The 72,089-nt window shown below is 32.8% G+C and overlaps 5 protein-coding genes across 5 annotated transcripts; all 5 read right to left on the reverse strand.

The window, feature by feature from the left end:
* Positions 1 to 16,043: 16,043 nt before the first annotated feature.
* On the reverse strand, positions 16,044 to 19,541 carry LOC114734913 (toll/interleukin-1 receptor-like protein). Its single transcript, XM_028922559.1, has 3 exons — positions 19,048 to 19,541; positions 18,519 to 18,916; positions 16,044 to 16,643 (listed from the first exon to the last, which is right to left on the reverse strand). Exons 1-3 carry the CDS (start codon positions 19,539 to 19,541, stop codon positions 16,534 to 16,536), a joined length of 1,002 nt encoding a protein of 333 aa, XP_028778392.1. The 3' UTR covers positions 16,044 to 16,533.
* Positions 19,542 to 34,208: 14,667 nt separating this feature from the next.
* LOC114734914 (disease resistance-like protein DSC1) lies at positions 34,209 to 35,822 on the reverse strand. Its single transcript, XM_028922560.1, has 5 exons — positions 35,721 to 35,822; positions 35,431 to 35,612; positions 35,313 to 35,343; positions 35,109 to 35,212; positions 34,209 to 35,022 (listed from the first exon to the last, which is right to left on the reverse strand). Exons 1-5 carry the CDS (start codon positions 35,820 to 35,822, stop codon positions 34,209 to 34,211), a joined length of 1,233 nt encoding a protein of 410 aa, XP_028778393.1.
* A 137-nt stretch (positions 35,823 to 35,959) lies between these two features.
* On the reverse strand, positions 35,960 to 37,888 carry LOC114734915 (TMV resistance protein N-like). Its single transcript, XM_028922561.1, has 2 exons — positions 37,380 to 37,888; positions 35,960 to 36,755 (listed from the first exon to the last, which is right to left on the reverse strand). Exons 1-2 carry the CDS (start codon positions 37,886 to 37,888, stop codon positions 35,960 to 35,962), a joined length of 1,305 nt encoding a protein of 434 aa, XP_028778394.1.
* A 6,494-nt stretch (positions 37,889 to 44,382) lies between these two features.
* LOC114734916 (disease resistance protein RPS6) lies at positions 44,383 to 49,650 on the reverse strand. Its single transcript, XM_028922562.1, has 4 exons — positions 49,172 to 49,650; positions 47,449 to 48,487; positions 47,042 to 47,341; positions 44,383 to 46,935 (listed from the first exon to the last, which is right to left on the reverse strand). Exons 1-4 carry the CDS (start codon positions 49,648 to 49,650, stop codon positions 44,383 to 44,385), a joined length of 4,371 nt encoding a protein of 1,456 aa, XP_028778395.1.
* A 16,431-nt stretch (positions 49,651 to 66,081) lies between these two features.
* LOC114734917 (TMV resistance protein N-like) lies at positions 66,082 to 69,975 on the reverse strand. Its single transcript, XM_028922563.1, has 4 exons — positions 69,500 to 69,975; positions 66,353 to 67,394; positions 66,151 to 66,245; positions 66,082 to 66,088 (listed from the first exon to the last, which is right to left on the reverse strand). The coding sequence occupies exons 1-4, from the start codon at positions 69,973 to 69,975 to the stop codon at positions 66,082 to 66,084; spliced, it is 1,620 nt and encodes a 539-aa protein (XP_028778396.1).
* Between the last annotated feature and the right edge of the window lie 2,114 nt (positions 69,976 to 72,089).

Here is a 72,089-nt window from a genome sequence, read left to right on the forward strand (position 1 = left end):
TATAGAATATTAGATTATATATATCAATTTATAATATAAATAAATTAGTTTGAAAAAATAATAAATATGATAAACATATTAAAATAGTATTAAATTTAACATCAAACTAGTTCTTATATCAAAAACTGAATAGAGTAATTGTTAGTAATGATAGGGTCAATTCTGTTTGAAATTGTGTTAAATGATAGGTTCTAATATTTGTTTGTGGTGATATGGTCAATTAAAATGATGGGTTCTAGTATCTTTCGATGCTGCTTGTACTGTAACAAAATAAATTGGAATATGTAAGAGACCCAGTTGCCAGATTAAAATGCACAAGCTTTGAGAACCAATAGACAGCAAAAATGCAAAAGCCCCACCAACACCGACTGATCATCTACAAGAATAATTACCACAGTTACTATAATTAATATGAAAGGTGAAAATGCAAAAATATCTATAAACTTTTACTCAAAGTGCATCAATTACTATAACCTTTGTGGAGGTGCAAAAGTATAATAGTATAATAAAATTTATTTTTTTAAAAAATTGAAATAATTGATTTATTTATACGTTTATGGGTATTTTTGTGAAGTTAACGTTTAAATTCATTGAGTTAGTATTTTTTGTTAACATTTAGTAACTAAAAATATACTTTCCATATTTAAGAGACTAAATTAAAAGTTGATGTGAATTGAAAAGACTAAACACATATATTAACTATAAAATCATTAGCATTATCATAGGAGAATAAAGGGGCTATTTGGCAACCCTTAAAATCACTTTTAAAAAGTACTTTTTCACAAAACGAAGCAAACTTTTTCAGATATTTATTTCATAAATTGTAAAAACACTTTTAAAACCATAATTTGGTTTTTATCCAAACACTCCCAAAATTGAAGAGAGTTTTTTTGTTAAAACTGGAAGAATTAATTTATTTGCATGGTCATTGGTACTTTTACAAATGTGAAAAAACATATGATATTTGATGCACTTTAATTAGAAGTTTATAAGTATTTTTGTACTTTTTTTTTAATTAGAAGTATTTTGATACTTTCATAACAGTAGCGTGAGTCCCACCACAAAAATAATGGTCATTAGTCAAATTTAACGGTGATGTCATTTTTTTCTATGGTCTTGCAAGTTTATATCTACTTTTGCACTTACGAAAAGATTATAATGGTGAGTGTATTTTGGGTAAAAATTTATAGATATTTTGGCATATTCACCATTTAAGTATAATATAATATTATGACTTTTGTGAATTTTTGAAACACACCCTTTTAGTTTTGGCCTTCTTTCAATCTTTTTTCAGATTTTACATAGAGTGACTTCTATTTGTTGTTTTTGCCCATTACTTATCTTGGCTTTATGTTTCTTTTTGTTGGTTCAATTTAATTTGAAATGGGTTTGCGTGCTAAACGGATTGATAAATATGAAAAACTACTGATTTGCTAGATCAGTCTGCATCTAATTTTAATTGAAAGAATATTTTAATTTTAAATATAAAAATTTAATTTACTTTATCTTTTAAATTTATAATTAAAGGAGGAGATTTCTATCAATGTGGTGGTTTTTAATACAAATTATTAAAGAGTATTTAGGTAGACCCACAAATATTTTTATAAAAAAATTAATAAAATTACCTAACTCCTATATTGAAAATTGGAGGGAGTATATGTTATTTTTTTGGGCACATTAATTATGAAGTCAAGTCTTCGGGAGAATTACATTTTCATGAAAGCTTCTTCCAGTAAAATTTTCATGAAAGCTTCTTCCAGTAAAAAAAAAAAAAAAGAAAGCTTTTGCGTAACCAAGGTCCGACAAAATGTGTGGCCTACGCTGAAAAGTTGATGTTGATGCGCTCATAGCAATTGCTTTGCCATTTCACTGCAACTTCCTCTTATGCTCTGTTTCATGGGAAAAAAAGTTGAGAGGAAAAAAAAAACAGAGAGAAAATAAGGAGAAGAGAAAATTAAAAAAAAATTATTACCCATCTTGTTTAGATGAATGATAGAAAATATAGAAGAAAAAAAAGAGCAAATATATAAATGACTAAAATATCTTTATCTATATAGCAAAATATATTATGTTTAAAAGTAAATTAAATATCACAATAAAAAATTATATGAACATTAATATTATCAAATAATTTGAAATAAAATTAATTGATAAAAATATATTATCATATTATTATATTTAAAAATCAAATAATTTAGTAAAAAATGTTACTTTTAATAAAAAATAAAAAGATAGATGCTTTTTTAAATGAAATATAATAAAAGAAAATAAATAAAATATATATTATTTAAAATTATTGTTAAATAATAAAATTTATTATAAAATTTGGCTATAGTAAGATAATTTTGCTAAATAATAAAATAGTCATAAATAAAATAAAAAAATTGCATTAAAGGCAAAATATGAGTTTATGCATCTAGTATGGGAAGAGTACATGAGGAATATGAGTTTTCTTCTTATTTTCTCTCCATATATGGAGAGAAAAGTTGGATAGAAAATAACAAGAGCCCCGCATCCTATTTTCTCTTCTATTTTTCTTTCCTCCTGCTTTTCTCTCATCATCCAAATGAAGAAAAACTCATTTCTGTCTTTATTTTTTTTTAAATTTTTTTCCTCCCTTGTTTTTTAGGGTGGCTTGGAGGAATAATAATTACGCTGTTCCTTCTCTGCAGCTTTCACCAACCGATTGTAGTGTCAGGGTTTTAATTATTAGAGGTGGTCGGTCGATTGTGTTTGAAAGCGTGTTAAAGAGGGATTTGGATTCTCTCCACTGCCTTCCCATCCTCTTCCCCTCCACTACCATTCTTTTCTCTTCATAACCATTGGATTAAAATTCCAATAGTCCAGATTTAAAATCTTATAAAAATAATATTGTTAAAAAATAAATAAATAAATTTAAACTGTTAAAATCTGGTCTGAACAGTTTACAATTGTAATAAAAAAATTTTAAAAAAATTTACTCTATAATAACAGTCTATAGTTATCAACTGTTCAGATTAGATTTTAATAGTTTAAATTTATTTATCTATTTTTTATCATAATATTTATTTTTATAAAATGTTATAAAATATTAAATCTGGACTATTAGAGTTTTGATCCAATGGTTGTAAAGAGAAAAGAAAGGTAGTGGAGGGGAAGAGGATGGAAAAGGTAGTGGAGAGGATCCAATTCCGTTAAAGAGTACCAAACATGCAAACAATAAAAATCAAATTAAGATGGAACACAGTAATTAAAGAGGACCAAACATGCAAACTCCTTCGTATATTGAAAGCGTGTTAGAGAGTACCAAACATGCAAACTCCTCGTTCTCATATTATAGGGTTCAATTTTTTAAATGGGTCAGTTTTTCTTTTATAAGATTATTTTTAAGTTTGTCTGAGTATTTAATATATTATTATTTATTTTGCTTCTAATTTAATGCATTTAGTATATTTTTTTCTTTATTTATCTTATTATTACTCTCTCCCATTTACCTATTTATATATAGGGGTTACATTTGAAAAAAATTGCATTTGTTATATTTAATTATTTTTTAACTAATTTTAACTATTTTTTAAACCATATAATTTGGTTAAAAGGATGGAGAGAGTAAGTCATAATTGACATGTGTTACTTTTTGGACCAAAACAATCTCTGTTATTTAGAACTCAAGTCTCTGGCAGAATTGCATGGCTGGCTTCCATATTAAAGTGATGCATATCCTCATTGGAAAAGTTGTGAATGGAGGGAAGAATCAATGACGCGTCATGAACTATTAGACCAAGTAATTGGGGTGATGATATGCACCATACAATAATATACGAACCGGTGGAAAGTTGAAAACTCCTTAGAACCATTTTGGTTTACTTTAAATATAAAATTAAAGTGTCCTTTTAATTATCAGCAATCCTGAAAACAAGACACAGTTTTGTTGGGGGGAAAAAAAACAACTCATAATTCACATATATTAAGTATACATATATACTATGCATTGCAAGATTCAAAACTCCTTTTTTTTTCGTCCTTTAAGTATATTCTGATGCTACATGTACTGTAACAAATTGGAATATGCAAAAGAGACCGAATATGGAAGAGACCATTTTGCCAAACTGAAATGCATAAAGTTTGGGAACCGATACACGGACTAATAATGCAAGAGCCAGAGCTTGAGGAAGCAGAAGCCATTGCAGTTTGTTTCAAAGTGCAGAAAGAACAGTTTGCACCCAATGGTGATGACGGAAATAGTCTTCGTGGAATCGCCTGTATAGCAGATGCTGTTGGTATGCCAGCTCAGTTCAGTTCTGTGAAAAAGCGGAGTATCCAATGTGCACAATCATTACAAATAGCAGGTTCATGCACTGAACAAAGCAACTTTAATTCCACACATGTACTGCTCAGTTTGTCCAATTTTTCTTTAATTCAACACAATTATGCTGCTCAGTTTGTCCATTTCCTCTTTAATTCAACGCAAGTACTGCTCATGTTCCCTCGTCCAATCCAACTAATAAGTAATAATTCGGTGGAAATTTAATGGCACTGTTCTTTCCCTCCCTGCTAACTGATGGTGTGGTGGCGTTGTTGACATTGGTGATGCTGCTCCCACTCATGGTAGGTACAAACAATGGAGTACTGGACCCACTTTGGTGCTCCATGACCACGCGAGGTTTGTACGGTTTAAATGTAATTTCATTAGCCAATGTTTAACTCATAATTTTGAAATGAAAAAACTGTTTTTCATAGAACTGAAAATTAAAAAAATATCTTTATTTTTAGTTCTGTATAAATTAAAATATTTTTAAAAAAATAAAAGTAAAACAATAGATCTGGCATGCGTTTGAAAGTGAGAGCTTGGTGAAGGATGCTCTTCTGTTTCTTTTTATATGAGACAACTGCCACTTCTACTTTGTTCTATTTATAATAAATATTGGTGAGATGTCACAAATTTTTTTGGCTAGTTTCCAAGTTTGCCTCCATTAATTATTTTTACTGATAAAAACCCGGGGGGAATGTTATAATAATTATTCTGTTCGGTTTTTCAATTTAGACGAAAATACCATGACAACATTGTCCCTCCCTCATAGGATGAATTACAGGGAAAGGTCGTACCTTCGATGGTTTGTGTGTGAATGAGTAGTGTTACTCTTTTGCGTGTGAATGGCTTGTACATAAAAGATAATGTCGATTGTTCATGCCAATTGCTTTGTTACTTCTCGGCAACTTCCCCCTACTTTTTTGGGACCGGCAAACTTCCCCCTACTTAACGTAGCTAGGTGGAACGTTCCCATCAAAATTCGAATGCTCAGCTTTCGCTAATTGATGATAGGGACATTCTTGTTACTAACTTCTATTTTTTTATCAGGGTTACTTAACTAATTTAAATATGTTAAATAATAAATAAATTATTTAATTATAGTAAACATGACATGTTTTTTTTAAAATATTTTTTATAGAATATTAGATTATATACATCTATTTATAATATAAATAAATTAGTTTAAAAAATAATAAATATGATAGACATATTAAGATCTTATCTATAATATCAAATCTAACTCCCGATTAGTTATTATATCAAGAATTGAATAGAGTAATTGTTAATGGTGATATATAGGGTCAATTCTGTTTGAAATTGTGTTAAGTGATGGGTTCTAATATTTGTTAGTGGTGATAGGGTCAGTTATAATGATGGGTTCTATTATATTGTAATGCTGCTTGTACTGTAACAAAACAAATTGGAACATATAAGAGACCCTGTTGCCAAATTAAAATGCACAAGGTTTGAGAACCAATACACAACAACAATGCAAAAGCCTCATCAACACCGGCTGATCATCTACGAGAATAATTATCACAGTTACTATAATTAATATGACAAGTTGGCTTGTGCCTCATATATATTTTGAAAAAAAAAAGTGGTGAAGATGTAAAAATACATGTAAACTTTTTATTGTTTTCAAATTAGGGGCATTTTGATACTTTCACAGTATTAGCATAGGTCCCACGGCAAAAAATAACAGTTATTAGTCAAATTTAATGGTGATATCATTTTTTTTTTTTTGGTTTTGCAAATTTATCCATGCTTTTGTACTTCCGAAAAGATTATAGTGGTGAGTATACTTTGGGTAAAAATTTATAGGTATTTTGGCACGTTCACCATTTTAACTATAATATAACATTATCACTTCTGTGAATTTTTGAAACACACCCTTTTATTTTTGGCCTTTTCTCAACGTTTTTTCAGATTTTACATAGAATGATTTCTATTTGTTTATTTTTGCCCATTAAATATCTTGACTGTATGTTTCTTTTTGTTGGTTCAATTTAACCTGACATGGGTTTACGTGTTAAACGGATTGATAAATATCAAGAACTAATGATTCACTAGACCCTCTAGATCTAATTTGAATTGAAAGAATATTTTAATTTTAAATATAAAAATTTTATTTACTTTATCTTTTAAATTTATAATTAAAGGAGGAGATTTCTATTAATGCGGTGGTTTTTAATACAAATTATTAAAAGAGTATTTAGGTAAATCCACAAATATTTTCTTGAAATAATTAATAAAATTACCTAACTCCTATATTGAAAATGGAAGCGAGTATTTGTTTTTTTTTTTTTTTTGCGGCACATTAATTATGAAGTCAAGTCTTCGGGAGAACTACATTTATCATGAAAGCTTCGTCCGGTCAAAAAAAAAAGAAAGCTCCTACGTAACTAAGGTCCAACAATATGTGTGGCCTACGCTGAAAAGTTCATGTTGATGCTTTCATGCAATTGCTTTGCTATTTCACTGCAACTTCCCCTTGACGTGGTTTGGAGGAATAATAATTACTCTGTTACTTCTCTGCACCATTCACCAACTGACTGCAGTGTCAGAGTTTTAATTGCTAGGGATGGTAGGATCAATTTTATTTGAAAGCGTGCTAAAAAATAAGTTATACTACATCTCTAATCTTTAATAAAAATTTTAACTACATCTCTAATCTTTAATAAAAATTTTATTTAATTTTTATTTTAATTTTAAATATAAGATTTTAATGTATTTTATCTCTCATATTTATTTATTTTTTTAAAAATAGTTCTTATAATAATATTAGTTCTAACTAATACACTTAATTAGTGAGGGTATTCTGAAAAAACAACAGATATTTATTATAAACAACTAATTTAATAATTTTTTTTAATCTATTTAAATTAGTTAACTAATTCATATATTAAAAATCAAAAGTAATAATTAATTTCTATTACTTTTTGGACCAAAACAATCTCTGTTATTTAGAACTCAAAGTCTTTGGCAGAATTGCATGGCTGGCTTCCATATTAAAATGGTGCATATCCTCACTGGAAAAGTTGTGAATGGGGGGAAGAATAAATGACCCGCCATGAATTATTTGACCGAGTGCTTGGGCTAATAATATACACTGTACAATGATATAAAAACCTGTGGGAAGTTGAAAACTCCTTCGAACCATTTTGGATTTACTTTAAATATAAAATTAAAATGTGTTTTTAACTATTAGCAATCCTGAAAACAAGACACAGTTTTGTTATTAAAAAAAAAAACCTCATAATCAGTGTCTCTTACCATGATCGGCAATCTAACCTAATGAAAAAATTGAAGATCATTTTCCAATTACAAAGTCACGCGCCCACATATTCTGGTTTCAGTACATAACTTCCTAAATGCAGAGAGAAAAAGAAAGCAAGCATAACAAAGTGAAGAAAGCAATTATTTTGAAAGAAAATCCAACTCATGAGACTTAACCATTAAGCAGCATCCGTCGAATCTTACTGTTAGCTTTTCCTGGTCGAGAATGATGAGAGGATGTAATAATATGAGTCAATAGATTTTTGGGGTATAAAATTAGTTAATAGGTATTAATGATTGGGTATGGGGTTGGCATAAGAAACAAGATATGTAACTAAGTGGTAAGCATTTTTAGCCACGAACTACATGAGTCTTGATTTCTCTAAAAGACATATAGGACCTAAGTTTTTCTCTTAAGTTAAGTCTAATTTTATAAAAGAAAAATTTTTCTTTTTGTAAATAAATTTTTTGTTTTGTTTCTATCTCTATGTTTTTTAGGGTAATTAAAACATAAAAAAAGGTCATAATAATTTTGAGTAGTTGACTTAGGATAACCATTCTCTTAAATGAGTGTTGTGGTGTGCCTAACACTTTTTTCACACACAATTGACTCTTGAACCCTATCCGGTTTTCATAAATTATTTTTTTTATTTTCAAAATTAACCTTCTAAAATTTTAGTGGCAGCTTCTCTTTTTTTTCTCCCCCTTTTTATGAGATGATCAAGATTCGGACGCAACAGTCATGAGTCACTAGATAAGTCTAGATCTAATTTGAATTGAAGGAATATTTTAATTCTAAATATAAAAAGTTAATGTATTTTATCCATCAGATTTATAATCTTCTTGTTACACTATTAATGTGATAGTTTTCAATAGAATTATTAAACAAGTATTTAGATAAATCAAACACATATTTTTTTAAATAATAAACTCAATTCTATAAATTACTTACATAACTCTTATATTTAAAATTAGAGGGAGTGTAGGTTATTTTTCTGGGGCAAAGTAATTATGAAGTCAAGTCTTTGGGAGAATTACATTTGCATGTGAATGCATCTGTGTAACTAAGGTCCGACAAATGTGCGGCCTACGCTGAAGAAGTTGACATTTATGCCCTCAAGCCAATTGCTTTGCTATTTCATTGCAACTTCCTGAGGAATAATAATTACTCTGTTACTTCCCTGCAGCTTTCACCAAGTGATGGTAGGGTCAGAGTTCTAATTGTTAGAGATGGTGGGGTCAATTGTGTTTGAAAGCGTGTTAAAGTTCTGATTAATATGTGTTACTTTTTGGACCAAAATAGTATCTGTTGTTTAGAACTCAAGCCTCTGGAAGAATTGCATGGTTGGCTTCCACATCAAAGCGGTGCATATCCTCATTGGAAAGGTTGTGAATGGATGGAAGAATAAATGAACAGTCATGTACTATTGAGAGTTGCAGCATGAAGATCGCTGGTGAAGTTGCTGCGGGTTTCGGCTCTAAAACTTACAAACACATCATATTTTTTTGGAGCATTCGGCCTAGAACCAGAGCTTGGGGAAGCAGAAGCCATTGCAGTTTGTTTCAAAATGCAGAAAGAACTGTTTACGCACATTCTTGGGAAGAAGTGATGAGATGATGGGGCATGGCAGCGAAAGACTTGACACACCTTTAATTCTTCAGACCCAAATGAACATCACTTGTGACATGACTTTTAATATATGAAATTGGATGGATGGAACAGAAAGTGAATATGGTCAGCTGTTGAGAACAAGATAAAATTATTAGAATTTGAATTAAGGTATCATGTTTAAAATCAAAATAAATTTATTAACTAGTTTCAGATTAGAATGACTATTTCTTAGAAAGATGAATGTATTTGAGGAACTCTATCACTGTTTTGTAAGAAGGGATCCCTTTTTAATAACCACAAATCTAAATATCCCATATAAGCTTTAATCTGTAACTGTTTAACATTTGTAAACATTATTGCTTGTAAGAGTTTTATATAATATATATAAAAAAATTTAAAAATAATCCTTGACATGATGGCTTTTGTTTTATGAGGGAACCGTTGGCAAGTTGCTGTGAAACTTCACGTAAGTTTCACGAACTATTCAAATTAATAGCTTTTTTGTTAATATGACAAATCACGCGGTTTATTGCGATGAACAAAAAGTTAGCCCGCATGTGAACTGGCTCACTTATGTTTAATGGGTGGAAGATTGACCAGCGATCTAACTTTTGTGCTTTGGGCTAGGTTGTCATGTGAAGAAAATAAAAAACCTGTTTTTGAAGAACTAGTATGAGTTCCAACTCCCGATTTGAGAGCTTTGCTAATGAGTGATTTGTAAAAAATTTTATAAACGATCTTTAAATTTGGAAGCACGTTGTAATAAGCTCTTGAAACCTGAATGGTGATTCCAAAAAGAACATCAGCAAGATTAAAGAATAAGGAGAATGCTTCGCTTTCCGATTTTATTTCAATAATAAATAGGTATTTGTTAGTTGTTACTTGTTACTTGTTGCCCCCTCTAATCTCAAATATAAATTCTAGTTAATTAATTTACACAAATTATTACATTACAAAAAAACATGGTTTTAGCGATGGAATTTTGAATTTAGCGACGGAATTAGCGATGGATTAGCGATGGAATTTTTTCCGTCGCTAATTCCTCTGTCTCTAATTGATTAGCGACAGAAATTCAATTCCGTCGCTAATTAGCGACAGATTAGCGACGGATTTTCCGTTGCTAATTATAGACGGAATTTTTCCGTCGCTAATCCGTCGCTAATTCGATTTTTTTAAAAATAAAATAAAATGCCACGTGACACCTCTACCAATTGCCACCTCATCACTGAGACCACCTCCACATGTCGCTGCCATCTCACATCTACTGCCACATGTGCCTGCCACCTCACCTCTGCCTGCCACGTGTGTGCCACGTGTCACCACCACATAATTCCCGTATCAAAGTGACTTCTCCATGACTTGAACCCAGGACCTCCTCCGGGCTTTACCAGTTGAGCTACAATGAACTTGTTGACTTATTATGTAAATAAATATATATTATATTATTTTACACAAACAATTATATATACATATATATTATTAAAAACTAAAAATATACTATATGATAATTTTGATCATAACTATTTTAATGAAAAAATATTTTTTAAATATTTTTTTAACTATTTTATAATGTTTTATTTTTTGAAAAATCTTTTTAATATAATTTTAATTTCTAACTAATCTAATTTTGAATTTTACATCATAAATAATTTTTCATAAATATTTTTAAATTTATTTTTAATTAACATTGATAAGATATACAATTTAATTATATATATATATATATATATATTATATTACATTATATTATATATGTATATGTGGTTTATATATTTGAAGGAAATCATTTACAATTAGTCAAGAAATCTTGTTATTCAAAAAATTCAAAAAATAACTACTATAATAAAATCTAATAAATTATTTTATATAAAAAATTAAATGATTTAAATAGATTATGATAAACAGTATTTTCCTACTTGTATATATATCCTATGTAATTTATTTTTTTAAAATTTGTGACGGAAAAAAATTCCGTCACTAATTTCTGACGGAATTGCTATGGAATTTCCGTCACTAATTTTTTTGACGGATTAGCGATGGCATTGTCTGACAGAAAAATATTCCGTCGCTAATTCCGTAGCTAAATACGGATTAGTGACGGACAGAAATTCCGTCGCTAATCTGTCAAAAAAATTAGCGACGGAAGTTCCGTCACAAATTCCATCGCTAATTTGCGACGGAACAAATTCCGTCGCAATTCCGTTTTTTTTGTAGTGTTAATTCAGTTAGTAATTTGTTATTATATAAAAATTATGGACCACTTTTTCTAAAATTATGTGAGAGACAAAGAGAAAAACTTGTGAAATTAATGAAAATAATACTGAAAAATACTCGGTGGTAAAATTTACTATGTGATTTTAGCAATTGATATCTTATATTTGGCGCTGAAAGAGTAATCTAGCTCTTTCATGCCCGCAGCCAAAAGAACAAGACTAGGTCTTTCAGGTAACGTCACGAAAATAAAATAAGGTATTAAAAAACTTAAATAAAATAATATCTTGGGCTAGGTTGTAAGTTTGGCTTGCCATTCTACTATTATTTTCATCTTAAATATAAAAATTAGATAATTAATTCATAAATATTAAGAAAATTATTTGTAGAAACATATATGTTAGTTTTTCAAAAATATTTCATCTAACCAATCATCTGCAATACAAACTATCATAGTTGACGAAAATTCTTTTTACATGCACAGCCAAATAAGGATAATTAATCTAGAGAAGAATTATAAATTTAAAAAATAAAATAAATTGATATCTTATATTTAGAATTCAAGGTATATTTAAAGTCAGAGTAATTATTTCCTAGATAAATGTATTTGAGGAACATTTACTGTTTTGTAAGAAAAATTATTTTAATGACCATAGGTCTAAATATCCCATATAAGTGTTAATCTAAAGCTGTTTAACATTTGTAAACATTATTGCTTGCAAGAGTTTTTATAGTTTTCAATACAAATTATTAAAGGAGTATTTAGGTAAATCAAACACAAATTTTTTAAAATAATTAAATTAACTAATTTTATTAATCTCTATAACTTAGTTACATAACTCCTATATTTAAAATTGGAGGGATTATATGTTATTTTTTTGGGGCATAGAATTATGAAGTTAAGTCTTTGGGAGAATTCTGGTAAAAAAAAAGGAAAAAAAAGAAGTCTTTGGGAGAATTACATTTGCATGTGACCGGTTCCACGCAACTGAGGTCCAACAAAATGTGTGGCCTACGCTGAAAAGATGACGTTGATGCTTTCATATACCCGATGCTTTGCTATTTCACTGCAACTTTTGGAGGAATAATATGCTAATTACTCTGTTACTTCCCTGCAAATTTATAATTTTCTGCCCAAATTATTTTTATTATCTACATATTAAGAGATTTGATAGTTTCACAAATTAGTTATATATATAGATATATCTTATACTAAGAGTTGGAGGTAGTACTATACAAAAGAAAAATACTTAGATCCCGTTACTTATATTCATTATGTCAAGTTTTCCAATAATATATGACCATGTATTTTATATTTTTCCATATAGATTTATAATGAAATGATATTAAATGCTAATAATTAAAAAATAAAACAAATGGTTATATGTGATTTAAAAACTTAACCTAATAAATATAAGTAACTTGACCTTTATTTAGAACTCAGTCTCACGGTAGGAATTGCATGCATGGGCCTCCATATTGAACTGGGCCACATCCTCAACCCGAAGAGTCGTGCGTAGAAGGGAGAATAAATGATCCTTGAAAATTCCTCACAGTTTGGATGTGAAAAATATAGAGAGAGAAGAATACTGAAAAAGAAAACTTTAAAAAATAATCAATCTTTTTAGGGTTCCAAAAATATTTCCTTCATACTATTTTCTCCCATTACTTTTCCTCCTACTTTTTCTGCCATCCAAACCTAGCCTTTATGTTATCTTCTTTAAATGCTATGTATTGCATGTTTAAAAACTCCATTTTTTTTATTCCTGAAGTATATTCCGATGCTGCATGAACCGTAACAAATTGGAATGTGAGAGACCATTTTGCCAAACCGAAACGCACAAGGTTTGAGAACCGCCACACAGACTAATAATGCAATAGCCCCACCAACACTAACTGATCATTTTTTTCCCATGTTATGGCACGTTTCGTTCATACTCTGTTTTCAGATCTTAACTCTGTTCTCATCTACAAATATCAATATGCCAATCAATGATATTCAATAACTCTCATCAAAAACTCACTTTGAAGGAGCGATGGCCTATGCTCTGTTTTTCTTCACCCTGTTTACCTGCGAAAATTTTCATTGATGTGTTGTTTATAAGATTATCATTTCCCTGGAATGGAATCACTGACCTGATGGAAAAAAAAAAACTTAAAATTCAACCATGAGTGCAATAATTATTACAAAAAAGGGCATCAAATAGTTTTTTTTTTTTTTTCTGGGAACCTATATAGGTGACAATCGTTAGCATGTAATCATTGTCAAAGCAGTTAGGAGAATTCAAAATATCATGGTCAAGTTTGAATACTTGCTCTTAATTTGCTAATTTAAGAAGGAGATAATACCTATTCAATCATTATGGCCTTGCGTTTTCGGGAATTCAAGTGGAACTCCGCCGATTTCCCTTGTTGATCAACATTGTAATATTCTGAGGCATATATGGGGTAGACTCCACACTCTTTGATGAGACGACAACCAGGAGGTCCAAGACGGAATTTGAACAAAAGATTTTGGTCATAAGTGGTGGTTTCATGATTTCTTTTGTTCCCTTCAATTTTCTCGAGTATCAATTCTGATAGCTCTGGATTGGAACCCAGCAAAACATTTCCAGGACCGAAACACTCGCCTAGTGGTAATTCAGTCATTTTAGTCATTTCATCCAATTTAAAGCCGGAGAAAACTTCAAGGTGCTTAGGCTCTACCATTAGGCAGTAATCAGGAACGACGGCGCAAAAAACAAAACCCGCTAAATTATGAGAAGCTGGAGGTAGTTCGACGATGCACGAATCATTTTGGGTCCTATTATTCCCAAACCACTTCGGAACCTTCCTCCCCGGGTAACAAACTGTAACAACATTCTTCTCGTGAACTGCTTTCTCTAACAACAACATGGCCTGTTCTTCAATGGCGCCCAGATCTAAGTTCACACAGTTGATGAATGAAAATAACTTTTCACCATAATTCTCAGATGTGCTTGAAATCGTTGAAGCAGACACCGTCTCCAGCGATTCGCAGTCCGTGACAATCAACTTCCTAAGGGATGCAGGAAGTTTCGGTAAACCCCGCAGCCTGCTGCAGCCTTCTATAGAGAGGTATTGTAGCTCAGAAAGATGCCGAATATTGTCGGGGAGTTCAATTAGGTGGGGCCACTTCTGCAAAGACAGCACTTCTAAAGATGGCAATGCATCAAATAGAACTGCCAGCTCCACGTCTCCATCTCTCTGCCTGAAATTTTGAATACGAAGCTCCACGAGTTTAAAATAACAACGCAGGGTCCGTGGAAGATGCCAAAGAATTGAAGCATCGAGCAGGAGACGATTGAGATTGCTAAGGTGATGACCAAAGGAAAGGTCGAACGAGAGTGCTGTGCAATCAGTGGCATCTATTAATTTAAGGGAGCGGGGAAGCTGTGGCAAATATTGAAGATTCCTACAACCAGTTAAATGAAGCTCTTGCAGACTCAAGAGGTGTCTGATGTTATCTGGCAGTTCAGTTAAGTTGCGGCACTCCTCGAGAGTTAGTGATTGGAGACTGCGTAAGCCATCAAATAGCACGCGTAGGTTGACATTGCCAATCATCTGCCGGTAAACACGGAGTACCTCCAGAGATGTAAAGCAACTTACTAACTCTATATTCTTCAATTTTCTATCACCGACATTGAGTCTTCTGAGCTTTGAACAACGCCCAATTGATGGGCTCAATTCTTTTATCCGAGTTCCAGTTAAATCTAAGGATGTTAGCTCTGATGATGACATTGAGAACTCCTTAAGGCTGCTGCAGCTTCTTATATCGACTTCTTTGAGAGATTTTAGATGAACCGTACTTTGGAGACTCTTAAGATCACCGCAGCTGCTTACATTCAAATAAATGAGACTGTGCAGGGATAGGAGAGATGGATGCACTTGAGGCAAAGACCAACAAAATCCTAGATCTACGCTTTCAAGACGATGAGCCTTGGAAAAATCGGGTAACTCCCTCAGCTTATAACACCAACCAAGTTTTACTCTTCTTAAATTCGCTAAATCCTGGAAACCATTAGGAAATACTAAAAAACAAATTAATAGAGGCATTACATCGGAAATCGAAGATCTCAAATATTAATTAATATTTAAAGCTGAAAATGATATATAATACCTGTACTCCGTGCCAAAGTGTTTCAACCCTGCTGTATTCCAAGTTAAGTTCAAGAAGAAGCTCGGCACAAAAATTTGATGGCAAGGACTTCCACGGGTATCCAAACCAATGAAAGTACCTTATTTTGGCAGAAATTGACTCAAGACCTGCTGGGCTAGACAAGGAAAAGCGCCCAAACTCAAGACGATTAAATTTGAGAAATTTTATTCTTGACATTTTATTAAAGGTCTTAGCAGTCAAATCCAAAGTTCTATTGATCTCATTCATATTGAACATTATACCTTCAACCTCTTTTTCTCCCTGAAAATTACAAAGTTTAGACTTTAGAGAAATAGTAAGAAAAATAAAGAACATTTTCTGGCATTGGTGACAAATAACGTTTTCTTAGAGTGAGAGAGGAGAAGGTCATCGTATTCTTACCTCACAGTTTTTCAATACATCATATATTTCATGGGGATCCCATAATCTACTCCTCTTTCCAGGTTCATTGACATTCTCTTCATGAACAATTTGCAGACCCATTTCCTGTATTAAGTCATGCATCTCAACCTTCCCATTGTTCTTGACTATTAAAGCCTTATCTATAAGGATTGGTATGCCAACAGTTGGATGGAATCCATAGCTCTCTAATAGCTCTTCTACAAATCCTTCACTTTCACCCTTTAAGAAACATGCAATGTCTAGAAAAGTTTTCTTCTCTTCATCGGCTAACTTATCATAACTCAATCTTAAAACCTCTTGAATTTTGTCATTTGGAGACCCTCCTTGTAGTTTTCTCAGCAAACCATCCCATAAACTTTTATCTTCACAGTGAACATATGAACCCAAAACTTTTAAAGCTAAGGGACTGTGTCGGGTATAACATATAAATCCTTCTATGAGCTGTTCATATCCATGTCCTGGATGGTCTGATCCAAAGGCTTTGCAGATGAAAAGTTGACGCGAATTTTGATAACTCAGTCCCTTGGCCTCATGTATTTCATAACCTTTTCCTCGAAGCAATTACCTATTTCTTGTTGTTGTAATAACTTTACTACCTTCTCCTAAGAAATTGCACATGTTATCTTGCAAACCCTCTAATTGGTCAGAACGATCAATATCATCAAGCACAACTAAGGGGGTGTTTGGATGGAGCAAAACCATGGTTTGCAGAATAGCTTTTGGAGAATAGATTCTAGAGAGAATAGATTTTGAAAGAATAGATTTTCTGGAAAAGTGATTCTGATAAAGTAAGAGTGTTTGGATAATTATTGTCAGAAGTGCTTTTTGATATGTAGAAATTACTAAAAAGGACATAAGTTTAAATGATAATTACATATAAAATATATTTCATAATATATGTTTATTTGAAGTAATAAATTTATTAATAATATATATTTTGGCAACATAATAAATATGGCATAAATAATATAAATAATAAGAAATTAGTGTGTGTATATATTAATAAAATAAATAAATATGTTTTTAGGAAAATGATTTATTTTGCTAAAGAAAATATTATTTAACCACAAAATTAAATAACCACACAAAAAAAAATTCATATTAATTGTCTTAATAATAGAGGTTGCAACGAAATATATTTGTTCAAATAGGTTTTTTTAACAACACATTACATTATCTGAAAAGAAAAAAGAAAATAAAAAGGACATAACTATTCTTGTATGTAGTGAATAATTTGATCTAACAGTATTCCTTTCGGCATCCCACCCTAAACCTGTCTCACGGAGCAGCCTATCCCATAACTGCCACTCCTTTCGCAAGGTATCATATTTGTTCTTTAATTGGATTTTCGTATAAACTCTCCCAGTCTTTGCAGCAAAGTTCTCCTCAATACTTGTCCAAGTAGGCTTTGTCAAGCTAGTTCCTCTTCTTCCCCCCTTTTCAACTTCTTCAATACACAGGTCAATAAAGACCTTTGTGGCTCTTATATCCCACGAAGCTTTGCTATTTTTTTTATTCATTATGCTATAAACCAATTACAACAGTTCAGTTATCACAAATTTAACCCAAAAAGCATACCATTCAGTCCAGGAGATATGATATAACAGGATAGTATTTATCTATAATCCAACGGTATACATATACATTAATAATTATTTTTTTTTCCCAGCATCATTTCGGTTAACTGACCCAATTTGGCTACAACCAACAAAATCCCATACATATAACACTGCAAAAGCAACCATCAAGCACAAAAGAAAAAAATTCGGCCGTCCTGTCTCCGAAATAAAATCGACCAAACGGAAATTTTGATCAACACCCACCAAATGCTCTGTCTCTCATACACACACACGAAGCACAACCAGCCATCGTATACACACACACATGATTACCATCAAACAAAATCAGCCTCTACAAGTGAGCATAGCATAGGCAATCGGTGAAACCAACATCTGATTCGGAAGAAAAAAGCGACGCTGACGGAACCTCTGTTTCGGGGAAAAAATTGACGGGACACAGAATTTCTAATGCACCAGATCTCCAGCCACAATGACCGACGGAAGAAGACAGCTTACCGGAAGGAGTTGGATCTAACCGACGGAAGAAGACACGGCGACCAGAGCTTCGGAAGGGGCGACGGTGGAAGAATCAACTGACTTCAGATGAACTGACCAGCGACGATACCGGAAATGGAAGGCTTGGATCAGGCAACCCAATACACGATCTTCTTCTCGGAGGCCGAACAATGGGTCTTGACCATGAGCTGAAGGAACCCCGCGTGCTTGTTTTCTTCACCGTGGAGCTGACCGTTGAGCCTCGGGAGATTGTTGGGGAGAGCCTATTCTGGAAACCACGGGAGCTGAATTGTTGGGGAGAGCCAATAATTGAACCCCCGCTTGCTTATCTGGAAACCGAGGTTTTGTTGGCAAAACCTTGGTTTTGCCCAAAACCTCGGTTTTAAAAAAAATGGGGGTGTTTGGCAAATTTTTTGCCAAACCAAGGTTTGGCAAACCAAACCATGGTTTGGCTTTTTTGCCAAACACCCCCTAAAGCTTTTTTCTTACCAAGCCTTCTGGTAACAAAGGCATTTCTTAAACCATTTGATGGGTTACTTGGCATATCTTGCCCTAGCAGCTTCGAGACAAGATAGCTACAAACACTTCCCAATCCACTTTTTTCTGTTTTTTCCCTAATATTTTCTAAGAAGCAACAAGTGTCATACTGAGAAGATAATTTGGCAAATACAGCATTTGCCATTGTGGTCTTACCCACACCGCCCATCCCCCAAATTCCAACTCTCTGAGATTTTCCCAATAACTCTTCAATGGGTTTGATCATTTCATCCCTTCCAATCACATCTTTTAATGTTTGTCGACAATTATGTATTTGTTCCAGTTTTGTGTTGACATCAGTGACAATTCCTTGAATTAAATTGGATTCATCCCTGTTGAACAAAGCAAAAAAAAAAAAAAAAAAACAGAGTAAACCATCAATTTTACATACCAAGCTGCCACTTTGGGTGGGATACTCGGGCAATACTTACATTTTGGATGACTTTGATCGAGGAATACTTACGTGAAGTCTTGGCAGTGCCTGCCGCTTAAAGAGCCAGCTTCGGAAAGAGCTGCTTTCCACCCGTTCACTCTTTCTGGATCATGCATGAAATCTTTCTCATGTTGTTCAAATGCCCTCTCATAAGCTCCGGTCTGCTTTCGAATATGTGAGGGGTCAACTTTGTAGAAGATGGGTAAAACAAACTGGCCCTCATCCTTTCTGCACCGCATGATTTGGGCGAGTTCATCCAGGCACCATCTTGAGGAAGCGTAGTCTTTTGAGAAGACTATGATAGATACACTGGAATCCTTGATTGCGTGGATGAGTGATGGCGTGATTTCATCACCTTTCTCTATCTGCTTATCGTCACGAAAGGACAAAACAAATTCTCGGTTGAGGGCAGCATGAAGATGGCTGGTGAAGTTGTTGCGGGTTTCGCCTCTAAAACTTACAAACGCATCATACTTTCTTGGAGCATTCAAACTAGAGCCAGAGCTTGAGGAAGCAGAAACCATTGCAGTTTGTTTCAAGGTGCAGGAAGAACAGTTTACACACTCTTTCTGCCGCCGCTTCAATAGACTTGACTCAGTCTTTAAGTCTTCTGAGCTAAATGACGCGGCAAGTCGGCAATTGATACCCCCCCCCCCCAACTTTTTAGTCTTTTCGCGTTGGAATACAATTCCGATCCCCTCCCCCAAAACAAGAAAATCTTACCTTTGTTTCTGGCCCTGGATAATTTGGACATGTGAATAAAGTAGATGCATTTTATAGATAATAATTTGAGCAGGATCCAGATGAAAACATCGCTATTTTAACATACTTTGAGTAGTATTATTTATGACTTACAAATAGTAATGCTTATGAAGTCTAAGTCTTTGGGGAAATTGCAAAAGGTTGTGCGTAATTAAGGTCCAACAAAATGTGTGGCCTACCTTTAAAAGTTGATATTGATGCTTCACGCCAATTGCTGTGTTACTTCTCTGCAATTTCCTGTCTGATTAACATGGCCGGGTGGAATAATAATACTCCTTTCATTTTGATTCATAATTCTTTTTCAAAAATTACAGAAGTGTCCAATTTTATCATTATTTAAAATCGCTTGATGTAACTTTTTAAAAAAATGAATTAACATTAACAAAATACAATATAAAGCATATTCAAAAACTTTAATGTAAAACTCACTTTGAAGGAGTAAGAGCTCACTCTCTGTTTTCTTTGCTTTGTAAGAGCTCACACCAACATGTTCACCCGTCAAAAGCAAACTTATCTTGTTCACCTGCCAAAATTTTCACTGACAAGGAGTTTATAAAATCATCATTTCCCCTGCAATGGACTTACTCAGCTGATGAAAAAGGAAAAAAAAAAATCCAAAGTTCACTTCCTTATGACAAATAGAAACACCGACTGATCATCTACAAGAATGTTTATCACATCCGCTTAGAGTTTAAAAAAATGATACTGTCTCTTGTTTTAAATATAAAAGATAGATAATTAATTTTAAAATATTAAGAAAATTAATTAAGTTTGTGTTGACTTTTGTAAACTATTCTATTTAATCATATATTGGAACTATCCTTAATGAAAATCCTTTATCATCAATAGAAATATTTTAGAGAAAAACTATAAACTTGAAAAACAAAGTGGATTGAGATTTTAAATTTAAGATCAAACAAAATAGATATAATAATTTAATGATGATTTTCAGTAATATTTTATAGAAAAGATTTTAGAAAAAGAACTTTAAAATTATTAGAGTTTTAATTTTAATTGTTAGAGATCGTAGGGTCAATTGTGTTTGAAAGCGTGTTAAAGTTTTGATTAATATGTATTACTTTTTGGACCAAAACAATATTTGTTATTTAAAGCTCAAGTCTTTGCCAGAATTGGATGGTTAGCTTCCATATTAAAGTGGTGCATGTCCTCATTGGAAAAAGGTGTAAATGGCGGGAAGAATAAATGACCCGTCATTTACGGTTTATCCGCGAAATTGGACGGATGGAACAGAAAGTAAATATGGCCAGCTTTTAAGAACAAAAGATAAAATTATTAGTCAATTGATATGAAGTCAAAAGTCACTCTTTGTTATGGAAAAACCATAAGTCACTTTGATAAGGGAACACTTGCATACGTGAAGGGCTGGCGCTCCGGCAGCTTCCGGGAAAGGAAGGTTTTGCATCTGGCCATTTGATGAGTGAAAGTGGGTGCTATAATTTAGTGAATTACTATAGCAACTTGGTGATTTCTGATTTAAATATGTTTCATTTTTTAAATCTCCACGGCTAATTGAGTGCTAATTATTTTTGTCGGCCACAGAAGATAATGTGTGAGTAGGAGGCGCAAATGATGGGTAGGTTACATATTTAAAATGCATTATTTGATGCTCCTCCTTTAGTGGTTATTTCATCGGGCTTTTCTCACCGCAAACGAATAGCAGTTGCTTTAACGTAAACGTTCATTTAGCTTAATAAACCCCCCCTCCCCCAAAAAAAAAAGTCAATCCAAACACAAATAACATGGGTCTTCCATGATTTTCCATTAAAAAGCCACTCAATTGGGATGGCTGAAAATTCATTCCAAACACAACTTAGACCCCCCCTGCGCGGGGATACAAGCAACTTCAATTTTATTTACATAACAAATGACCAAAACTCCATTTTGCTGACCATAAACTTAAAAAAACTAAAACAAGTAATGAAATACTAACATACTCATGTGATATCCATTATTACTACTACTACAGATATAGTCATTAATAGGCAAATAAATTATTTATTCTTTAAAAAATTTTACAGGACTAAAATCTTGGAATAGATATCTTTCTTGTAAATTGCATAATTTTCAACACTTAATTGAAATTTTAAGTTGCAATTTTGGGTGAGGTTGTACTTTTGAGCAGGCATATATACTACCTTGATCTTAAATATAAAAATTAGATAGCTAATTTTTAAACATTAAAAACTTCTTTAAGTTAGTTGTTTATAGAAAAAAAATGTATGTTATTTTTCCTCGAATATCTCATCTAATTAGTTATATATATGCATTATATAATTAATTTGGAGAAGAATTATACCAAAAAAAATATAGATTAAGGTGTCATATTTAAAATCAAAATAAATTTCTCAACTAGTTTCAGATTAGAGTGATTATTTCTTAGAAAGATGACTGTGTTTGAGGAACTATATCACTGTTTTGTAAGAATGGATCTTTTTTCTAATAACCACAAATCTAATTATCCCATATAAACTTTAATCTGAACTGTTTAATATTTGTAAACATTATTGCTTGTAATTAGAGTTTTAATAGTACTCAAAACCTAACTCATACAAACTTTTATGTATAAAAAACAAAATCATAACAAATTCAAGCGATCAATATTACGCAACTTACAGATTTGGAATCACCATTCAGGTTTCGGTTCCCCCACCCCCAAACAAAAACACACGCTGGCAAGGATTAAAGAATAAGGAGAATGCTTCAATTTCTGATTTTGTTTCAATTACAAATAGGTATTTGTTAGTTGTTACTTGTTACCCCTCTAATCTTGAATGTAAATTCTTATTAATTAATTTACACAAATCATTAATTAAGTTAGTAATTTGTCATTATATAAAAATTATGGATCACTTTTTCTACAAATTATGTGAGAGATAGAGAGGAAAACATGTGAAATTAATGAAAATAATACTGAAAAATACTCGGGGATAAAGTTTTATTACGTAATTTTGGCAACTGCTATATTACACTTGGCGCTAAAAAGGTAATCTACTTCTTTCATGGCCACAGCCATAAAGAACAACACTAGTTCTTCCATGTAAAGTCACGAAAATAAAAAGCAGCATGGCTTGGCATTTTCCTATTATTTCCCTTTTAAATATAAAATTTAGATAGTTAATTTGTAAGTATTAAGAATTAAATAAATCATTTGTAAAAGCATATATGTTAGTTTTTCAAAAGTATTTCACCTCATCAATCATTTAATTACAATAAACTATCATAATTGACGAAAATTCTTTTTACATGCACAACCAAATAAGGATAATTAATTTGGGAAAAAAATTATAAATTTAGGAACAAAAGCAAATTAATGTCTTGTATTTGGAATTCAAAGTAAACCTATCAATTAGCTCTTATATTTAAAATCAGAGTAATTATTTTCTAGATAAACGTATTTGAGGAACATTTACTGTTTTGTAAGAATGATTTTTTTTAATAACCATAAATCTAAATATCCGATATAAGTCTCAATCTGAAACGGTTTTACATTTGTAAACATCACTGCTTGCAAGTGCTTTTATAGTATATATAAATTTTTTTTTTGGAAAAAAAATCCTTCACATGATGGCTTTTGTCTTATGAGGGAACCGTTGGCAAATTGCTCTGAAACTTCATGCAAGTTTCATGGACTATTTGATGAACAAAAATGTAAATTTCACTTACCAAGAAACTGTTGGTTGAAATGATAAGTGGCTTCATCTCCATAAAGAAAAGAAAAAAAGAACACAAATTCGTATCTTAGGAAGCACATTTATTGGGAGGACTTTAACTTAAATACTCTCAAGCTAACAGAAATTAGTCTCAAGCCTAAAAGGACTTGAAGATACTCTTGAGTTTTAAAAAAAAAATGCAAGTTCTACTTTCATTAAAAAAAAAAAAAGAACACAAATTCGTATCTTGGGAAGCACATTTATTGGGAGGACTTTAACTTAAATACTCTCAAGCTATCAGAAATTAGTCTCAAGCCTAAAAGGACTTGAAGACATTCTTGAGTTTAAAAAAAAAATGCAAGTTCTACTTTCATTAATGAAAAAAAAAAATCAAAAGTCACTTTGATAAAGGAAAACTTATGTTGAAGGGCTGGCAGCTTCCAGGAAGGGAAGATTTTGCGTCTAACCATTTGATTAGGGAAAGTGGGTGTTATAATTTAATGAATTACAAAAGCGACTTAGTGATGGTTGATTTAAATATGGTTTTCATTTTTAAATCATCACGGCCAACTGAGTGCTTGTTTTTGTCGGCCGCAGAGAAGATGAAATGATGGGTAGGTTAAAATTTAAAATGCATTTTGATGCTCCTTTAACGATTCTTCATGTTTATTGGAAGCCGACGAAGATGAAGAAGCTGCAACAACCATGGTGCTATTCAAGGTTTTCTTTTTTGCAGTAAGGATGGAGTATGGCAATGAACAGGCTTCTTTCGAGCCAAATATAAGGCTCAGTTAATTACCACAATTACCATATACTATTTCGGTTCCTTAATATAATTTCAGCCCCAGCTAACTAATTTCAAAAGATTAAAAAAGTTAAATGAATTGCTTTAAAGTGTTATATTTATAGTGTTTTTCCAGACTAATGTGTCGGGTTATAAACTAATATATACAGTCTGATGGGATATACAAGTATTTTTTTAGAGAAATCATATAACATATACTATAATTAAATACTAATATTTTAACTTTCTTAATTTTCTCAGATTAATCAATTGAGTTTTATATTAAGGAGTTGAATTGGCTTGTGAAAGTTATGACAAAGTTTCGTTCATGTTCTCCTTTCAAGTCTCTACTTCGTTTTCATTTACAAACATCTTTATGCGAATCAGAATCAGTTTAATCATAGTATTCAACAACTTTGTGAAATACTACAACCTTTCGAGTTAACACTTCAATGGATTTGATCATTTCATCAATTCCAATTACATGTTGGCAATTATATATATGTTCCAGTTTTGTGTCGACATAAGACCACATACCAAATTCCATAATAATATCTTTCATTCTAATTATAAGATCTTATTTATAAAGGACTGGCATTCTGGCAGCTTCCAAGAAGGGACGGTTTTGGATCTAACCCTTGATTAGCGAAAGTGGGTGCTATAATTTAGTGAAATACAACACCGACTTTGCGACGTCTGATTTACTTTAATTATTAAATCTTCACAGCTAAAGTGCTTGCTTTTGTCGGCCACAGAGAAGATAAAACGTGAGGAGGGGCAAATGATGGTACATTAAGACTTAAAAAATTTGAAATGCATTTAATGCTCCTTTAACGGTTATTTCCTTTAAGCTTAATAAAAGCTTCTTCTTCCTCTTCTTCTTTTGAAAATGCAAATCCAAAAATAAGTGAGATGGCTCTATCATGCTTTTCCATTAAAAAATTAAAAATTTGAATTACACGATTTTTTAGGCCTTTCGGTCTCATTTTTCTGACCAAAGACTTAAAAAATAAAACTAAGTAATTAAATACTAACATAATTAGGGTTGCATTATGATATCCATTGCTACTGCCATAGATATAATTATCAATGCGTTGGCCAAAAAAAAATTATCAATAAGCAAAGACTTAATTTATTCTTCTAGAAAAATTTTGTGGAACAAAAAGTCATGGAATATATATCTTTTTGTAAATCGTGCATTCAATGTAACAAAAATGAAATTTTAGGCAGGCTAGTATCTTGGATTAGGTGAATTTTAGCTTGACATGTACACTCTGTTCCTAAATACTACTCCCTCCGTTCCTTATTATAAGAGACATTTGATGCTTATGACATGTTCCTATATATAAGAGACACTTACAAGTTGTCTCTACTTTTTTGTGTTGATTTACTATTTTACCCATATTTATTATTTTCAACTCACACTCTCTCTCCCTCCCACTTCTCTTTCTTTTAATAATTTAATTGTTCTCTCTCATGTTCTCTCTCCTTATTAATGAGGGTATTTTTGGAAAAAAATTATACTTTTTACACATTAATTGTTCTTAACTAATTTTAACTGTTTTTTTGATCAACGTATTTCGGTTATTTGTCTCTTATAATAAGGAACGGAGGGAGTATTATGTCTCTTATTATAAGATCATTTTAACTAAATTGCACGATTTAAAAAAAACAGTTAGAATTAGTTAAAAACAATTAATGTGTAACAAATATAATTTTTTTTCAAATATATCCTTATATATAAATGAGTCGATGTGAAAGAGTAATAGTGAGATAAACGAAGAAAGAGAATATATTAAATACATTAAACTAGAAGTAAAATAGATAATAATTTATTAAATGTTTATACAAACACAAAAAAGATCTTATAAAAAAGGGACAAAACTATTCAAAATATTGAACCTTATAATAAGAAACGGAAGGAATATGTAGTTATTTCCAATGCGATTAGTTAATTTCTGCTTCTCAAGATAACTTTAAACATAGCTTGTCAACCACCAAAATCAAGCATACTTGAAGGGATAAATTATTAAAGAGGAGAGAGATTCTGCTGAGTGCTTTCCTCTTAGCATGCACACAAAGGAAATTTTAACACACTGGGTTTAACTTGTCTTGCATCATGAGTGAATTTTAACACTGCTTGAATATCTTGATGAACCGTCCTTTCTAATTTTCTCAATGTACTCTCCCATTCCTCTGCTGTTTTGTAACGAGGAAATGAACCCAAAGTGGTAAAGATCAGTTTACTGGGTTGCCGTTGGCATAAACGCCTGGTATTTGAACTAGTTCTTTATGTTCACTTTTGTAACCATCTGTGTAGAAAGCTTTGAGTCTTCAGGAGCCAAATGAACGCCAACTGAAAGAAAATTTACCATTCTCACATTGGAATACGTTGCATTTCCATTCTAACCACTGTCCCTTTATTTTACTGTGTTCTTCGCATTGGAAAACTTGAGCATGCGTTCATTATGGTTGTCGTGAATGAACTAGACCTATTTTATAGATACCAAACTATTCCACTGATGACGCAAAAATGGTGTGGTAGGATCCATTGTGCCTAAACCGACGTTACGGATCATCTAGGAGAATGATTACCACAATTACTATAATAAAACAGGTTGGCTTTCCCAAGTTATGGCACGTTTCGTTTATGCCCTGTTTTCAGGTCTACTTTGTTCTCATCTACAAACTTCAGTATGTGAATCAGAATCAGTTCAATGATATTCAACAACTTTCGTCGAAATCTCACTTGGAAGGAGCAATAGTTCATGCTCTGTTTTCTTTGCTCTGTTTTCATCTACAAACACCAACACGCTCATTCGTTAAAAGCAACTTAGTTTATTCACCTGCGAAAATTTTCATTAATGATTTTATATAATTATTATTTCCCTGAAATTGAATTACCCAACTGATAAAAAAAAACCTCGAAATTCACTTCATTAAATATTATAACAAATAGACATTTTACAACATTCATACACACCACATGCCTGTTTTGAGTCTCTACTTTATTTTCATGTACAAACATCAATATGCGAATCAGAATCAGTTTAATTATATTCAACAACTTTGTGAATTTTTTCCAGTAACTATTCAACGGGTTTAGTCATTTCGTCAATTGGATTTACATCTTTTAATGTTTACTGGCAATATTATACATACTCTACCTTCCAGTTTTGTGTCGGCATTAGGGACAATTTCCTGAATTAAACTATTCAATTTATCCCTATTGGACGAAGCAAAAAGGAAAAAAAAATTTTGCGAACAAAAAGGGAAAAAAAAAAACCGTGCAGAAATATTTTAATAAATAAAATTTGGCCGGGACACAAAATGAGCATGGCCTGTGCATGAAAAAGTAAAATTATAGTCGAAAAAGATAAAGTCACCTTTTTTATTTTGATGGAAAAGTCAAAAGTCACTTTGATAAAGGAATGGCTACGCGAAGGGTTGGCAGCTTCTGGGAAGAAATGGTTTTGCATGTCACCATTGATTCGGGCAAGTGGGTGTTATAATTTGGTGAGTCACAATGGCACCTTTGTGGGGTTCGATATAAATATTTTCTTATTTTTGAATCATCACAACTATTTTATTTTAGAGTTGTTTGGATATATATAAATCGTAGTTTGAAAAATAATTTCTGAGAAAAAAATAATTTTGAGAATAAATTTTTAAAAAAATAGATTTTATAAAAAAATATTATTTTCATAAAGTGAGAATATTTGAATAGTTAATATCAGAAGTATTTTTTTATATACAAATTATGAAAAAATATATAACTTAATATGATAATTACATAAAAATAAATTTTAATTTATATTTTCATTTGAAGTGATAAATTTGCTAATAATTTAAATTTGTGAATACGATAAATGAAACATAAAAAATATAATTAATTGTTAATATGTGTATAAGTATATATAAAATATAAGATTAAAAATATTTTTCAGAAGGAGCAAAGGTGAAGAAATTTTCAGAAAAGAGGTGAAGTTTGTGATTCAATTTGGTGAGTGTTTTTATCATATACTATTGGCTGTATTGTGATAGGGCATAATTATTAATCCAATAACCCAAAATTTACTCCCAAAAACAGAATTTTTCTGCTTCTTTACAAACCTAGGTTTCGGGTTCCAAAACCTTAGTTTTGGGCCTTACCAAGGTTTTTTTAAAAAATTTGAGCGTTTGGCAACTGTCTGGCTCAAACTATGATTTAGGGTGAAAAAATACTTTTTTCCAAATTGCCAAACGCCCTCTTAATTAATTTACTGACAAATATTCAAAACCCATTGAATAAGGCCCTTCTTTCTGACCTAAAATTTAAAAAATAAATCCTAGTAATTAGATACAAACACAGCTACGCTTGGATTGTGATATCCATTTCCACTGCTATTGAGGTCATTATTACTCCCTCCTCATTTTATTATAAGCTTCCAATAATAATTTTATATAAATTAATAAAGTCAGTTAAAATTAATTATTTATTGCAAATATCAAAATTTCTTAATAAAAAAATTAACTACATAAATTTGATTAATTAATTAGAAAGTTTTATAGTTAGTTAGGGATGTTATGTAAAAAAATTAATACTTCAAACAAAATATACTAAGGACTCTGTAATTTCGACCAACCAAAAAGGGACTGTCGTTTGTTAAACCAGTTGAACGTAGTTGTCGGAAGCCTCTGTCAACTTTTGATGTCTGTATAATTATGCCTCTGCAAGAAACAAATGGTTCTTCTTTTTATATTATTCGCCTCAGCATCAAAGTCACATAGTCTTGTAATCTTATATTTTTAATTCCATTACTTCAAACAAGAAGAAAGCACCCTGCAATAAAAGAAAGAGCCAAGCAGAATCAAATTCTCAATATTAATCCGGTGGTAAAACACCAACTATGCTTATCTGTAACTTGCATCCAAATTTTGTCAAAAATGATTTGGAAAGTATCCTATGAAGAAGAAAGCAAACAAACCGATATTATATGATCACTCTAGAACTCTACTTTTCATGTATACAAATTAAAGTTATGATAAAAGAAGTAATTCTAAATACCTACCATTTTCAAACCAACAAGTCAATCTGCCCAAAGTCATATATGCATCGCTTTAGTACTCTGCTTCTTAGGTAATGGTACCTCTCAATGCTGTTTGTTTGAGCTGTCAAAGTTTAACCCATTTGATGGAGCAGATAGTGAAGATATACAATTTTCTCTTCTGCTTTGGGCTGTTAAAGCTTATGAGTCTTGCAAAGGAAACACAGTTAAGGAAAGGAACTTTTAATGAACAAAAAAGAAATACAACTCATTCGTATAAAAGAGGTACAATTCCAGGTCCGTACTATTAAATCAGAACGAATTACTAGAGGTGGAAGAGAGACCAATAAAACTTTTCTACTTGAAATAGTGGTTCCAGCAAGGGTGAACTAATGAAGAAACCAAGAAGGGCATTTGTGAAAGTCAACAGCTTAAGTAGAGATCAAGTTGTACGGGAAATAGCACAAATCCTGCAAAGAAGAAGGACTTCTGAAAAGGAGTTCTTAAAACAGAAAATTTTGAAAAGAGAAGCTATTCTGAGCTACAAACTTGATCAGGTCACGTTTTTTTTAAATTATTTTTCAAATGGTTTTTGATGACTGAATATGTTATCCAATGAAGTAAGACTACAGACCAAGTTTCCTGTTATCCTTTTATCCTTCTCAACCGCACATTGCTTATTGCTACACTCTGCATCAAGGAAAATGCCAAAGATGTTAGCTTGAGAAGAAACCTAATGGGGTTTAGATGGAATCGTGCTGAAATGTTTTTGCACATAGCTCACAGTCAATAATCGTAGTCCTTGATGCACAAATCCTCCAAAAGTTTTAATCCAGAAAAAGGAAGATCTTAGGCATAACTAAAGAAAGACATGATGCTTGTAATTTCTATTTCTTCATAGAAATTCTTGTCATGATGTTCCATTGAAGCATATAATTCCGTGACAGTGAGGAGTTCTCTATTTCTTGGCTTTATATAGAATAATATCCCATCCTTCTTTAATTGGGAAGTCATTGCTCAAAACAGATTTCATAGAAACTGGTAATTATTCAAATCAGACTGAGGAGATAAGGCTAACTGAAAGAGAGAGAATGTGCCATCTTTCTCTTTGACAGTAGCAATTCAAGATATCTTCTTCCCATGATGGAGGATTAAATTTCATTTTTGCCAAATAGCATTTAAAATACAGATGATTCTGCAAGTAACATTAACATATCCATCCATGACCAAAGCAGGGAGAGCATGCTTTAGCCAATCAATAAACTGTTGAAAGCTATCATGTTGCAATTTTATGTTTAAGACATCCAAACCATAGAACTCTAGAGAAAGGGCAGGAAATGAAGAGATACTATAAAGTCTCCTCCACTTGACAACCAAAAGAGCAAAGGTCAGAAATATTAAGGTGATGAGCCCTCAATACATCACTAGAAGGGTAGCATATCTAATGCATTTCTAAGTAAAAAAGCAACATCTTTTGAGGCAAAGGAAATTTCCAAATGAACTTCCAAAAATCATTAATAACTGCAAAATCAACATTAATTAAAATGGAAGCTCCATTTTTTACATCATAGATGCCTAAAGAATTTCCTTTCCACGCTAGTTTAGTGGAAGTATCTCTGAATGAGAGGAGAAAAGACAGAATGATTGTAATGACTTTGCCACCCATATTTCTATATCTTCATTACAAATTGAGAAACTACGAACTTCCTACTTTGACGCGAGTATGGCTAACAAAAATAAAACGAAATCATATATGTTGATGAATACACACACACACACGTATGGAATATGGCCATTGATCATATAAATGAATCACGTATTTGAAAGAGTCTATCAAACATGGTGTGACAACGCCGTATGTGGTTGGCAGGCCAAAAAAAAAAAACGGGGGGGGGGGGGACAGCGCCGCATTTGACGAAGTCAACTTTGTGGGACTGTTCCCAAAAAAGATAGTGTTGGAAGACAACAGAAACGATGGAGCCAACGTAGGCATTTTTTTAATTAGATCTACTTAATATGTAAAAGTAAAAAGGAAAAAAATCCAAGCTACAAAGAAGATAAACGGTATACCAATTATACAACCTAATTTGGTTGCTATTATTAGTTAAGAGAAGAGAATAAACAAAGCTCTTCTAGCCCAAATATGATAATGATGGGTTTAGTTTGAGATCAAATCTCAATAGTTACAAGCACGCATGGAACTCAATGGCATGGTCTCTGCGCGCGCGCACAGACATAAATACATGCATACATATTTTGAACATAGAGAGCCAAGCAACATTACAAAACACGAGAGATCAAAACAGAAACCATCTAGGCCAGTTCACCGAAGGGGACCACCTAACTGTCGAGTTGTGGGCCTGTACTCGTGGCTTGAAAGTTGCCCGGGATATGGGATTTAGGGGAGTCATCCTAGAATCTGATTCTACGGAAGCCATCCAATTGATTTTGGAGGGAAGAGATGAAGAGCAGGCAGACCATGGTGTCATCGAGGAAGCTAGAAGCACGATTAATCGCGAATTGGAAGCACGCCTTTGCCATGTGAGTCCAAAGGGCAAACTTAATTGGCAGTTGACTTCTTGGCTATACGGGGTCTCTCAGCAGGCTTCCGGTTCCACATCATTACGCAAGGCCCTTTGGAACTTGCTCAGATCATTGACATGGATCGAAGCAGCTGCGTCAGATTTCTTTCTGTTAAAAAAGAAAAAAAAACCAAAGAAACAAGGACCAAGTTATGAGAGATCTTCTCTCATATGTGCCTCACAGCCAGGACAGATCAGCGCAAATTAAAGATACAAAATATAGACCAATAAGGATTTCAGGATTTCATGAATAAATGAAGAACAAAGCATATTTAAAAAAAAAAAAAAACTCATGTCAATATGTAGACAAACAGCTTCATATAAGAAAACTTGTGTCAATATGTAAACAAACAGCTTAAGCAAGTGGATCGGCGATGTCTGAATAAGTGCCTCTGCTGCAACAAATAGTTCTTCATATTATCTGATAGAAATTAATAACAGAACGATGGGTTTGCATCAGAAAGAAGATATGTTGCTACAAGTTAATTCCAAAAGTTTCCTTAGTTAGCCTCTAATCAGAGCACCATCCCACATTAGATCAAATACTTAGCCACAGTCGGCTAAGTGATGAAGACGTTCTCCCATGTGCAAGTTCTCCCAGCCTTCTCTATAGAAGTTGAACTCACTTGTTAAAAAAGCAAGAATCCTTTTGGAAAAGAAAAAGGAAAAAAAGAAGAAGAACTTGTGAGAAATAGTTGATAAAATCACAACAAAGGAAGTAAATTTAATCCAAAAACTGATCATCACAGGGATACGCACCACACGTATCCTATTATGTCATGCTTTTATCTGATTCCTTTGCATGCTAGCTATTGCTACATGACTTGGCTTCCGCACCAATATAATTATCAGTTATATTGCAAAGTAACGATATTTTATTAAAAAACCGAATGGACATTTGTTTAGAGAGAGAGATACACCCGTCAAGTAACGAATAATAGGTAATTTATTTCTAATGATTGTGATTCTTTGTAGATTCCAAATTTAATTGGGACAGCATAAGTAGCAACTCATTGACATCATCAGTTGTCTTGGACTCAGAATTCAGGGGAATAGGTTGAATTTCTTTGTTGAAGTGAGTTGATGTTGGTCATCATCAATATTCCGATGCCTCTTTCTTCGCGTACTCGCCTTCAATATTTTTTGTTGGAGGAAGTTTGTGTACTGAGACATATACTGGGCGAACTCCACATTCTTTGATCAAGCACTCACCAATCTGAAATTTCGAATTAACCAAACCATCAACAAACCTAAATCTAAATCCAAGCTCCCCATCATAAGATTTTCTTCTTCTTTGAAGTTCCCGCAGTATGCATCCACACAAGAGGGGATCATACCATTGAAAAACACTATCTGAATTCAATCTTATCATTGAATAGTGCGATCCTATTGGACCTTCCAAAGGCAACCTTTTTGTCCAATCATTACTCCTATCTTCAATAAGGTATGTACATGACGACTGACATTGATCCCTTTCTTTTGAGGAGAAATGAGGCATGACAAAGCAGAAAATGAAACCCATTAAGTTTTCCAAATCTGGAGCAAGCTTAACACTCACCCGTAAACCTCCATCTTTTATCGTTGAACTTTTGTAAGTAAACCACTCTGGAATGACACTTCCTTCAAAATTGCCATATTTTCCTTGCTCCAATGAGAAATTCACTATTTTAGTATCCCACGAAATGAATTCTCATCAACATCATGACAAGTCTTGTTTTGAGTACTCAAGTTTGACTTCGATTCCATTTGTTGAATGAAGTTATGATAATCCGAGGCATATATTGGGCAGACTCCACATGCTTCAACCAAACCATCGACTAACTTGTTATCCCTTGTAACAACAGAGAATTCAAATGACAGCTTTGGCTTGTAATTGGTGTTTTGATCATCCACTGTTTTTCCCAACTTTATGAGTGTGGAAGGATCACACCATAGAATAACATGACATGAATCAAAATTTTCGATGAGCATAGGAAATGGTAAGCATTTGCACCACTTACTATCATAATAAAGTTGGCATTGTACGCTATAATGAGAGTCATGAGAACAGAAATGAGAAAGAACAGATCAGAAAATGAAGCCAATTAGGTCGTTAGTGGTTGAAGGAAGCACAATAGTTACATAGTTCGAAGCCTTTTTTCCCTGATTAAACATAAACCACTCTGGAACTTTTCTTCCTGGGTAAACAACACCTCCTCTTTGTTTTGTGTATACTAATCGCTTCAATGAGAAATATGCCCATTCAATGTCACGGGCTGAAGAACAGTTCTCCAATTTCGAGCAATCTTTCAGATGTAGGAAACTCAGTTGTCGTGCAGAAGTTATTACAGTGGGTACAATCTCCAGTGACATGCAACCACTAGCATCAACAGTTTCGAGGAATGGCGGCAATTCTGGCAGAGAACGAAGTCTTCTTCAATCCCGCAAGAAAATTTTGTTTTAGATTTGAAAGATGCTTAATGCTGGCAGGCAAACTCTCCACATTACTTTCACTCAAGTCCAATGAAGATAATGAAGATAAGGAGTCCATGAATTCAGGGAGTTCATACAACTGTTCACAACCTTTAAGAGTAAGCCGTTGAAGATTTCTAAGATAACTAACTGAGTAACAGAGTGTTGGACCCAACAATTTTTTATCTGCCAACGATGAAGGTTCAAAATGAGAAGTAAGTTGTAGTGTCCTCAATGATGAGCATTCGTAGGCACCTAATTTTTCGATGGATGGTGGAAGCTCTGATAAAGATTGAAGGCTTTTACAATTGCTTACGCAAAGACATCGTAGCCTTGAGAGATGTTTGGTATTGTTTGGAAGATCAGTTAATTTGAATGCTCCATCCAAATGAATTACTTTTAGAGATAGCAAAGCATCAAATAAGCTATGGAGCTTTGATTTGTCAATTAATCCTCCAATATCATAAAGAACAAGACTCTGAAGGCGTCTCATGCAACAAATGTCATTAATTGGAAGATATTTCAGTCTTGAGCAGTTGAGAACGAGGTACTGGAGTTTCTCCATACACCCAGTTGAAAAGTCCAATATCTCGACACTTGTGGGCCGTAAATCTAAATAAGTTATCTTGTCTGAAGAGAATGAAAATTCCTTGAGACCATAGCAGCCGACGACAATTAGCTTTGCGAGAGATTTTAACTGATTCTCAGACTTCAAACTCTTTATGTTTCTGCAATTAATGAGTATTACACTAATCAATCTCAGGAGAGATAAAATTGATGGATGAAGATGGCATAAACTTTTAGTCTTTTACACCCACAAAGATCAACATGTTTAAGATTTTGAGCCGCCGAGAAATCTGGTAACGCCGTCAATTGTTTAGATTCAGCAAGGTTTATCTCCCTTAAATTCCCAAAGTTCTGCAACAATTAAAATGATAAATATTACATAGGAAACAAGAGTCTTAGATTTGAATTAAATTGCAAAATTAAAAAAAAAAACTCATATTTGTATGTTTACCTTTACTCCGTTCCATAATATTTTAAGGTGGCTGCAAGGCATGTGAAATTCAAATAACTTCTCAGCACAAAATGACAATGGTAGGGACTCTGAGGGAAAATTGACCCATTCAAGATACCTTAATGAATTGGAAAATGACTCAAGCCCTGAAGGGAGTTTTACACTACAAGATCTTTTAACCCCGACAGAATAGAATTTCAGAAACATTAAATTAGGCATCTTTCTAAAGACATCAGCACTCAACTGTAAATCTCCAACTTGAGACAAATCTAAACTTATGCCTTGAATCGCATCACTTCCCTGAACAACACAAAATCCCAAAAAGAAAGTAAATAAATTACTTTATATTAACAATTTCTATTCAGTGATTGTCAAATGTCTAATTAGAAAGGCAAGTATTTTTCCTACCTGATTATTTTCAAGCACCTCACAGATCTCCTCAGGATTACATGGTCGACTACGTCCTTCAGGATTTTTCATACACTCTTGACGAACAATTTCGAAAGCCATTGATTGAATTAAATCATGCATCCATACCCCATAATCAATACTTATCAGCGCCTTATCCACAAGTGTTCTCAAACCAATGCATGCTTGAAAGCCACGGCTCTCTAGCGTTGTCATTACACATCTTCTAGATTCACCTTTCAAAAAGAAAGCAACGTGTAAAAATATCTCTCTTCATAATCAAGTCCATCATAGCTCAATTTTAACACAGCTTGAATATCTTGATGGATCGTGTTTTCTAATTTTCTCAATGGACTTTCCCATTCCTCTGCGGTTTTGGCATGTAGAAATGAACCCAAAATGGTTAAGGCTAACGGATTTCCTCCAGCATAAGCAACTGCTCTTTTAACGAGGTCTTTATATTCACTTCTACAACCAAATTTGCGGAAGGCTTTGAGGTTGAAAAGCTTAAGCCCATTGTCATAGCCCAGTGCCTCGGCCTTGTGTATTTTATCAACTCTTCCCTCAAGTACGTTTTTATCTCTCCTTGTTATGATGACTTTACTGCCAGGTCTCAGAGGAGGAGCTTCACTTTCCAAATAATCTAACTGCTTTGTGTTGCTAACATCACCAGGTACAATCAAAACTTTTCTACGATTGAGCCTTCCAAGAGATGTATCCTTTAATAGCTCTCGGAAAAATTCGTCACGTACATATTTTAACCCATGCCTTTCTGACTCTTCCCTAAAATTTTCTAAGAAGCAGCAGCTATCAAATTGAGAGCGGAGCTTGGCAAACACAACCTTAGCCATTGTTGTTTTGCCTATCCCGCCTATCTCCCAAATCCCAATTGTTGAGGATTCTTCTAGCAATGACTCAATATGATCCAAATTCTCATTAATTCCAACAATATTTTCTAATAGACTCCCTGAGTACTCATGGTTCAGTTTGTTGATGACGTCATTGATAATATTTTGAATGAGTTCTGCATCATCCCTAATATAAGAAAAAGAGTTATAGAAGAAAATATTAATTGCAGAAGAAAATATTAATGTATCACGTGAAAATTAATTAAGAAATAATATATCAATAAAGTGATAACTAATTGATGACGGCTTTTTTACATCACAAGATTATTATTTTTTTAAAAAAATGACAAATTTCTCTATGGTTTTATCAAATTTGTGTGGATATTTTCCTCCATTTTCGAAATTATTAAGCAGGATTCATTCAAACGTAAGAAATGTATACATAATTTACTCTACTATATGAGTTATTTGTGGTGGCAATTAATTGTAAGAAGGGTTACGTTGAAGAGTTAAAAAATAAACTTTAATCTGATAGGGGAAAAAAGGAGGGAAAAATTAACTTTCAGAGTTAAAGTATCCAATTTTCAGATGACACCATTTAAATAATGTTTTTCTCATATAAACCCAACAATGCAAAGAAATTAAGTTTATATGTCATATATACACGAGTATTGCAATGAACATGATCCAACATCATTACTGATCACTACCAGTTAATTAGTTGTCAGATAAGCTAATATGAAAAGAAAAGCCCTTTATATGAATATGAAGAGCAATCACAAGAATAAGTATGAAACTTTGATTTAGATACTTGGAGTTAGAGAATGAAGAGTGACCTACAGTTGCGGGAGTCCAATATAATCCTGCTAAATTTGCAATCTCAAAAAGTGCTTGTCTCCACTCCCCCGCCTTCTTTGGGTTTTTCTCCAAATGTTCTGCGAATGCTTGCTCATAAGCTCCCCTTTGTTTGCGCACATGAGATGGGTCAATTTCGTAGAAGATAGGAACAAAAATTTGTGCTTGCTGTTGTTTGCAGCAAAGGATCTGAAGGAGCTCATTCAAACACCATTTAAAAGTGGCATAGTTTTGAGAGAAGACCACCATAGAAATGGATGAATCCTGAATTGCTTCAATGAGTGACTGGGAGATGTCATCGCCTTTTAGGAGCTTATAATCAATGTATGTCTGAATATCTCTGAGGCATAAGGCAGTATGGAGATGGCTAGTGAAGGTTCTGCAAGTGTCCTCTCCTCTGAAACTTAGAAACACATCATATTTCCTAGAAGAAGAAGATGATGATGGGTAAGCTATGGGAAACATGGTATTCTGATTACTCTCTTGGATCTCTGTCTGTCTTCTTTGCTGAGAAATGACAAAAGCGAACCGATGATAGAGTATGGATGGCAACGGATAGAGTTTATTCACTTTTTCAAGTCTTCAGAACCAAAAGACACGGGGCAACTGATACTTTTACTCCTTTCACATTGGAATCAATAACATATTTCATTCCCATCCTAACCCCCACCTTTCTTTTAGCGACAAAAAGTATAGATAAATAATGCTATAATAATTATTCTTTTCGGTTTTTTTTTAATTTAGACAAAATATCATGACAACATTGTCCCTCATATGTACCATGAATTAAACGGAAAGGTTGCACCTTCAGTTGTAGGGTCCGTTGCGACTGAATGGGTGTTACTTTTTTTTTTTTTTTTGGCATGTGAATGGTTGGCACGTAAAAGATGATGTTGATGCTTCATGCCAATTTGCTCTGTTACTTCCCCGCAACTTCCCGCCAGTTAAAGTATGATGGTAGGGTAATTGCTGTTAGTATTTTTTATTTTTAATATAAGGGTTACTTAGATAATTTTGATATATTAAAAAATTTAAATAAATTATTTAATTATAATATAGCATGGCATGATTTTTTAAAAATATTTTTATAAATTATCAGATTATGGACTAATTTATAATATAGATAAATTATTCTGAGAAAAAAATGATAAATATAATAGACAAAGTAAATTAAAATCTTATATTTAAAATCAAATTTAACCCTTTTACTTCAGAGAACTTAGGAGAGTAATTGTTAGTGATTATGTGGTCAATTTTGTTTGCAAGTTTGTTCAATGATAGGTTCTAATATTTGTTATTTTTGGGACCAAACTAAAATATAGTATTATTCAGAATTCAAGTCTTTGACAGAATTGCATGCATCGGCCTTCATATTAAATTGGCCCATTTCCTCACCAGAAAAGTTGTGCATAAGGGGAAGAATAAATGACCTTAAAACTTTAGTTTAGTTTGGATGTGAAAGAAAATAAAAAGAAAAGAATATCGCGAAGGGAAATTCCCCAAAAAAAAGAAAGTAATTTTCTAATTATTTTTAGAACTTTTGTTCATAATATTTTCTCCCCTTATTTTGAACAGTTGTTTCCTCCATCCAAACCAAGCCTGTGTTATATTTGACCAGATAGCATACACTACACAAGAACATAGGAACTTGCACTGCAAAAAAAAAAAAAAAGAGATTAGTGACGGAATTTAATGACGGAAAATTTCTGTTACTAAATTAGTGAGAGATTAGTAACAGAATTTTATTCCATCACTAAATTAGCAACGAATTAGTGATGGAATTTTATTCCCTCACTAAAATTCTAGGACTTGAACTCAATACCCAAAAAGACTCTATTAGACCAACTCTTTGTTAGCAACTTTATATTTCTCTTTGTTAGTTCAGTTTAACCTGAAATGGGTTTGGGTACTAAATGGATTAATAAATACCAAGAATTAGTCATGATTCACTAGATGATATCTGGATCTAATTTGAATTGAAGGAGTCTTTTAATTCTAAATATAAGAATTTAATATATTTTATCCGTCAAATTTATAATTTTCTTTTTATGCTATTAATGTGGTAGTTTTCAATACAATTATTAGATGAGTATTTAGGTAAATCAAACAGATATTTTGTTAAATAATAAACTTAATTTCATAAATTAGTTATATAATTTTTATATTTAAAATTAGAGGGAGTATATGTTATTTTTCTAGGGCAAAGTAATTATGAAGTCAAGTCTTTGGGAGAATTACATTTGCATGTGAAAGCTTCTACGTAACCAAGGTCCAACAAAATGTGTGGCCTACGCTGAAAAGTTGATGTTGATGCTCTCATGCCAATTGCTTTGCTATTTCACTGCAACTTTCTCTGAAGGATTAATAATTACTCTGTTACTTCCCCGCAGCCTTCACCAAGTGATGGTAGGGTTAGAGTTTTAATTGTTAGAGATGGTAGGGTCAATTGTGTTTGAAAGTGTGTTAAAGTTCAGATTACTATGTGTTACTTTTTGGACCAAAACAATATCTGTTATTTAGCACTCAAGTCTTTGGCAGAATTGCATGGTTGGCTTCCATATTAAAGTGGTGCATATCCTCATTGGACGAGTTGTGAATGGGGTGAAGAATAAATGGCCCGTCATGTACGGTTAATACGTGAAATTGGACGGATGGAACAGAAAGTGACTATGGCCGGCTGTCAAGAATGAAGGATAAAATTATTAGTCAATTGATATGAAATGAAAAGTCACTTTTTGTTATGGAAAAACCATAGAATCACTTTGATAAAGGAAAACTTACATACGTAAAGGGCTGGCACTTTGTTAATCTCAGGTTTAAACTCATCATTTTCTAATCAAGACTTGTAATAAATTGTTGTCAAGCCAAAGTAAAAGAGTTAACATATATTATTTTTTGCATTATAATGTTAAGAAATCATTTGTGGCCCAGTACTCACATTTTTTTTTGGTTGGTTCAAATAATCATGGGATGGTGGAAACAAATCCCACCCCACCACTTTCCTCAAATAATTTCTCATGGCAAAAAAAAAAAAGGCTTAATTTTTTTCTGCCAATTACTTATGTTCAATTTAACCTGAAATGGGTGATTGATAAATATTAAGAACTCATGATTTATTAGACATCCTCTAGATCTAATTTGAATTGAAGGAGTATTTTAATTCTAAATATATGAATTCAATCTATTTTATTTTTCAAATTTATAATTTTCGTTTTACACTATTACTGTTATAGTACACATTGATGGGGATTTCTATTAATGTAGTAGTTTTCAATACAATTATTAAAGGAGTATTTAGGTAAATCAAACACCTATTTTTTTTAAATAATAAACTTAACTCTATAAATTAGTTACATAACTCCTATATTTAAAATTGGAGGGAGTATGCGTTATTTTTTTTTTTTTGGGGCACAGTAATTATGAAGTCAAGTCATCCGGGGAATTACACTTGTATGTGAAAGCTTTTGCTTAACTAAGGTCCAACAAAATGTGTGGCCTACACTGAAAAGATGATATTGATGCTTTCATATACCAATTGCTTTGCTACTTAATGGGGTTTGGAGGAATAATAATTACCCTGTTACTTCCGTGCAAATTTATAATTTTTTGCCCAAATTATTTTTACTGTTTACATATATTAAGAGATTTCGTAGTTTCACAAATTAGTTATATATATACAAACTTTTTCGGTCCTAAATATAAGACCTATTTTGCCGTGTAAATTACATTACAAAATAGATCTTATATTAAGAACTAAGGAAAGTATAAATATATATATATCTTATATTAAGAGTTGGAAGCAATATTATATAGAACTCAAGTCTTTTGGTGGAATTGCATGCATCGGCCTCCATATTGAACTCGTCCATAGCCGAAAAGTTGTGCATAGAAGGATTGCAAATTCCCCTCTTTGTTTGGATGTGAAAAATACACAGAGAAAAGAATACTCAAAAAGAAAAGTTTAAAAAATAATAAATCTTTTTAGTATTGCAAAAAATTTTCCTTCATAATATTTTCTCCCATAATTTTTCTCTCATTTTTTCTTTTCTGTCATTATTTTTCTCTTATTTTTTCTTCCATCCAAACCTAGCATTCATTTTATATTAGATCACACGATACATCCACTATACAAGGATATATAGGAACTTGTAGGAAGTTGGAAACACCTTCGAACCATTTTCAGTTTACTCTAAATAGAAAATTAAAGTGTTCTTTTAATTATCAGCAACAAGACACGGTTTTGTTGAAGAAAACAACTCTTAATTCACATATCTTAAATATACATAAATGCTATGTATTGCATGTTTGAAAGCTCCATTTTTTGGGATTTGCATTGGGTGCTCATCAGGTGATGAGCACCCAATGCTCATCACCCATTTGGACTGTCCAGATCTGATTTGGACGGTCTAGATTTATTTTTATTTTTTAAAAATAATTATTTTAATAGGTATAGGATAAAAAATAAAGATAATCTCTTAACTATCATTCTTTAAAAATATAATTTTTTCTATTTTAAAATAATTATTTAATAATATTAAATCTGGACCGTCCAGATTAAATTTGGACAGCCCAGATTACTCATCAACTTTAATTATCAACTATACACTTGAAAATTTATAATACCTGATTAAATCTGGACAGCCCAAATCAAACTATCAACTATTAATTATCAATAATTAACTATCAACTATACACTTGAAAACTTACAATACTTGATTTGTTTGAAAAGATTTAAATTAAATTAATTTTGAATGTGAATAATTTAATTGGAATTTGAATATATTAAATTAAAGGTTAAATCATACATTTTAATTTAATTTCTTACTTTTAAAAAGCATACATTTGGTCCTTTAACCCTAGAGTTATTAGGTTTAAATGATAATTTTTCATCACAATCATGGTTATTTCAAAAATTAAAACTAATCTATTAGCATTTGAGAATATTTTATCAAGAATTAAGATCTCAATATCATCATTTGAAAAAAAAAAATTTAAAGTTAAGGGACCAAATTAAAAATTCTTATAAAGTTAAAGGAGTAAATTCATACGTTAACATAATTGAATAGGGAGTATCATTATAAATGAAATTTAAATTGGAGACTCAAATGAAGAAACTAATAATTAATTTTGAATTTGAATAATATTTTAATTGGGATTTAAATATGTTAAATTAAATGAAGAGCATCATAATTAAATAGTAAGTCAATTGGAGTCTTAAATAAAAAATAAATAAATAATTTTAAATTTTCATTTATTCCCCTTAAACTTTGCATATCTAATTCAAATTCCATTTGAATAAATAAAAAAATTGATATGGTGAGAAGCAAATGTTGAGCTACTTTAGATAATACAATTTATTAAAATTTCAAATATATTAATCTGTGGGGGAGAAATTTTAGTTAGTTTAAGAAATCTATTAAAATTAGTTGAAACCAATAAATACGTCAAAAATAAACACTTTTTTTTTCCAAATATGTCTTTATTTATAAAAGGGTCAAGGATGAAAAAGAGAAAAAGTGAACAAAAAGAGAGAGAGAATGCATGAAAAGAAAAGATAACAAGAGATAATAGAATTAATTAGGAATAAAATTTGTCAAAAAATACATTTAATGTTCATGCAATCTCAAGGCCAAAAAAATGGTCATACAATTCCAGACTGCATTTTATTAAAAAAAGACCAAACCAACTCAAAAATTAAGACTAATTATATTAATTAATTATTTTCTCACGCATAACAAAGCAGTATAACCTGTAATCCTTATAACAAACGGGAATTTAAAATTTACAACAATTACACACACCACATGCTTGTCATAAAATACCCCTGAATAGAATTTCTCAGGTCAGGCTACATTCTCCAGCATGTTATTGACCATTTAATAAATATGACCGACTTTTAACGAAATGTGAGAAACAGTAACTTGTTACTTCTGGTCTCTGCCTATTTTCCGTATTGTTTTAATAACTGGACATCACAATCAGTGTCTCTTGTATCAAGATCTGCAATTTAACTTAATAACAAATTGAAGATCATTTTCAAATTACAAACTCACACGCACGCATCCTGGTTTCGGTACATAACTTCCTAAAAGCAGAGAGAAAAAGAAAGCAAGCATAACAAAGTGAAGAAAGCAATTATTTTGACGGAAAACAGAAGAAATTCCAACTCTTCAGACTTAACCTTTTTAATGTCAAACATCACTTTTCTTTTATGTCCAACAACAGTATGAATACGTTTTCACATTAAGCAGGAGCATCCGTCGGTTTTTACTGTCAGCTTTTCTTGGCCGAGAATGATGACTAAATACATATAACATGTCAAACTGCAAAGATGAAAGAATATGACACTATCAGCTAATAAACTTTTTGGGTATAACATTAGTGATATTAATGATTGAATATAGGGTTTGCATCAGAAAGAAGATATGCAACTAAAAATCAATTTTAGGAATTTAATTTTCTTGGTTACCCTCAAATCTCGGCTTGCAGCAATCTGCATTTGATGTGATAGTAATCAGCACATTGCCCATCCTTTGATCAGTACTTAGTTTTGAAATCCAGAGGAAATGAAAGCTTCACTGCTTCACCACAATTTACACCCACAAATACGAGGGGCTAAATCATGAAGACTCTTTCCTTAGCCTCTGTTGACTGTCGCAGAAGTTGAATTATTTTGTAAGTAGTCAGAAATCTAGGAAAATAGAAGGATTCTGAAAAATAGTTTCGTTCTTAAATATAATCATCTTAAGATTTGGTTGGTTATTCCATTCAACACTTTTTTTATTTTTAATTACGGTATCTAACGAAACTAGGCCATGCATATATTGCAAAGCAACACGTGTTTATTTAAAAGCATCATCTATATTTTCCTGGGGTAGCTACTGTATACCAATGTCAAACTTAATTAACGAAATGTAAAAGAGAGATACATACCGATCAAGTAATGGATTGTAGGTAGTTTATTTGTGATGAGTGTGTTTCTCTGTAGATTCCAAATTCAATTGGGACAGCATAAGTAGCAACTCATCAGCATAATGAGATATCTTGGACTCAGAATTCAGGGGAATAGATTGAATAACATCTATATAAGAGTCCTTCAATTTCTTTGTTGAAGGGAGTCGATTTTGGTCATCATCAATATTCCGATGCCTCTTTTTTGGCATACTTACCTCCACTTTCTTTTGTTGCAGGAAGTTTGTATACTCTGAGACATATATAGGCCGTACTCCACATTCTTTGATCAAGCAATCACGACTATAAAGCCCCCATTCATGGATCTCGCCATCACCAAACTCAAATTTAAATTCAAGCTCCTCATTATAACCTTTTCCCTCTGTTCGCAGTTTGTGTAGTAGGTGTTCACAATAGAGGGGATCATACCATAGAAACACATTATCATATGAATTCAATTTTTCCATTGAATAGTGCCACCCTGTTGGACCTTGCAAAAAGAAGAGAGAATTTTCCGCGTCATGCCAGTTGCATTCACATGATGAGTGACATTGATCCCTTTCTTTTGAGGAGAAATGAGGCATGACAAAGCAGAAAATGAAACCTATTAAGTTTTCAAAATCTGGAGCAACCTGAACACTCACACGCAAAACTCCGTACTCTGTCATTGAACTTTTGTAAGTAAACCACTCTGGAATAGTACTTCCTTCAAAATTGCCACATTCTCCTTGCTTCAATGAGAATCTAACATATTGGAGCATTTCATGAAATGAATTCTCATCAGCATAATGACAGGACTCTTTTTGGGTACCCAAGTTTGGCTCCCGTCCCATTTGTTGAATGAAGTCGTGATATTTCGAGGCATATATTGGGAAGACTCCACATGCTTCAATCACACAATCAACGAGCTTCTCTTCAAAGTTGGCAACAGAGAATTCAAATGACACCTTTGGCCTGTAATTGGTGTTTTGATTGTCCGTTGCTTTGTGGAAGTTTATCGATTGGTCAGGATCACACCACAAAAAAACATGACGTGATTCCGAATTTTCATCATCATAAAATTCCGAATTTTCATCATCATAACATTGCAAATGCTCATCCGCATACAAACCAAACTTTGAGGATACGCACCGCTTACCATCAAAATAAATTTGGCATCGCACATCATCGTTATAGGAATGCCGAGAAAGAATACAGCAAAAGATGAAGCCGATTAGGTCGTTTGTGGCTGAAGGAGACTCAATAGTTATACAGTTGGAAGCCTCTGTTCTCTCATTAGATCCAAACCACTTTGGAACTTTTATTCCAGGGTAACAGACAGCACCGCCTCGGTTTGTGTACACCAATCGCTTCATTAAGAAATAAGTACTTTCCGTCACATGAGACAGAGAGCAGTTCTCCAATTTCAAGCAATCTCTCAGAAGTAGCAACTTCAATTGTGGTGCAAAAGGTATTGAAATGGGTACAATCTCCAATGATATGCAACCACAAGCGAAGACGGTTTCTGTGGATGGCAGCAGTTCTGGCAGAGAACGAAGTCTTGTACAATTGGTCAAGCGTATGTCTTTTAGATTTGAGAGATACTTGATACTAGCAGGCAAGCTCGCTACAGTACTTCCACTCAAATCCAGTGAAGACAATGAAGATAAGGAGCCGATGCTTTCAGGGAGTTCATACAACTGTTCACAACCACTCAAATCCAGTGAAGACAATGAAGACAAGGAGCCGATGCTTTCAGGAAGTTCATACAACTGTTCACAACCACCAAGACTAAGCTCTCGAAGGTTTTGGAGATAACTAACTGATGAACGGGGGTTTGAACCCAACATTATTTCATCTGCCAATGATGGAGATTCAATATGAGAAGTGAATTGTAGCGTCTTTAATGATGTGCAGCTGTTGGCATGTAATTCTTCAATGGATGGAGGAAGCTCCGGTAAAGATTGAAGGTCCCTGCAATAGCTTACATCAAGAGACTGTAGCCTCGAGAGATGCTTGATATTGTCTGGAAGTTCCGTTAATGTGCATGACCCTCTCAAAGAAAGTGATTCCAGATATCGCAAAGCATCAAATAAGCTATGGAGCTTTGATTTGTCAATCACTCCGGTGCAATAATCAAGAGCAAGCTGTTTAAGAGATCTCATGCAACAAATGTCGTTAATTGGAAGATTCTTTAGTTTCAAACCATTAAGAGAGAGTCTCCAAAGGTTCTCCATATGCCCCATTGAAAAGTCTATATTCTCGACTGGTGAGGTATGTAAACATAAAAAAGTAAGTTTGTCCGAAGAGAATGAAAATTCCTTGAGACCAGAGCACCTAGCCACATTTAGTCGCAAGAGCGATTTTGATTGACTCTCTGTTTTCAAACTCTTTAGGTTTTTGCAATGCGCAAGATCCACATACTTCAATCTCGGAAGAGATAAAATGGATGGATGAAGATGGCATAAACTTTCACAGTATCCAAGTTCAATGTATTTAAGTGTTTTAGCTGCTGACAAATCTGGCAACTCTATCAATTTTTCGGATTCCATAAGGTTTACATGCCTCAAATTCACCAAGTCCTGTAACAATTAAAAAGAGAAATATTACATAGGAAACAAGAGTCTTAAATTTGAATCAAATTGTAAAAAAGAGAAAAGTTATAAGACTCATATTTGTATGTCATACCTGCTTGCCATCCCATAGTTTTTGAAGGCAGCTACCAGGCATCCGAAGTTCAACTAGCTTCTCGGCACAAATTGACAATGGTAAAGACTTTAAAGGAAAATTGTCCCACTGAAGATACCTTAACGAATTGGGAAATGATTCAAGCCCTGAAGGAAGATTCACAACACACGATCTTCTATGTGTGAATGAATAGATTTTCAGAACCCTTAAATTTGTTATCTTTCCAAAGGAATCAGCACTCAATTGTAATTCTTTAATTTGAGACAAACTTAAACTTATGCCTTGAATTGCATCACTTCCCTGAACAACACAAAAGTCCAAAAGAAAATAAATAAGTTGCTTTATACTAACAATTTCTTTTCATTCGTTTTCAAATGTTTAATAAGAAAGGTAAATATTTCTCTTACTTGATTATTTTTTAGGACGTCGATGATCTCATCGGAATTCCATAGTCGACTACGTCCTCCTGGATTCTTACACTCTTTGCGAACAATTTCGAAAGCCATTGATTGAATTAAATCATGCATCCATACCACACCATAACGAAAACTTATCAACGCCTTATCCACAAGAATTCCCAAGCCAATGCTTGCGTGAAAGCCAGAGCCCTCTAGCGTTGCTTTTACATATTCTCCCCATTCACCTTTAAAAAAAAAAGCAATGTCTAAAAATATATCCTTCGCTTCATCATCAAGTCCGTCATAGCTCAATTCTAACACAGCTTGAATATCTTTATCGGCTTTCCTTTCCAATTTCCTCAATGCACTTTCCCATTGTTGTACGGTTCTGGAATAAAGGAATGAACCCAAAATGGTTAAGGCTAATGGAACGCCTTGGGCATAAGCAAGAGCTCTTTCAACTAGCTCTTTATATTCACCTTTAAAACCGTGTTTGCGGAAGGCTTTATGGTTGAAAAGCTCAAGGGAATTGTTGTAGCTCAATGCCTTGGCCTCATGTATTCTCTCAACTCTTCCATTAAGCACTTGCTTATCTCTACTTGTTATGATGACTTTACTACCAGGTCCCAAATGAGGAGCTTCCCTTTCCAAATCATCTAACTTCTGCGTGTTGCTAACATCATCAAGTACAATCAAAACTTTTCTATGACTGAGCCTTCCAAGAGATGTATCCTTCAATAGTGCACTGAAAAGTTTGTCACGTACATATTTTGACCCATGCTTTTCTGACTCTTCCCTAAAATTTTCCAAGAAGCAGCAACTATCAAATTGAGAGCGGAGCTTGGCAAATACAACCTTAGCCATTGTTGTTTTGCCCATCCCGCCCATCCCCCAAATCCCAATTGTTGAGAATTCTTCTAACAACGACTCAATTTGATCTAAATTCTCATCAATTCCAACAATATTTTCTAATACAGTTGTTGGGGACCCACGGTTTAGTTTTTTGTTGATGTCCGTGACAATATTTTGAATGAGTTCTGCTTCATCCCTGATATAAGAAAAAGAATTCCAAAAGAAAGTATTAATGTATCAAATGAAAATTAATTAAAAATAATGTATTAAATAAAGTGACAACTAATTGCTGACAGTTTTTTTTTACATGACAATATTATTATTTTGAAAAAAATGATAAATTTCTTCAAAATTTTATCCAACTTGTGTGGATATTTTTCCTCCATTTTTCAAAATTATTAAGAAGGTTTCATTCCAACGTAAGAAATGTATGCATAATTTACTCTACTATATGAGTTATTCGTAGTGACAATCAATTCAAAGAAAGGTTACATTGAACAGTTTTAAAGAAAAAAAAAAACTTTCATCTGACAGGAGAAAAAGAAAAAGAAAAAAATCAACTTTTAGGGGAAAAGAAGAAAAATATTAAAAAAAATCAACTTTCAAAGCTCAAGTATCCAAGTTTGAGATGACACCATTTAAATAATGTTTTTTCCCATGTAAACACAATAATTTAAAGAAATTAAGCTTATATGTCATATATACACGAGTATTGCAGGATATGATCCAACATCATTATTCACTGCCAGTTAATTAGTTGTCGGATAAGCTAATATGGAAAGAAAAAAGCAATTTATATGAATATGAAGACCAATCATAGTAATAAGTAAAAGTATGAAACTCTGATTCAGATACTTGGAGTTAGAGAATGAAGAGTGACCTGTAGTTGCAGGAGTCCCATCCTGCTAGATTTGCAATCTTAACAAGTGCTTGTTTCCACTCTTTCGCCTTCTCTGAGTTTTTCTCCAAATGTTCTGTGAATGCTTTCTCATAAGCTCCGTTTTGTTTGCGTACATGAGATGGGTCAATTTTGTAGAAGATAGGAACAACAATCTGTGCCTGATGTTGTTTGCAGCGAAGGATCTCAAGGAGCTCATTCAAACACCATTTTGAAGTGGCATAGTTTTGAGAGAAGACCACCACAGAGATGGATGAATCCTGAATTGCTTCAATGAGTGATTGGGAGATGTCATCACCTTTTGGGAGCTCATAATCTATGTATGTCTTAATATCCCCGCGGCACAAGGCATCATGGAGATGGCTGGTGAAGGATCTGCGAGTATCCTCTCCTCTGAAACTCAGAAACACATCATATTTCTTGGAAGAAGAAGAAGATGATGGAGAAGCTATGGCAAACATGGTATTCTTATTACTCTCTCGGATCTCTCTCTGTCTTCTTTGCTGAGAAATGGCAAAAGTGAATTGATGATGGAGTATGCATGGCAGCGGCTAGACTTTATTCACTTTTTCAAGTCTCCAAAGCCAAATGACACCGTAACTGATACTTTTACCCTTTTCACATTGGAATTAATAGCAAATTTCATTCCCATCCTAACCCCACCACCTTTCTTGCAGCGACAAAAAGCAGGGTCCATTGCATGTGAAGTACATTGTCCGTCCGTCATTCGATGAATTACAGGGAAAGGTCGTACCCTCAATGGTAGGGTCCATTGTGTGTGAATGAGTGTAAGTTATGTAACTTTTCCGCATGGGAATGGTTTGTACATAAAAGATGATGTTGATGCTTCATGCCAATTGCTTTGTTACTTTTCGGCAGCTTCCCCCTACTTAACGTAGCTAGGCGGAACGTTCCAATCAAAATTCAATTGCTCTCAACTTTCACATATTAGTGTTAGGGACATTGTTGTTACTGACTTCTATTTTTCAATATAAAAACTACTTACTAATTTAAATATATTAAAAATGAATAAATTATTTAATTATAATAAACATGACATGATCTTCTTAAAATTTTTTTATAGAGTATTAGATTATATATATCAATTTATAATATAAATAAATTAGTTTGAAAAAAATGATAAATATGATAAACATATTAAGATCTGATATCTAATACTAAATTTGACTCATAACTAGTTCTTATATCAAAAATTGAATAGAGTAATTGCTAGTAATGATAGGGTCAATTCTGTTTGAAATTGTGTTAAATGATGGGTTCTAATATTTGTTAGTGATGATAGGGTCAATTAAAATGATGGGTTCTAGTATATTTCGATGCTGCTTGTACTGTAACAAAACAAATTGGAATATGTAAGAGACCCAGTTGCCAAATTAAAATGCACAAGGTTTGAGAACCAATACACAGAGCAATAATGCAAAAGCCCCACCAACACCAACCGATCATCTACTAGAATAATTACCACAGTTACTATAATTAATTTGAAAAGTGAAGGTGTAAAAATACCTATAAACTTTTACTCAAAATGTATCCATCACTATAACCTTCACGAAGGTGCAAAAGTGTAATAGTGTAATAAAATTTAATTTTTTAAAAAAACGAGAATAATTAATTTATTTATATGTTTATGGGTACCTTTATAGAATCATCGCTTAAATTCATTGAGTAAGTATTTTCTGTTAATGTGACCTATGATGTTAACATTTAGTAACTAAAAATATACTTTCCGTATTTAAGAGACTAAATTAAAACTTGATGTAAATTTAAAAGACTAAACATATATATTAACCATAAAATTATTAGCATTAATTATCATAGTATAATAAAATTTAATAGAGTTTATCTGTTAAAACTGGAAGAATTAATTTATTTGTATGGTCATTGGTACTTTTACAAACGTGAAAAAACATATGATATTTAGCACGCTTTGATTAAAAGTTTATAAGTATTTTTGTACCTTCGCTTTTTTTTATTTATTTGAATTAGCGGCATTTTGATAGTTTCATAGCATTAGCGTGGGTGAAATCATTTTTTCTCTGGTCTTGCAAGTTTTTATGTATTTTTGCACCTATGAAAAGATTATAGTGGTGAGTATACTTCGAGTGAAAATTTATAGGTATCTTGGCACGTTCACCATTTTAAGTATAATATAATATTATGAATTTAGTTAATTTTTGAAACACACTCTTTGATTTTTGACCTTTTCTCAATCTGTTTTCAGATTTTACAGAGTGACTTACTTCTATTTGTTTTGTTTTGCCCATTGCTTGCATTGACTTTATGTTCCTTTCTGTTGGTTCAATTTAACTTGAAATGGGTTTGCGTGCTAAACGGATTGATAAATATAAAAAACTAATGATTGATTAGATCGGTCTAAATCTAATTTGAATTGGAAGAATATTTTAATTTTAAATATAAAAATTCAGTTTACATTATCTTTGAAATTTATAATTAAAGGAGGAGATTTCTATTAATGTGGTAGTTTTTAATATGAATTATTAAAGGAGTATTTAGGTAAACCCACAAATATTTTTTTGGAAATAATTAATTGAAAATTGGAGGGAGTATATGTTATTTTTTGGGGCACACTAATTATGAAGTCAAGTCTTTGGGAGAAGTACATTTTCATGAAAGCTTCTTCGGCTAAAAAAAAAAAAAAAGAAAGAAAGAAAGAAAGAAAGCTTCTACGTAACTAAGGTCCAACAAAACGCGTGGCCTACGCTGAAAAGTTGATGCTGATGCGCTCATAGCAATTAGTGTGGTTTGGCTTTGTTGCCTCCCTGCAACTTTCACCAACTAATGGTAGGGTCAGAGTTTTAGTTGTTAGAGGTAATGGCAGGGTCAATTGTGTTTGAAGAGGAGTCATCCCATGATCTAACCGGGATAAAAAGAGAAATAAACGGAAAAAGGAGAGAAATAGAGGAAAAATAGGTCCCACTTACTATTCATGGCCAGCTGTTCCTAATCTTCCCTTCCTGTGTTGTCCGGTTGAAAAGGACAGTCAGAAGAGGAGCGTAAAGCCAACGCCACTCTCACATAGGATCGGGGGAAGAAGGTCTGAGGCAAGGAGTGATTCTATTTTTTTTTTAAATTCATAATTTTCTTTTTACACTATTACTGTTATAGTACATGGGGATTTCTATTAATATGGTAGTTTTAATACAATTATTAAAGGAGGATTCAGGTTAGTCAAACACATTTTTTTTTCCCCTGGTCAAAAAAACACATATTTTTTTAAATAATAAACTTAGCTTCATAATTATGAAGTCAAGTCAACGGGAGAGTTACATTTGCATGTGAAAGCTTCTGCTTAAGTAAGGTCCAATAAAATGTGTGGCCTACGCTGAAAAGATGATGTCGATGCTTTCATATACCCATTTCTTTGCCATTTCACCGCAACTTCCTCTGACTTAATGGGGTTTGGAGGAATAATAATTACTCTGTTTCTTCCCTGCAAATTTATAATTTTTTGCCCAGATTATTTTTATTGTTTACAAATATTAAGAGAGTTCGTAGTTTCACAAATTAGTTATATATATATATATATATCTTATATTAAGAGTTTGAGGTAGTATTATTTAGAACTCAAGACTTACGGCGGAATTGCATGCATTGGTCTCCATACTGAACTCGTCCATATCCTCAACTGAGAAGTTGTGCATAAAAGGTTGAAAATTCCCCTTGTTGTTTGGATGTGAAAAATATAGAGAGAAAAGAACACTCAAAAAGAAAACTTTAAAAATAATAAATCTTTTTAGTATTGCAAAAAATTTTCCTTCACAATATTTTCTCCCATTATTTTTCTCTCATTTTTTTTCTTTTCTTTCAATAATTTTTTATCCATCCAAACCTAGCCTTCATGTTATATTAGATCAGGCGATACGTCCACAATACAAGGATTTGGTGTCTAGATCTAATTTGAATTGAAAGAGTATTTTAATTCTAAATATAAAAATTTAATGTATTTTATCCGATTAATGTGATAGTTTTCAAATACAATTATTAAACGAGTATTTAGGTAAATCAAACACATATTTTTCAAATGATAAACTTAATTCTATAAATTAATTATATAACTCTTATATTTAAAATTGGAGGGAGTATAAGTCATTTTTCTGGGGCAAAGTAATTATGAAGTCAAGTCTTTGGGAGAATTACATTTGCTTGTGAAAACTTCTACATAACTAACATCCAACAAAATGTGGGGCATACGCTGAAAAGCTGATGTTGATGCTCTCATACCAATTGCTTTGCTATTTGTCCGCAATATCCTCTGACTTGGTGTGGTTTGGAAGAATAATAATTGCTCCGTTACTTCCCTGTAGCTTCCACCAAGTGATGGTGGGGTCAGAGCTTTAATTGTTACAGATGGTGGGGCCAATTGTGTTTGAAAGCGTGTTTAATTAATATGTGTTACTTTTTGGACCAAAACAATATCTGTTATTTACAACTCAAGTCTTTGGGAGAATTGTATGAAAATGGCTGGTGACGTTGTTGAGGGTTTTGCCTCTAAAGCTAACAAACATCATACTTTCTTGAAGCATTCGGCCCAGAACCAGAGCTTGAGGAAAGCGGAAGCCATTGCAGTTTGTTTCAAAGTGCGGAAAGAACTCAGTAGATGATGGGGTATGGTAGCGAAAGACTTGACTCACCTTTAATTCTTCAGACCCAAATGAACATCACTTGTGACATAACTTTTAATACATGAAATTAGATGGATGGAACCGAAAGTGAATATGGCCAGATGTTAAGAACAAGATAAAATTATTAGTTTGATAAAGGAAAACTTACATACGTGGTGAAGGGCTGGCACTCTGGCAGCTTCCAGGAGGGGAAGGTTTTGCATCTAACCATTTGATGAGTGAAAGTGGGTGTTATAGTTTAGTGAATTACAAAAGCAACTTCGTGATGGTTGATTTAAATATGGTTTTCATTTTTAAATCATCACAGCCAATTGAGTGCTTGTTTTTGCTTGTCGCAGAGAAGATAAAATGATGCGTAGGTTAAAGTTTAATATGCATATTTGATGCTCCTCCTTTAATGGTTATTTCATTGGGCTTTTCTCACTGCATTATTTCAAAATGTCAATCCAAACACAAGTGAGATGGGTCTCCCATGATTTTCCATTAAAAAGCCACTTAATTAGGATGGCTGAAAATTCATTCCAAACATAATTTAGATCCCCCCGGGGCCCGAGGATACAAGCAACTTCGATTATATTTACATAACACCTTCGATTAAAGAATAAGGAGAATGCTTCGCTTTCCGATTTTGCTTCAATTATAAGTAGGTATTTGTTAGTTGTTACCCCCTCTAATCTTGAATTTAAATTCTAATTAATTAATTTACACAAATTATTAATTAAATCAGTAATTTGTTATTATATAAAAATTATGGATCACTTTTTCTAAAATTATGTGAGAGACATAGAGAAAACCTTGTGGAATTAATGAAAGTAATACTGGAAAATACTCAGTGGTAAAGATTTACTATCTAATTTTGGCAATTGACATATTATATTTGGCGCTAAAAGGGTAATCTAGTTTTTTCATGGCCGCAGCCAAAATGAACAAGACTAGTTCTTCCAGGTAACGAAAGGAAGATAAAATACGGTATGGTTTGGCATTATCCTATTATTTCCATCTTAAACACAAAATTTAGATAATTAATTTGTAAATATTAAGAATTAAATAAATCATTTGTAAAAACATATATGTTAGCTTTTCAGAAATATTTCATCCAATCAATCGTTTACAATACAAACTATCATAATTGACGAAAATTCTTTTTACATGCACAAACCAAATAAGGATAATTAATTTGGGAAAGAATTATAAATTTAAAAAATAAAGTAAATTGATGTCTTATATTTGAAATTCAAAGTAAATCCATCAATTAGCTCTTATATTTAAAATCAGAATAATTATTTCCTAGCTTAATGTATTTGAGGAACATTTACTGTTTTATAAGAATGATTTTTTTTAATAACCATAAATTTAAATATCCCATATAAGTCTTAATCTGAAACTGTTTCTCCAAACTAATTTGCCCGGTTATAAACTAATATATAGTCTAATAGTACATATAAATATTTTTACGTAGATAATGTAACATGTATTATAATTAAATATTCATTTTTTAGCTTCTTTAATATTCTCAAACTAATCATGGGGATCTTATATATAGGAAGCAAGTTGGCTTGTGAAAGTTATGACAAAATCCTGTTCATGTTCTGTTTTCAAGTTTCTACTTTGTTTTCATTTACAAACATCAACATGCGAATCAGAATTAGTTTAATTATAGTATTCAACAATTTTGTGAGATACCACAACTTTTCCAGTTAACACTACTTCAATGGGTTTAATCATTTCATCAATTCCAATTACATATTGACATCAGACCACATACCAAATTTCATGATATGTCATATGCTTCAATCCAATTGCCTGCATGACTGGACTTCTGCTTCAAGAAAAATGCCAACGAAGTTGTTCGACAAGAAATGTCTACATTGTAACAAGCCAAGCAGAAATTAAAGCCTAATTTTTAAAATAACGGGATTTTAACTCATCGAATAGAATTAAATATACCAGAAAGTGTGAACTTTTGACCCAAGAAGAGAATAGATATCTTGTTCAGAATATGTCTAATTTAACGTGGTTATCCTTATCCATGAGTTGTTCTTGCTCGACATCAGTATTTTTCTGCGCCTCTTTTTCCTTGTACCCAACTCTGATTTCAATTCCCTCTTCTGAAGTAACTTCCTGTATTCTGACTCCAACTCCATCTGTTGAAGAATTTGTTAACGTTCTGAAGCATATATTGGTGAGACCCCACATGATACGATCAAGCCATCATGCTTTGATATTTCAAGTTTATCATCCTCATCATATGTAAAAACAGAGAATTTGAATGGAAGCTTTGAGTTATAATGATTTCTGGATGTTTTTATAAATCTGCATGGACTACACCATAGAAAAACATGATGCGAACTAAGTTCAATTTCGCTCATATCAAGGAGTGATTCTATTTTTTTTTTAAAATTCATAATTTTCTTTTTACACTATTACTGTTATAGTACATGGGGATTTCTATTAATATGGTAGTTTTAATACAATTATTAAAGGAGGATTCAGGTTAGTCAAACACATTTTTTTTTTCCCCTGGTCAAAAAAACACATTTTTTTAAATAATAAACTTAGCTTCATAATTATGAAGTCAAGTCAACGGGAGAGTTACATTTGCATGTGAAAGCTTCTGCTTAAGTAAGGTCCAATAAAATGTGTGGCCTACGCTGAAAAGATGATGTTGATGCTTTCATATACCCATTTCTTTGCCATTTCACCGCAACTTCCTCTGACTTAATGGGGTTTGGAGGAATAATAATTACTCTGTTTCTTCCCTGCAAATTTATAATTTTTTGCCCAAATTATTTTTATTGTTTACAAATATTAAGAGAGTTCGTAGTTTCACAAATTAGTTATATATATATATATATATATATATATCTTATATTAAGAGTTTGAGGTAGTATTATTTAGAACTCAAGACTTACGGCGGAATTGCATGTATTGGTCTCCATACTGAACTCGTCCATATCCTCAACCGAGAAGTTGTGCGTAAAAGGTTGAAAATTCCCCTTATTGTTTGGATGTGAAAAATATAGAGAGAAAAGAACACTCAAAAAGAAAACTTTAAAAATAATAAATCTTTTTAGTATTGCAAAAAATTTTCCTTCACAATATTTTCTCCCATTATTTTTCTCTCATTTTTTTTCTTTTCTTTCACTATTTTTTTTTTATCCATCCAAACCTAGCCTTCATGTTATATTAGATCAGGCGATACGTCCACAATACAAGGATTTGGTGTCTAGATCTAATTTGAATTGAAAGAGTATTTTAATTCTAAATATAAAAATTTAATGTATTTTATCCGATTAATGTGATAGTTTTCAAATACAATTATTAAACGAGTATTTAGGTAAATCAAACACATATTTTTCAAATAATAAACTTAATTCTATAAATTAATTATATAACTCTTATATTTAAAATTGGAGGGAGTATATGTCATTTTTCTGGGGCAAAGTAATTATGAAGTCAACTCTTTGGGAGAATTACATTTGCTTGTGAAAACTTCTACATAACTAACATCCAACAAAATGTGGGGCATACGCTGAAAAGCTGATGTTGATGCTCTCATACCAATTGCTTTGCTATTTGTCCGCAATATCCTCTGACTTGGTGTGGTTTGGAAGAATAATAATTGCTCCGTTACTTCCCTGTAGCTTCCACCAAGTGATGGTGGGGTCAGAGCTTTAATTGTTACAGATGGTGGGGCCAATTGTGTTTGAAAGCGTGTTTAATTAATATGTGTTACTTTTTGGACCAAAACAATATCTGTTATTTACAACTCAAGTCTTTGGGAGAATTGTATGAAAATGGCTGGTGAGGTTGTTGAGGGTTTTGCCTCCAAAACTAACAAACACATCATACTTTCTTGAAGCATTCGGCCCAGAACCAGAGCTTGAGGAAAGCGGAAGCCATTGCAGTTTGTTTCAAAGTGCGTAAAGAACTCAATTATAAATTTAAAAAATTGATGTCTTATATTTGGAATTCAAAATAAACCCATCAACTAGCTCTTATATTTAAAATCAGAATAATTATTTCCTAGCTTAATGTATTCAAGGAACATTTACTGTTTTATAAGAATGATTTTTTTTAATAACCATAAATTTAAATATCCCATATAAGTCTTAATCTGAAACTGTTTCTCCAAACTAATTTGCCCGGTTATAAACTAATATATAGTCTAATAGTACATATAAGTATTTTTACAAAGATCATGTAACATGTATTATAATTAAATATTAATTTTTTAGCTTCTTTAATATTCTCAAACTAATCATCGGGATCTTATATATAGGAAGCAAGTTGGCTTGTGAAAGTTATGACAAAGTCCTGTTCATGTTCTGTTTTCAAGTTTCTACTTTGTTTTCATTTACAAACATCAACATGCGAATCAGAATTAGTTTAATTATAGTATTCAACAATTTTGTGAGATACCACAACTTTTCCAGTTAACACTACTTCAATGGGTTTAATCATTTCATCAATTCCAATTACATATTGACATCAGACCACATACCAAATTTCATGATATGTCATATGCTTCAATCCAATTGCCTGCATGACTGGACTTCTGCTTCAAGAAAAATGCCAACGAAGTTGTTCGACAAGAAATGTCTACATTGTAACAAGCCAAGCAGAAATTAAAGCCTAATTTTTAAAATAACGGGATTTTAACTCATCGAATAGAATTAAATATACCAGAAAGTGTGAACTTTTGACCCAAGAAGAGAATAGATATCTTGTTCAGAATATGTCTAATTTAACGTGGTTATCCTTATCCATGAGTTGTTCTTGCTCGACATCAGTATTTTTCTGCGCCTCTTTTTCCTTGTACCCAACTCTGATTTCAATTCCCTCTTCTGAAGTAACTTCCTGTATTCTGACTCCAACTCCATCTGTTGAAGAATTTGTTAACGTTCTGAAGCATATATTGGTGAGACCCCACATGATACGATCAAGCCATCATGCTTTGATATTTCAAGTTTATCATCCTCATCATATGTAAAAACAGAGAATTTGAATGGAAGCTTTGAGTTATAATGATTTCTGGATGTTTTTATAAATCTGCATGGACTACACCATAGAAAAACATGATGCGAACTAAGTTCAATTCCGCTCATATCAAAATTCGGGCTTTAATTTGGACCTGTTTATCATCTTCTTCCCAACAAATTCGGCAATTCGAGCAACTGGAAAGGCTTTTCTTTAGCTTGGATTGTGAAAGAACAGAGTAGAAGATGTAAAGCCCTGCAAACAAAACAGAATGGAAGTGAAGAAGACGAGTATGATAATGAAGCAGACGCAGCCATTGTTGGTTTGACTGATTCACAATATTATGCGGTATAATTAGTCATTTGACTTGCGTTTCCCACGTTATGGGATATGTCCTTACTTATAAAAGGGGTAAGTTGGAGAGAAAAATAGTGAAGGAAAAAAATAAAAGAGAGTGTATGGGAAAAAAATAAACGATAACAACAGATAATTCAAGCTAAAGACAGAGTTTAAACAGGTAACTCTTAATTCACATGAATGCTTGGTATTGCATATCCGCAAACTCCATTTTTTTCTTGAAATATATTTCGATGCTGCATGTAGTGTAACAAATCGGAACATATAAGAAACTTTTTTAGCAAACTAAAATGCATAAAGTTTGAGAACAGATACACAGATTAATAATGCAATAGCCCCGCCAACATTAACTAATCATCTACAAGAATATAATTACCACAATTACCAGAATATGGCAAATTTTTTTTTTTTTGGTCATACATAATATGCCAAATTGGCTTGTGCAAGTCATGGCACGTTTTGTTCATACTCTGTTTTCAGGTCTCTACTCTATTCTCATCTAGAAGCATCGATACGCAAATCAGAATCAGTTCAATGATATTCAACAACTTTATCTAAAGCTCAATTTGAAGGAGCGATAGCTCTTGCTCTGTTTTTCTTTATATTTTTATCTACAAACATAAACATGCTCATTCGTTAGAACCAACTCATTTTATTCCCCTGCAAAAAAATTTGTTGATATGTTGTTTATAAGATTATCATTTCCCTGGAATGGAATTACTGAACTGATTAAAAAAACTCAAAATTTAAACCACAAGTGCAATAATCATTACAGAAAAGAGAACATCGAATAGTCAAAATTTTCTGGAACCCATATAGCCGACAATAGTTAGCATGTAATCATCGTCAATGCAGCTAGGAGAGTATCATGGTCACGTATGAATACATGCTCTTTATTTGCTAATTTAAGTAGATAATACCCTTATTAAATCATAATGCCCTTGCCTTTTCGGGAATACAAGTTGAACTCCGCTGATCTCCCTTATTGATTAACACTGTAATATTCTGAGGCATATATGGGATAGACTCCACACTATTTGGTGAGATAAGGATGATTAACGAAACCAAATGTGAACAAAAGATTTTGGTTATAAGTTGGCTTCAAGATTTCTTCTATTCCCTTCAATTTTCTCCAGTATCAATTCAGCTAGTTTTGGATTGGAACCTAGGAGAACATTTCCAGGAGTGAACTCCACTGATAGTGGAAAACCAATTTCGGGAGTCGTTTTATCCAATTTAACACCGAAGGAAATTTCGGGTTCCATACAATGTTCCTCTGGGAAGAAGGCAGGCATGACAGCGCAAAAAACATAGTCCTCATGGCTGAATCAAGAGATGAGATTAACTTTACTTTACATTTGAGTTATGGAGAAAGACCTTAGAGTTGAAAGGCTTTTGTTTGAGAAGAGCAAAATAGAATATATGCGTTGCAATTTTGGGGGGAGGCAAAGCAATGATGATTTGGAAGTGAAGATGGAAGATCAGATCATTCCTCAAGTATTAAAGGTCAAATATCTAGGATCTATTATACATGAGGTTGGTGAAATTGATGAAGACATTTCTCATAGAGTATAAGGTGGTTGGCTAAAGTAGAGAAATACTACTGGAGTTATTTGTGATAAGAAAGTACTTGAGAAGTTTTAAGGAAAAATTTTATTCTATGTGGTGGTGGCACCCATAAAATTACTTACAAGTACTCAGCTCCACCTAGAGATATATATATATATATATATATATTTAAATATATGTTTATTTAAAAAAAGAAGCCAAGCAAGACGTAAGCCGTGGTCGGCAATGGGATTTTCAGAGTGCAGTGGAAGTTTTGGTGAGTAGGATGCAAGCCTGGCTCCTGTCTCGTCTGGCTTCTTTTTTAAAAACAAAAAAATAAAAATAAAAATCTAGGTGCAGCTGAGTTGTAAACAATTTTATGGGTGTCACTGCCACATAGGATAAGACAAGGATTATAATATAAAAAATGAAAATATAAAGGACTGAGTCATAGGCGAGTAAAAAATTTAAGGACTGAATTGTACTGAGTCATAATTAAGAGAATGTGTTATAAGAGAGTTAAAAGTTAAAAGGGTAAAAGATTAATTTTTTCCAAACAACATATAAAAGATATGCACGTTACATGGTTATTGTCTGGACGAGAATAAAATTTATGACACGTTATTGTGGTCCAATGTGATTTTGTGAAGGATTCGCGGAAAAGAGATGGAGTTCCATTATTTTGTTGCTCCATTAGTGGTTACGAAATAGAGGAATACGACTTTTAATTTTTGTTTTTCAGGTTCTTTCTTTTTAAGAAACTGCTTTTGTTTTTTTTTTTTTTAGTTTCTTCCATTTTGAGAAAGTGAAGACATGGAGTGCAGAGTTTGTCAAATAGAGGTTCATTTCTTTCCTATAAACGAAAGAAGATTTGCCTTCAACAGAAATAACAATAATTATTCATTCATTTTAGCTGACGCATCCCAAATACAAAAATGTAAACCTAATGAACTCTCAAACTGATGAAATAGGCGGAGTATATGTTACATGCACTTACTATTATTATCTTGGTTAGTAGTTTTATAAAATTATTAGATATGATTATTCTCAGTTTTAAAAAAAATAGATATGATTATTCTATTTAAGCTATCAAAATTTTAAAGAGCTCATTGAAGAGGCATTCAACTCAAAACACTGCTTTGTAACCAGTGTCAAGAACTGCATCTTGTCTTGAGTTTAGTAAATCAGGACTGGAAGAACCGTCCTAAGCCTAAAAAAGTAAGATTAAAGACTTTTTTTATTGTTGCATATTGTCTGTAAATCATTTTGTATTCTGTGTGAACATCGCAGTAAATTGTCAGGACTTAATTTGAGCCGTGATCAACGTATTGACCAAGCCAATACAATTAAGTACACTTGGTTTAGCTAGCTCGGATTAAAACCACATTCACACCAATACACCATACAACCTAAAAGAGTTTAAAGAAAATTAGCCTTCATTTCTATCAAAACAAATCACAGTTTGCATAATGCAAGGTACCAATTTCAAAACAAATTAGCCAACATTAGTCAAGCATTATTGAAACAAACGTTCAACATAAATTTGAAGCTGACACGACACAATGACACTAACCCCTCCATAGTAGCCATGACACCATGGGATACTACGTCGTCATTATTCTAGCTTGTCCTACTTACACGCCTCACATTACAATCTTCACCACTGAATAAGCGTTCCACCTACATTACAGCATATTGTGTTTGTCTGTATGTATTTATATATATATATATATATATATATAAAAGTATGGGGAATAACTGACCTCCTTAATTTATAGTACATCAAGTATACCTCTTGTATGTATAAGCACGGGGAGTAACCATCCAACACACATACATATGTCCTCTTCCAAAAGGATAACCATCTCACCTAAATGTAGATATATAAATATCTATATGTGCATATATCAGTAGCTTACTTATGAGACCCAGGGGAGATAAAAGCTTCACTGCAGAAGTCGAACTCCCTCGTAAACAAACTGAAATCCAACAAATTATATATCGGACTTATGAAAGCCAACTTTTTAAATAGAAAAAATTACAAGATATCCTAAATCTAAATCATCTCCAGTTTTGGTTGATGATTTCACTTTACTGATGTTTTTTTTATTCTGGGATGTGATGAAGCTAGGCTATGCATACCAAGTTTCCTATTATGTTATGCCTTAACGGACTTCCGCATCAAGGAGCATACCGTTATGATCTAACAACGTAACAGTATTCAACACAATACAATGCACTGAAAATCTGGCCATATTAGTCAATATACGAGGTCACTGTATTAACAGTTTACAGAAAATTATCCAGAAAATGAGAATCGCCACTGGTATTCAGAAAAGATAACAGAAAAGGTCCAGAAAAGGGAAACAGAGAATCAGAAAAAGAAATCCGTAGGGAGAGAATCAGGGAGAAGCAAATCACAAATTTCACACACGTCCCATTCTCTGACATCTAACAAACTTTATTCCCTCAGCTTCTGTGGTGGGCGTCTCTCACGTGAGCTCCTTCGCACGCCCAATCCAATGATTGCATGATCGCCATTTCCCTCCACCTCACCATCCATTCTGTCATCCACGTGTCCCTGGGTCCCATGTGCGTTCATGACACATACAAGTGAAGTTGTCTGAAGATATATACCCATTGTAAGAAACCAATCTGAAATCCTAATAGCGGAAATAATTACATTCAAACTTATCAATAGAATTAAATATATTACAGAGCAGCATATTTTATTTAAAAGCACGAAAGTCAAATTTAATAGATGAAATGTAAAAGGGAGATACACACCGATAAGTAATGGATTATAGCCAGGTAATCTATTTCTTACTACTGTGATTATTTGTAGATTCCAAATTCAACTGGGACAGCAGGAGGAGCACTTTATCGACATCATGAGAAGTCTTGGACTCAGGATTCTGGGGGAATAGATTGAATGATTGAAGACTCCTTCAGTTTCTTTGTTGAAGGGAGTTGGTACTGGTCATCATCAATATTTCGAGGCCTCTTTTTTTCAATACCTTCTTTGAATTTTTTTTGTTGAAGAAGGAAGTTTGTGTACTCCGAGACATATATTGGACGAACTCCACATTCTTTGATCCAGCAATTGTGCCTTTCAGAATTGCAATTATTGGAATAATAATCATCACCAAAATAATCACCAATATGAAATTTAAATTCAAGCTCCTCATCATGACCTCTCGCCTTTCTTCGGAGTTTCCGTAGTACACGTTCACTGTGCAGGGGATCGTACCATAGAAAAACATCATCTGAATTCCATTTTTCCACTGAATAGTGCCATCCTATTGGACCATTCAAAAGGTTATCAAGTTTCAAACCCCTGCCTTCACTCACATCATGTAAATAGAAATCACATGACGAGTGACATTCATCCCTTTTTTTTGAGGAGAACTGGGGTATAACAAAGCAAAAAATGAAGCCTATTAAGCTGTCAAAATCCAAAGCAAACCGAACACTGTTCCGCGCGTCTGGAGATTCATAGTTTATTGTTGAACTTTTATAAGTAAACCATTCTGGAATAATACTTCCTTCAAAATTGCCACATTTTCCTTGATTCAAGGAGAAACGAGTATATTTTAGGATCCCATGAAATGAATTCTCATCAGCATCATGACAAGTCTCTTTTTGGGAATCCAAGTTTGGCTGCAATTCCGTTTGATGAATGAAGTTGCGATATTCCGAGGCATATATTGGCAAGACTCCACATTCTTCAATCACACTTCCTGCATCATTATCGAATTTAAGTAGCACCTTTGGTCTATAATTGGTGTTTTGATCGTCCATCTTCTTATGGAAGCCCTTGAATGGGCAAGGTTCACCCCACAGAAAAACTTGATGTGAATCGAAATTTGTCACTTCTCCGATAGCAGCTGTTGATTTCCATGGCCAACCACCACTAGGATCCATTATGCATGAAAGGGCGGAGGAAGAGCGTTGAAAAACAACAGAGCAGAAAATGAAGCCAATTACGTCGCTGGTGGGGAAAGGAAGCTCAATAGTTACATCTTTGGAAGCCTCTACTACCTGATTAAATCTAAACCACTCTGGGGCTTTTCTTCCGGAGTAGGAAATGTAACCTCCTTTATATGCGTATACTAGTCGCCTCAATAAGAAATAAGCACTTTCCATAACATGCGTTTCCAATGATGTGCAACCCTGGGCGAGAATATGTCCAAAGAACGGTGGTAGCACTGGCAGAGAGCGAAGTCTTCTACAATTGCTCAAGTCAATATAGTGTAGATTTGAAAGATGCTTGATGCCAGCAGGAAGTTCATACAACTGTTCACAATCATTAAGACTAAGCGAAACAAGATTTTTGAGATAGCTAATCGAGGAACAGAATGGTGAACCCGCCGTTATTTCATCTGTCGACAATGGAGATTTAATATGGGAAGTGAATTGTAGTGTCTTTAATGATGTGCATTTGCCGGCATCTAAATGTTCAATGGATGGAGGAAGCTCGGGAAAAGATTGAAGGTCCTTGCAACCACTTACGTTAAGATGTCGTAGCCTTGAGAGATGCTTGATATTGTCTGGAAGTTCAGTCAATTTGCGTGTCCCTCTCAAATCAATTGTTTCTAGAGATAGCAAAGCATCAAATAAGGCATGGAGCTTTGATTTATCAATTATTCCGCAATCATAAAGACAAAGCTCCTGGAGAGATCTCATGTAACAGATGTCATTGATCGGAAGATTCTTTAATGCTGAGCCGTTGACATAGAGCGCCTCGAGTTTCTCCATAGGCCCAGTTGAAAAGTCCAATATCTCGACACATGTTCCTGCCAAACTTAAATTCTCCATTTTGTCTGATGAGAATGAAAATTCCTTGAGACTAGAGCAACCATAGACATATAGGTGCAAGAGAGATTTTGATGGACTCTCACATTTCAAACTTTTCAGGTTTCGGCAGTCCCGAAGTTTCAGATCTCTCAATCTTGGGAGAGATAAAATTAATGGATGAAGATGCTGTAAACTTTCACAGTCTGTCAGATCAACCTGTTCAAGATTTTGAGCTGGTGACAAATCTGGCAACTCTATCAATTGCTTGGACCCAGTAAGGACTATCTCCCTTAAATTCACAAAGTTCTGCAACAATTAAAAAGAGAAACATTACATGAGAAGCAAGAGTCTCAAATTTCAACTAAATTATAAAGAAAAAAAATTAAAACTTTTAATTGTATGTTTACCTGCATGCCATCCCATAGTTTTTCTAGGTGGCTACCTTGCATGCGAAGTGCGACTAGTTTCTCTACACAAAATGACAATGGTAGACTCTTGGAAGGAAAATTGTCCCATTGAAGATACCTTAATGAATTGGGCAATGACTCAAGCCCTGAAGAAAGATTCACAGTACACGATCTTTCATGCCCACATGAATAATGGAATTTTAGAAACCTTAAATTAGGCATCTTTCTGAAGACATCATTACTCAACTCCAAATCTTTAATTTGAGACAAATCTAAACTTATGGTTTGAATTGCCTCAGTTCCCTGAACAGCACAAAAATCCAAAAGAAAGTAAATAAATTACTTTATGTTAACAATTTCGTTTAAGTAATTGTAAAATGTCTAATTAGAAAGGTAAATATTCTTCTTACTCGATCATTTTTCAGAACATCGTAGATCTCATCAGGCTTCCATAGTCGACTACGTCCTCCAGGATTTGTGATGCACTCTTGATGAATAATATCGAAAGCCATTGATTGAATTAAATCATGCATCCATACTACATCACAACTGACACTTATCAACGCCTTATCCATAAGGGTTCTCAAACCAATGCTTGCCGCAAAGCCACAGTTCTCTAGTATTGCTTCCACATATCTTCTTAATTCACCTTTGAAAAAACAAGCAATGTCTAAAAATATCTGTTTGTCCTCGTGATCAAGCCCATCATAGCTCAATTTTAACACAGCCTGAATATCTTGATTGGGTGTTCTTTCTAATTTCTTCAATGCACTTTCCCATTCTTTTACAGTTCTGGAATAAAGGAATGAACCCAAAATGGTTAAGGCTAATGGAACGCCTTGGGCATAAGCAAGAGCTCTTTCAACTAGTTTTTCATATTCACTTTCATAACCATCTTTGTGGAAGGCTCGAAGGTTGAAAAGCTTAAGTGAATTGTTGTAGCTCAATTCCTTGGCCTCATGTATTCTCTCAACTCTTCCATTAAGCACATGCTTATCTCTACTTGTTATGATAACTTTACTACCATGTCCCAAACAAGAAACTTCCCTTTTCAACTCATCTAACTGCTGGGTGGTGCTAACATCATCAAGTACAATCAAAACTTTTCTACTATTGAGTCTTCCAAGAGATGTATCCTTTAATAGTTTTCGGAGAAGTTCGTCACGTACATGTTCTAACCTAGACTTCTCATATTTTTCCCTAAAATTTTCCAAGAAGCAGCAACTATCAAATTGAGAGTGGAGCTTGGCAAACAAAACCGTAGCCATTGTTGTTTTGCCTATCCCAGCCATCCCCCAAATCCCAATTGTTGAGGATTCTTCTAGTAACGACTCAATATGATCCAAATTCTCATCAATTCCAACAATATCTTCTAGTATAGTTGTTGGGGACCCATGGTTTAGTTTTTTGTTGATGTCCGTGACAATATTTTGAATGAGTTCTACTTCATCCCTATTATAAGAAAAAGAATTACTCAAGAAAGTATTAATGCATCAAATGAAACTTAAGGAATGGTTTAAAAAAAGTGACAACTAATTGATGGCAGTTTTCTCCTTTGGTGACATGGTAAGATAATTATTTAATAAGTGACAAATTTCTATACAGTTTTATCAAAATTGTGTGTATATTTTAATTTCCTCCGTTTTCAAAATTATCAAGTAGAATTCTATTAAGATTTCATCGATTTCTGCTCTGGTAAACAGGACATTTGTGAATAATTATAGAGATAAGATGTTATATACTGTTTGTGTCAGGGAACAGGCTTTTATAACTTTGAAAATTACCAATAGATGCTGTAAAATCTATCATTGTTGTGAAGTTTGGAAATATGTGCAAGTTTCATTTGATCATAAGAAATAGGGAGCACGCATGCAGGGCAGAGCCCCAGCCAAGAATAAGCAGGCTACATTTTGCAGCCTATTGCCAGATCCTTCTTGTAGAATCCCTAACTATTTTGAGATGGGTAAGAATGAGTTAGATGCAGGGCGAGCTTCCCTATCTAAATAGTGATGCCTTGTCTATGTGAAAAAAATCTATAATTTAAATCAACTTTGTTACTTTCGTTGTTTTAATTGATTACTTAATTTGTATTCTAATGTGAAAGAAAAATATAAATATAATATATAAAAAAATATCAAATGGTGCTTGAAACTTTAGAGGCGGAGTTAGAGTTCTTCAGTTAGGACTTATGGGAATGATGATAAAATATAATTTATACTTATTTTGTAATATGATATAATAAAATCAATACTAGCGCAGAAAGATTTCAGAGAAAAATTGTCAAACTCAAACTAGCGGAACATATGAAATTTCACGTTCCCTCTGTCTTTCATTTAGTCTTTCCGAATTTCACATTCACATCAGTTCCAAACATCACAATATAATATTTTAATATTACATTATACATAGGAAAAATGATAAAAAAGGAAGTTGAAAATTACTAAATCTCAAATCAGGTTTGGTAACAACATTTTATTTGGTGTTAACAACTCTGAATCTGCAAATGACAACAAATTTTTATTGATATTTCTTATTTGGTATTTATAAATTTTTAACTTCTTCTATTGCCATTTTTTCTTATATATACTATATATATATTTATTTTCAAGCAGGGTTAAACAGGTAGAGCAACATGCTTTATTCAACACTCGATCTTGCCCATATTAGCTTAGCTTGAAAGTGCCCATTTTTTTCTGGGTTTCTTCTTTTTCTTTCAGACTGGACTGGGATTTTTTTCTGGACAGAGCCTCATGGACACCCCTATTATGTAAGAAATGTATACATAATTTACTCTGCTATATATGAGTTATTCGTATATTCATAATGACAATTAATTAAAGAAGGGTCGAACATTTATTTAAAGAAAAAAGTAAAATTTTTACTTGTGATCTTATTTTTCAAGTACATATAGCATCTTAATTTTTTTAGTGGTAAAATTATAAGTAAAATTACACCACTAAAAAGATTAAATGCTAAATATACCTGAAAAATAAGATCAAAAATAAAATTCACAATTGCCAAAAAAAAATCAACTTTAGAGGTGAAATATCAAATTTTGAGATGACACCGTTTAAATAATATTTTCTTCATATAACCCCAATTAATTAAAGAAATTAATTTTATACTCATCTGGTGCTGCTTATAAAAGAGAAAATATTATTTTTGATCCTATTTATAAGTTATTTTATTAAATTTTTAGCATGGACATACTATTTTGTTCTTTATTTATTATAGTGTAGATAGATTTTATTTTTTTTAAAGATATATATTAAATAAAGATAATGTTAAAAAGTTATTATATTTTAATAAAGAGTTTGATACAGTTGAAGGTTTTTCTTAATTTGTTGAATAAAGCATGCTAGATTCCTTAAACAATCAAATATTCACTGCCAGACTAGTTAATTAGTTGCCAGAGAAGCTAATATGAAAGGAAAAAGCAATTTCTACGATGAGGAAGATCAATCAAAGGAAATAATAAAAGCATGAAACTCTGAAGTCATAATTGCTAATGAAACTGTGATTCAAAGATTGAGACTATTAGAAAAATGAAAACTGACCTGTAGTTGCGGGAGTCCCATCCTGCTAGACTTGCAATCTCAAAAAGTGCTTGTCTCCACTTGTCCACCTTCTCTTGGTTTTTCTCCAAATGCTCTGTGAATGCTTTCTCATAAGTTCCTTTCTGATTGCGCACATGAGATGGGTCGATTTCATAGAAGATAGGAACAACAATCTGTCCCTGCTGTTGTTTGCAGTGAAGGATCTGAAGGAGCTCATTTAAACACCATTTGGAGGAGGCGTAGTTTTCAGAGAAGACCACCACAGAGATGGATGAATCCTGAATTGCTTCCATGAGTGATTGAGAGATGCCATCGCCTTTTGGGAGCTCATTATCAATGTATGTCTCAATATCTCTGCGGCACAAGGCAGTATGGAGATGGCTGGTGAAGGATCTGCGAGTGTCCTCTCCTCTGAAACTCAGAAACACATCATATTTCTTGGAAGAAGAAGATGATGGGGAAGCTATGGGAAACATAGTATTCTGATTGTCTCTCGGATCTCTGTCTTCTTTGCTGAGAAATGGCAAAAGTGAGCTGATGATGGAGTATATATAGCAGCAGCTAGACTTTACTCACTTTTTCAAGTCTTCAGAGCCAAAATGACAGGGCACACGGCACTGATACTTTTACTCTTTCACATTTGAATTAACAAATTTCATTCCCATCGTAGCCGCAGCACCTTTCTTTTATCTTTCGCATCGGTAAACTTGGGCATCCATCAATTATGATCATTGTGAATCAATTATATATTATAAATAACTAATTTAACTAGTAGTTTTACTCTATTTAAATAGTTAATTAGTTTTTATATTAAAGATCTGAGGTAGCATGACTGTTTATCCCTTTTATTGATAAAAATGAGGTGAAATGCTATAATAATTGGGGAAAGTTTCGATTAAGGACCGTAGTTGAGAATTTATTTCAAACAGCCCCTTAAAACATTCTGAAATGTCACTGCAGGACTAAAAGACTAAACTGAAATTAAAATTAAGAGTAAGATTATAATAATACTCCTTATTTTTATTTTTTAAAAATGAATATTAATAGTCCCCAAAGCTTTAGGCACCCGAAGTTGGAGGTCTAGCTACCAGCACTCAAGTGGCCGTCGCCAGAAGTTGGAGCTCTGTTGGTCGGAAGATTTTTTTTTTTTTTTGTAAAATAAGATGGCGAAGGGAAGGTTTGAACTCATGACCCCTTAGCACACCAAAAATAATGTGATCACCAAGCCAAGCAAACTATTTAATTATGTGATGCAAATAAAAAATATATATAACAAAACAAATGCAAGTGTCCAAGTGCAAATAAACAAGTAATTTACAAGTGAAATTCAGCAATTTACAACAAAAATTTAGCAATTTACAAATAACATAATAGAATTTATAACCTCAAATACAAGTTTTTTAAAACTAAAAGAATTAATTTATTTGATTAGAAGTTTATAAGTAATTTTGCACACTTGCCTTTTTTTTTCCCGAATTAGGGGCATTTTGACACTTTCATAACATTAACGTGGGTCCCACCGTAAAAAATAACAGTCATTAATCAAATTTAACTTATATTAGGGGAAAAGGGTAGTGTATATTTTATAAATGATAAATTGTGTGGAGTCCAAATGAAAACATTGTTATCTATGATCCATGAATAATATGATTATCTATCACTTTTACTGCTAATTAAAAACTGGGTAGAATGCTATCACAATTATTCTTTTGGGTTTTTCAAGATAGACCAAAACATCATGACAACATTGTCCCTCCCTCGTACGATGAATTACAGGGAAAGGTCGTATACCTTCAATGGTTTGTGTGTGAATGATTGTTACTCTTTTGCATGTGAATGGTTTGTACGTAAAAGATGCAGATTGTTCATGCCAATTGCTTCGTTACTTCTCGGCAACTTCCCCCTACTTAACGTAGCTAGGTGGAACGTTCCCATCAAAATTCGATTGTTCAACTTTCACCAATTGATGGTAGGGACATTCTTGTTACTAACTTCTATTCTTTATCAGGATTACTTAACTAACAAAAAACAAAAAAAAGAAAGCTTCTACGTAACGAAGGTCCAACAAAACGTGTGGCCTACGCTGAAAAGTTGATGTTGATGCTCCCATAGCAATTGCTTTGCTATTTCACTGCAACTTCCCCTTTATTGTGGTTTGGAGGAATGGTAATTACTTTCTTACTTCTCTGCAGCTTTCACCAACTGATTGTAGTGTCAGGGTTTTAATTGTTAGAGATGGTTGGGTCAATTGTGGTTGAAAGCGTGTTAAAAAATACTCCCTTCACCTCCTGTTATAAAATCCAATTTTTTAAATATTCTAAATGAGCCTATTTTTTTATAAGATTTTTTTTAAGTTTATCTAAACATTTAATATATTATTACCTACTTTATTCTTAATTTAATATATTTAATATATTTTTCTCATTTATCTCACTATTACTCTGTCACTATTACTACATATTAATTATTTTTAATTATTTTTTTAAACAACGTAATATAGTTAAAAGAATTTTATAATAAAGGACAAAATGAGTAAGTCATATTCCTCTAGTCTTATTTATAAGGTACTTCCAGCATGTTTCAAACAGAC

This window comes from Neltuma alba, unplaced genomic scaffold (genome assembly GCF_004799145.2).
Source record: "Neltuma alba isolate B1F8T4 unplaced genomic scaffold, ASM479914v2 tig00013158_pilon, whole genome shotgun sequence".
Taxonomy (NCBI): domain Eukaryota; kingdom Viridiplantae; phylum Streptophyta; class Magnoliopsida; order Fabales; family Fabaceae; genus Neltuma; species Neltuma alba.

Excerpts from the sequence above, each read along its gene's own strand:
- LOC114734913 (XM_028922559.1), bottom strand. The coding sequence starts at position 19,541 with ATGGTTTCTGCTTCCTCAAGCTCTGGCTCTAGTTTGAATGCTCCAAGA. Across the intron at positions 18,917-19,047 it reads AGGCACTGCCAAGACTTCAC|GGATGAATCCAATTTAATTC; the intron begins GTAAGTATTCCT and ends TTTGTTCAACAG. Across the intron at positions 16,644-18,518 it reads TGGTAAGAAAAAAGCTTTAG|TTGTGCTTGATGATATTGAT; the intron begins GGGGTGTTTGGC and ends ACACCCCCTTAG.
- LOC114734914 (XM_028922560.1), bottom strand. The coding sequence starts at position 35,822 with ATGGCTTTCGAAATTGTTCGTCAAGAGTGTATGAAAAATCCTGAAGGA. Across the intron at positions 35,613-35,720 it reads AGGTGCTTGAAAATAATCAG|GGAAGTGATGCGATTCAAGG; the intron begins GTAGGAAAAATA and ends TGTGTTGTTCAG. Across the intron at positions 35,344-35,430 it reads TCATTTTCCAATTCATTAAG|CCACCTTAAAATATTATGGA; the intron begins GTATCTTGAATG and ends CATGCCTTGCAG.
- LOC114734915 (XM_028922561.1), bottom strand. The coding sequence starts at position 37,888 with ATGTTTCCCATAGCTTACCCATCATCATCTTCTTCTTCTAGGAAATAT. Across the intron at positions 36,756-37,379 it reads TCTTCATTCTCTAACTCCAA|GGATGATGCAGAACTCATTC; the intron begins GTATCTAAATCA and ends TTCTTATATTAG.
- LOC114734916 (XM_028922562.1), bottom strand. The coding sequence starts at position 49,650 with ATGTTTGCCATAGCTTCTCCATCATCTTCTTCTTCTTCCAAGAAATAT. Across the intron at positions 48,488-49,171 it reads TGGGACTCCTGCAACTACAG|GGATGAAGCAGAACTCATTC; the intron begins GTCACTCTTCAT and ends TTCTTATATCAG. Across the intron at positions 46,936-47,041 it reads AACTATGGGATGGCAAGCAG|GACTTGGTGAATTTGAGGCA; the intron begins GTATGACATACA and ends TAATTGTTACAG.
- LOC114734917 (XM_028922563.1), bottom strand. The coding sequence starts at position 69,975 with ATGTTTCCCATAGCTTCCCCATCATCTTCTTCTTCCAAGAAATATGAT. Across the intron at positions 67,395-69,499 it reads TGGGACTCCCGCAACTACAG|GGATGAAGTAGAACTCATTC; the intron begins GTCAGTTTTCAT and ends TTCTTATAATAG. Across the intron at positions 66,246-66,352 it reads ATGTTCTGAAAAATGATCGA|GGAACTGAGGCAATTCAAAC; the intron begins GTAAGAAGAATA and ends TGTGCTGTTCAG.